We start from the raw sequence: 64,971 nt of genomic DNA on the forward strand, positions 1-64,971 counted from the left end.
TGCATACCACACACTGCCTGAAACTGACATAGGCTTATTAATTCGGCTCCATGCAACAAGAACATACATAGCTAAGTCTTCAATCATACTTACGTATGATGTACATTGATAACATACATACGTAGTTACTTCAGCATTTCTTTGATCACAAGAGAAGCTACAGATTGGACAGCATGACGAGTGTTTGAAATAGCAGTCAACTCAAATTAGACAGGGCAAATATATACATATTTTAACATCTCGGGACAGGTCACGCCCATTCTTCTTTAGTTTTGCTTGAAGGCTTCTGCCGGTATCTGTCCTCGACTCTGCACAAAGATTGAGTAACAAATAAAAAATAAACAAAAAACAACACGTTACACAGAAAATAGAATGAACATTACATTTCACATAGCATTCATACACACAATATAAGGTATGTCCAGAACCTAGAACTCAGAACCATCTTCAAAATGAATAAATATGGTCTCATATTCTCTTCTCAGATTTTGCTCCAGTACCTCAGGTGGTACTGTAAAAGTGGCCATTTTTGCATGAGTAATTTTTTGCTCTTCGCCTGGTATGGGGAATTTCAGGCATTTTTAATTCCATGGAATCAAGACAATAATCATGGGAACATATGGCAAGCAAAAATATTCACATGCATTTATTTTTGCGCTAGTTTCTGATTGCGAGGAATGCACAAAAATTTCCACACCACGAACATTTCCACTTTTACAGTTTTACGATGCCCAGTTCATCATAAATAGTGGGGAACTGTGAGGTTCCTCACTGCAATGTTACTTTACAAGATATATTCGGCATATTCTTCTCAGACTACATAATGTGAACAAAGTAACAAGTCAAAAGTGGTTTCCAGCCATGGTTATTTCCCCTTGTTATTTTGTTGTTTGTTTGTTTTTTCATTCAAATTATACTATTCCAAAGATTATTTCCAATTTCCTCTTTCTAAAAATTGAAAAAAAAATCCTTTCTTTACCAGTGTCTTCATAACAATGCACACTTAAACATACAATATAAGAAAAGTATCATAGTATTACCTGTAAATCTGTGAAGATCTTTGCTGATTCTTCGTAATTCCACTTGCATTCTGAGAGACATCTGTTAACAACAATGAGTAAACCATCATACAATACACCTGCCTTACTTAAGTCAACATTGCATCAGTCGACAAGTCACTCAAGTCAATACAATAAAAAAGGAGACTTTTATAGCTTTTTGTTACTTCACATGAAACTGTTCATAAACTCCTCATTAACAAGCTAACATATCACTTATTTCCACTTCAGTTCTTCTTCCGATCTGAGGAAATCCTGCTCTACTCATATAATTGAAGAGGTATGTTTTGCTTTGATAACAGTGAAAGACGGAACAACATACATGCTTGATCATCGGTAATGTTTCTGAATGCTCTTAGCATCGGATCGCAATCACAAATCAACATGTCGAATGAAGAGAGGGCCAAGGGATGTTTTACAAAGAATTTAAACCAATTTTAAAAGTTATGATCAACTTAAAATCATGGTATATCACTGATTTCCCTGTTCAATTTTATTGAATGTTTTCAGAATCCACTCAAATTGTTATCAAAATTTGAGACAAATTCCTTTGTCACTCATTTCACTTTCTAAAGTAATGGCTGCATGAAAACGTTTCCAAAATTGTCATTTTCATTTGGAAGTTAGGATACAATTGAAGTCACAAACAGCATGCCATAATTTTACATTCATCTCAGCTTCAAAGATTGACTTGAATTCTTTGTGAAACAGCCCCCAGGAATAGTGGAGAAACGCATTAAAACTCACTTGATGGACCATTCAGCATTCATGCCAGACTGGCCCATGAACGCAGACAGCATCTCCTGTTGGGGTGGGGTGAGCCCCTGCACTGCGGAGGCTATCGTCACATTCCCCTGGGGTACGTTGACCGGGCTTGTGGATGGGGTGGGACCCGGGCTGGCGAACGAGGCCTGTTCAAATCAGTAGACCAAAATGTGAGAATTACTCTTTATCTCTTCAAAATCTGTCAATTCTTCTGGTTCTTCATTCAAATTCTTTCTACTATAATGTGAAAAGACCAGAAATAACAGGCCGCGAACCTCTACAGACCAGAGAATACCCTAATGTATAGTCAAGAACCCATTCTGAAGGCAAAGTGACATGTTTTCCTGAATTAAATTTGAGACTAGAAATGTCGCTATGGCGACTGGTATGCCTCCGCCATAATGCATAATTCTCCTAATAGGTCTAGATAGTACATGTGGACAATGTGTGATTACATTTTCACAAAACTGGCAAAATATTGAAATGACAAGTTTGTCAGAAATGTGTTGAATGTTCATCTTCCTTGAACTTGGTTTAATTGGATGAATAGGAGAGCATGTATTTGGGGATTTAAGGACTTTAACTTGACTTTGACCCATTCATACATTTATGCATTGAGTAATTTTCACGGTACCGGTATGGAGAAAAAATGCAATTTCTGTACTGAATAGTAAATTGTTACCATGTTCATCTGGCCTTAGACCCTAAAATTCATAAGATAATCACTTTCAGGTAGAACATGCATAGATATGCAGTAAGTTTCACGATAAATTGAGCCACTTCCGAGATATGGAGGAAAAAGTTAGTTCAGCACTTTCACTTGATCTTTGACCTTTTGACCTTTGAGGCAATAAAAAAAAAGAAAAAGAAAAAAACTCTCCAGAGAATTTCTATTAGGTTACACATGCATACACCAAGTGTAAAAAAAAAAAATACTAATCCTGCTGGCATTGCATGAACATGAGGGAAATAGTAAAATTTTGAAGTGTTGCACTTGACCTTTGACCCCTGACCTTTGACCCCATGAACCCTACATTCTCTAGATAATCACTGCCAGTCAGTACATGTATATATACTATGTTCCATGAAGATACCTTGAACAATTTTCCAATTTACAGAGAAAAAAAAGAAGTTTTAATACTTTTACTTGACCTTTTGACCTTTGACCTTTGACCTCATGACCCAAACTTTCACCAGAGAATCTAAATTGGGTAATACATGTATACACTAAGTTTCAAGAAAATATCTTCAGGCATTGCATAGATATGGTGGAAATAGTGAAATTTTATGTATTTGACCTTGACCTTTTGACCTTTGACCTTGAGCACGTGCACCCAAAAGTTGATAGGCACAACTTCACCCCCTAATACACATACATGCCAAGTTTCATTAGGATACCTCAACAGCTTTCGATAGTTACCTTGTCCACAAAATTCATTACGGACGGACGGAAAGACGGACGGACGGAAGGACGGACGGACGGAAGGACGGACGGACGGACGGACGGAAGGACGGACGGACGGACGGACAACCCGAAAACATAATGCCTCCGGCACCACTTCGTGGCGGAGGCATAAAAAATGAATCATGAGTTTTAATGTCACATTCATATTTCCTTAGTGTGGATGAAGAACAAAGAAGAGACACCCATGCCATCTGTTTTCATGGAACTGTTATATCATTGGGTAGCCATGCAATTACACAAATAAACTAGAAATGTCGCTACAGCGACTGGTTATACCCCCGCCAAACAACATTTCATAAGCTTTGGTCAAAACAACATTTCATAAGCTTTGGTCAAACTAGAAATGTCGCTATGGCGACTGGTATGCCTCCGCCATAATGCATGATTCTCCTAATAGGTCTATAGTACATGTGGACAATGTGTGATTACATTTTCACAAAATTGGCAAAATATTAAAATGACATGTTTGTCACAAATGTATCAAAATATTCACCTTCTTTGACCTATGTTTAATTGGATGAATAGGAGAGCATGTATTTGGGGATTTAAGAACTTTAACTTCGACTTTGACCCTTTCATAAGTTTACGCACTTGAGTAATTGTCAAGGTATGGAGAAAAAGTGCAATTTCTGCATTGAACAGTAAATTGTTATCATTTTCATCTGGCCTTTGATTCATAAGAGAATCAATGTCAGGCAGAACATACATAAATATGTACTAAGTTTAAAGATAACTTGAGCCACTTCCGAGATATGGAGAAAGAAGTTCAGCACTTTCACTTGATCTTTGACCTTTTGAACTTTGACCTTCTTGGCAAGAAAAAAAAAATCCCAGAGAATCTCTAGTGGGTTATACATGCATACATCAAGTTTAAAAAAAAATAATCCTGCTGGCATTGCATAAATATAAGGAAAATAGTAAAATTTTGAAGTATTGCCCTTGACCTTTGACCCCTGACCTTTGACCACATGAACCCCAAATTCCCTAGATAACCACTGCCAGTCAGTACATGCATACATACTTTGTTCCATAAAGATACCTTGAACAATTTCCAAGATACAGAGAAAAAAGTAAAATTTTAACATTTTACTTGACCTTTTGACCTTTGACCTTTTGACCTCATGACCCCAAACTTTCACCAGAGAATCTTAATTGGGTAATACATGTATACACTAAGTATAAAGAAAATATCTTCAGGTATTGCATAGATATGGAGGAAATAGAGAAATTTTACGCATTTGACCTTGACCTTTTGACCTTTGACCTTGAGCATGTGCACCCAAAAGTTGATAGGCACAACTTCACCCCCTGATACACATACATGCCAAGTTTCATTAGGATACCTCAAAAGGTTTTGATAGTTAGCCTGTCCACAAAATTCATTACGGACGGACGGAAGGACGGACGGACGGACGGACGGACGGACGGACGGACGGACAACCCGAAAACATAATGCCTTCGTGGCGGAGGCATAAAAACTGAGGAAGAAGTTAAATCCGCAAGATCTTTCCTTGATCTTCTGCCATTAATATGCCGTTACCATGGCAACATACTTTCGGGTACTGTCGAAAAATGCGTCTTGCACATCTACAACCAAAGGCACACATCTGTACCAAGTTTCATGGAAATTGGGCAAAAACTGAGGAAGTAGTTTGCAACACAAAATTTTCCATCATTTTGGCTCATAATATGTGAGCTGTTACCATGGCAACATACTTTTTGTCACTGTCAAGAAATGTGTCATGCTGACCTATATCCTCAAACATTCAATATGAATTCCATGAGAATTGGAAGAACACTGATGAAGCAGTTTTGCCATGAAGCATTTTGCCCTATATTTTACAAATAACATGCCGTTACCATGGCAACGCACTTTTTGCCACTGCAGAAATATGTGTCTTGCACATTAACATATTCAGATGAACATCTGTACCTAATTTCATAAAAATTGATCAAAAACTGTGGGAGGAGTTCGCGACACGAGATTTGTACCCATTTTTGCCCATAATATGCCGTTAACATGGCAACGTACTTTTGGGTACTGTCAAAAAATACGTCTTGCACATCTACAACCCAAGGCACACATCTGTGCCAAGTTTTATGGGAATCGGTTGAAAACTGAGGAAGTAGTTCGCAACGCAAGATTTGCAACGGACCGACCGCCCGACCGCCCGACCGTCCGCTGATTCCTATATACCCCCTTCAAACTTCGTTTGGCGGGGGTATAATTAGGGCAAATCTTGGGCTCTATGAAAGATGTATCCCAATTTGCCATGGTTTCTACTTGTATTCTTCTCGGCTCCGTTCACCAATCAGCATATTTTGCAACTTTTCCATGCACAAATAGAAATTTTGATAAGCACACTGTATTGATAGTATATATAGAACACGTTGGTATTAATTACCTCATCCTCTTCATCAGAAATTCTAGCAGGACCATGATTTTACACATTACTGCTGTTCAATTTCCTTGGAATTCTTCGACACTTTTTAAAGTAAGCTAACAGATTTTCATTTTCTTTCAACATTTTCTGCAACAGCATTTCACTGTCTCAGAGTTGTCTCTAACTGGACCTGCCACCATGTATATTCTCTCATTCTGATCTCACCAAATACACTTTGGCTAAATTGTCAGAATCTTGAATGGTTGTGCCAAAATAATCTCAAGTATTTTGAACGAGTCAATCATAACATCCCCTTAATCCCCACTGTGTCACCACAAACTCCCTGTTAGATTGAGGCACATTGCTACACTGGAGTGGGCTTGCTCATCTACAACTAGATCATTTGGATGCATTACTGAATGCCAGTGAAAAAATGCTTTGCAGGTTAATTAGTTGCCTGGGCATAACACATAAATGATTTAGACCGAAAATGTTTCAGGCATTATTCTCTAACCCTGACATACCTTCTGCTGGTTCGTGGCTGGCCGTAGGATGAGCTGGTCATTGATCAGGCAGAGGCCATTGGTCGGGTGGTGTGATGCAAGGAACACGCGACTGAAGGCATACACGACTTCATTGCCTCCTTTACTTGTGACTGCAAGCAGAGAAGGACAATGGTTTTTCTCATAAATAACCAATGCCTAGCACCCTCATGTGGTATACTCCTTCCCTTACTGGGTTATGAAATCTCTATACTTTGTACAAAACCCACCAGGCTAGCACAGGAAATGTGTGGGTGTGTATATGTGAGAGAGATATGGGAAAGTGTCCTTATTTTTCATCTGGTTACGCAACACACACAAATCATTTCATACTGCAATCTGACTTCAGGTGTATTTTCAGCACATATCGTCTCCTTGAAAACCTGAAAAATCATCCCCTCATTTGCTGACCATGTGATTTGGAGAGCATAAGCACAAGTTCCATGCATTGTTTCCTTAAAAAATCATTTACATTATCTCTCACTAATATGTCCACATTTTTCAGATAGTTGAAGACTTTGTACAATCAATTCATTTCTCTAAAACTTAGCATCACATCAATATGCAAGCTGTAAGTGTGGTACTCATTTTTTGGACTTAACGAAAGCATTAAAAGTGTACAAAGCATGGTAGACCACGTTATTAAACACAAGAAAGTCAGATTAGCATCTGTTCTAAGAATACCATCAAATGTCATTTTTATCTTTTTATTTTTACCTTCTTTGACTGCACCGCTCACTGTAAAGCTGAGAAGAGTTCCCTGTGGGGGACACAAGAGAATGTGAAGAATGTCATAAATATGTGTGATGGCAGTGATGAATATTCAGAATTCTCTTTCAGCTTTCTGTAATTGAAAACAGGGGAAAAATGCAGGAGGATGAAATGATTTAACTACGTCAGATGCCATAGGAAAGTTCACATAATTTTCAGTTTTGTTTGTTTGTGTATTTTTATTCTTTGATGGAAAGGTGGTAACCAGTGGTGATAAAATTTCTTGCAACCTCCCTTTCTCCTCCAAAACTTAACCTCAATGAACATGCATCCTAACGGATAGGAATGAATGAGGCATTTACCGACATGCAATCTTCATCCGATCAGAAGAGACCACTCACTCTACAGAATTATTTGATACTGATGTGGGATGCAGTAAGCATTATGCACTCATTCTGTTTCGTTAATACTTTCGAATAATACACCTCTGCCAAAGCACCATCACGCAGAATATACACACCCACTCTCAAAACACAAACATACGAAATGAAGAAAGGAATCAAAACATGAGGAGCCATTCTTACCACTGCCATGGATACGTCTATCCGCAAAGAATTTAGATCGTGTTGAGTGGCTGGCAGATCATGGAGGTAGGCCACGATGGGGACCTTCTTCTGCTTGATAAGCTTGTTGCGCTGAGCTGTAGGACAAATACAGAGCAAGACAGTATAGTAACCACCAGAGCTCGTATGTGAAAGCGAGAGGTACCAACATCCAACTGCATTCACTTTAATGACACAACATGTTTACATCTACTTAGACTCATTTGTACACTATTCCTGCACACATCATCTCTGCAGTGCGTAAAGTTTTGGAATATTGGTAAGGAGATTGCAGAGGCAGGGTCTGAAGTGAATATATTCAGTACTATTGCGGTTGAGTGTTCATTCAAAAAACAAACAAAAACAAAACAAAACAAAACTGTCTTGACATACAGAGGGCTGACTTCTTAAACTGTGCTTGATTTTGTTTTATTTTTTATTTTGCTATTTTGATTTGTTTTGTTTTCAAATTCAAGACATTGAAAGAACTGCACAGGGCCAAAGTTTGCCGACTCCACTCACATGGATCCTTGGCCACTAGGAGATTGCGGCTCTGGTTGTTGCTGATGTAGCGGCTGAGCCGAGTCCTCGGCCCGCCTCCTCCATCCGTAGAGAGCGGCACACAGATTGAGAAGCATGCCTTGAAGATAAAATAATGGGGAGCAGAACACACTTGGATTAGACAACGGAAGACTTGTTTCTGTATGGAAACCCAATTTAGTGATTTCCAAAGTCTAACATGCGACAAATCTTATATTATGCAAGCTGTGCCATTATCACATGACCACTGGGCCATTTATACTGCCACTAGAGGGAGCTATTCTAGATGATTCCTAAAATTCTGTTGGTCACAACTACCAGGTACATTACTACTTGACTACTTGATTTGCTACGCAGTCTGCTTCTTTTGTTCAAAGTCCAAATTACTCTTTCCCCTTGGGGAAAAATGCTTCTGTGGAGAGCATATTCTCAGATATGTATCATAGCAACAGCTGTCATGTGACATGCTAAGGAAGAAATTCAAATGACTCAAACAAACCTGATCATGGTAGACATTAAGCAGTGGCTGTCTATCGTCTGAGTCATACACCTTGAAGTACCTGTGAGGCAGAGAGAATGCAATACATATGGGTTAATTCACACTCTCTCCCTACACGCAATACAAGGCACCATTTCTGTTTGTGGGGGATTTGGAATGTGACAGTAGAAACCCGTAATTCTTTTTCGTTCCCTTTTCTGTTGCAACAGGGAGGGCAGAATACGATCAATCTCATCAAGAGTGAGATAGTAGTGAGCGAAAGTCCTGCATCCTGTTTGGGAATATCTTCTCTGCATCTCTTTAGGAATACTCAAGAGACTTGATCTCTCTCACTGCTCTTTCTATCTCATTGCAATGGACATAACAAGTGAACAAAATAATGACTGTTTTGCCTTTAAAATTCTTTTGTTCCGACAAAATCTCAGTACCATATGTGTTCCTGAAATTAGCTCGCTATATCAAAGGTCCTGTTTACCTTTGGGAACAGTGATTTAAAAAATTTTCAAGATACGACATTTAATGCATATATGTGTAGGTCTGTTGTACCACAAAACATCCCATCATATCAAATTTCCGCGATAAAGCCTAAAATATATGGAGATATCTGTATTTTTCTCATTAAACCGTAACTGTAGACGGTTTAATTTGGAAGCATTTTTATTATAACTATTGTTCACAGTTTGTATATTCAACAATACTTAACATCGACTTTAGCGATTATTATTATTATTATTTTTTTTTTACAGTGGTTGTTTCTATCCCTAACTCACATTTTAGAACTATTTTAAAGCACTAATGCTGGGTTTTTGTTTCATCTGCAAATGGTAAATTATGCCTTTAAGAGAGTGGTGCCATAGAGAAAACTATTATTTTTCTATTTTTAAACTATAAAAGCAAACTCATGGGGGGGGGGGGATACACCAAACAAAACATATCCCACTGCCAGATTGCTCTGCAAAAGGAAAAGAACTCACTTCTCAAGAAAGGGAACCAGTATCCCTTTGATCTGGTCGTTGGCAAAGAAGTTGGGTCGTGACGTGGGCAAAACTGTTTCGACCTCAAGTCCAAAATTTATCGGAGGAGGGAGTTGATGACCATCCTGAGAAACAAGAGAAAACTTTACTACACATCTGCATCATCAGCTATATGTTACGCACACGCTTTTATCTAAGCAATAGATATTCTGCTAATTCAATATCCTCATCAGTTGAAGCAAACTTGTCTTTGAGTGAAGCATCAACAGACAACCAGTATCCAGGGGTGGTGATCCACAGATGTTCAAATAAAATTTGTAATTTATAAAAAAAAATAAGCATCATTACAACATGCTAAGTCTTCTTGTTGTAGATGTTTATACACTGATGGGATCATGTAGAAAAGGGAGACAAGAAGTGTACACAACACATATAACTTCCTACTGCTGCAGACATTTTTGGATTTTGCAGTTAAGATGAATGCTGACACTTGGTCACAGACAAACTACAAACTAGAAATGTCGCTACAGCGACTGGTTATACCCCCGTCAAACAACATTTCATAAGCTTTGGTCAAAACAACATTTGATAAGCTTTGGTCAAAAAACTGAGGAAGTAGTTAAATCCGCAAGATCTTTCCTTGATCTTCTGCCATTAATATGCCGTTACCATGGCAACGTACTTTCAGGTACTGTCGAAAAATGCATCTTGCACATCTACAACCAAAGGCACACGTCTGTACCAAGTTTCATGGAAATTGGGCAAAAACTGAGGAAGTAGTTTGCAACACAAAATTTTCCATCATTTTGGCTCATAATATGTGAGCTGTTACCATGGCAACATACTTTTTGTCACTGTCAAGAAATGTGTCATGCTGACCTATATCCTAAGACAAACATTCAATATGAATTCCATGAGAATTGGAAGAACACTGATGAAGCAGTTTTGCCATGAAGCATTTTGCCCTATATTTTACCAATAACATGCCGTTACCATGGCAACGCACTTTTTGCCACTGCGGAAATATGTGTCTTGCACATTAACATATTCAGATGAACATCTGTACCTAATTTCATAAAAATTGATCAAAAACTGTGGGAGGAGTTCGCGACGCAAGATTTGTACCCATTTTTGCCCATAATATGCCGTTACCATGGCAACGTACTTTTGGGTACTGTCAAAAAATACGTCTTGCACATCTACAACCCAAGGCACACATCTGTGCCAAGTTTTATGGGAATCGGTTGAAAACTGAGGAAGTAGTTCGCGACGCAAGATTTGTACCCATTTTTGCCCATAATATGCCGTTACCATGGCAACGTACTTTTGGGTACTGTCATAAAATACGTCTTGCACATCTACAACCCAAGGCACACATCTGTGCCAAGTTTTATGGGAATCGGTTGAAAACTGAGGAAGTAGTTCGCGACGCAAGATTTGCAACGGACCGACCGCCCGACCGACCGCCCGACCGACCGCCCGACCGCCCGACCGCCCGACCGCCCGACCGACCGTCCGCTGATTCCTATATACCCCCTTCAAACTTCGTTTGGCGGGGGTATAAATATTTGTAATTATAATAAATGACAATTTTGTAATGGGGGTGAAATTGAATTGAAGTTTCAATTCATAGGATCATGATAACACAATCCTACATAGCAAAAGTAATGCTACATTTGATACATCATGACCCCAGCTTTTAGAGCACATTGCACAACATATCAGTGTAATCATACAACCTACAAACAAGCGTCATAATCAAAACTTTGTTCATTCATTACTACATTAGTATTGCTGTGTATCCTGGCAACCACAGAAAGTAAATTGACCCAAACTAACTGCCAATTTTTTTTTTTCTGGTCATCCAAGACCAACAGCGGGGGTCAACTAATTTGCAGCTCTGTCTCATATCAGTCATAATAATATCACATATCCTCAAGAGAACATTGCAACTAACAATGTCACAGAATCACAATAAGTTCTGGCAACCACACCAGTTCAACTTACCAGGATTTCGACTTTGGGAAAGCGGGATCGAACAGCGCTGAAAGAGAAGTACATTTTGCGTCAGTGTGTGTGAGAAAACCCTCAACTTAAAACAAAAACAAAAACAAAAACAAAACTGCATATCACAACTCTGAATGTTTGTGATAAAAAAATCTAGCAGTAACCGCATCTCTGTACCAAGCTGATAGGAGCAGCTGTCAACTGTCTCAAAGGGGGGGGGGGGGGGGGGGAGAAACAGAAACATAACAAACATGAAGACACTAAGATATGGTCTACTATTCTTGTTTTCTTTTCTTTTCTGGTGAAATGAAACACTTTGAGCAATCGGGAGAGGAAGTACCCGTCAAGATGAAGACACACGAGTGGAATGAAGGGTGACATTATCACCTTCTGGGCCATATTCTATTGAAATAAAAACACCAAGACCCATGGAAATAATGCTAGATGCTTCAGGAAAGAAGAAACAAACACAACATGAGTAACTGATTGCTGTCACAACATATCCCTGGAGAGCCAATTGAAGGTGATAGAAAGTATAATACCACTACCACTGAGTAGCATCCACGAAGGAAATTATCAGCTATTACACTGCTATCATCTGTCATCATTCCACCTAAAAGCCCTAAGGGATGTGCTTCCTCACTCTCTTACCTGTGTCAAACACTGCTGTCACCCATACTCAAGACATTAAATGGCAGAATTTATACTCCTACAACCATGAAGTAGTAGGCTGGTTAATGAGAAAAACAGGAAGGCCTTGCCCATTGGCATAATAGATACATCTTTTTTTTTCTGTAGAGTCTTTCTATAACAAGGAAGACTGAAACACACAATAGACAAACAGACATGCAAACACACAAACAAACACACACATAGAAAAAGAAACACACACACATGCACACTACAGAGATGAAGTGCTCCAAAGAGTAAGAAATGAGGGACTATGTAAAAGAGGGGAACAATGCTAAAAGGGGTGGGAGGTGGGGGTGGAGGTGCAGTATTGGGTACACAGGTGACGCCATGAAAGTGATGGCAGCATTAGATTTCCATTCATCATTTGTGTCAAACTATATCTTCCAAAACTTCTCTTCTGTTTTTCTTTGCCTCTTTGGAGGCTAAATATCAGTCACATTTTGCTGTCAGTGATCATGTTTCTTCGACTTGGAGAGATGACATGTCATTCACCCCTCACTTATCACTTTTTTTTTTTGAGGGGGCGACATTACAGCTTGACATGTTACATCATTTGAAGGCACACTACGTTGCTTGCCAAGAATAACAGATTCATGAGTTTCTTGTTAAAACTTGGTGTGGGCTGAAAAGATATCTTCAGTCTTGCTCCTGGATGCCTCTTGCTGCTCGGTGATCTATGGCAACGAAGGTGAACTTTTGCCACGGAGGAGAAACCCCCTTTGAACATGACCAGTTGATACCATATCAGAAATCGTCCCGTGGCAGCAGGACCCCGTTCGAGTGTCTGTCATAGGTTGCCCCCTTGCAATGGGGATCTTACCCGTCATCGACCTCCCTGAACAGTCGGGTCCTACTGCCTGCCGTACGTACGGTGGTGGAGCTGGCACCATGCCACGAACAGTGGTGCTTCTGGGATGTTGACTGGAGGTCGCCATGGCGATGGGATGAAGGCAGTGCTGATGAAGACAGCAAAGAGCTGCGGCTACTTGGGGGACTTGTTTAGAGTACTACTCCTTGTCGTGAGGTAGAAACATGCGACGTACCCGACAGTTATGGGTGTCTTGTAAACCCTACTCCTCTTCTCTCTCTTTGGGATGTACAAGCTTTTCGCTTTTGTGTGCATCTTTTACTTCAAAACACAGCGGTATCTCAGGCAACTAGCCTGTACAATTCATTATAGGATACCTCCAACTTTTCTGGCTTTGTGTTAATGCATGTCCAATTTCGTCATTCCCTCCAGTCCAGAACTCATGTCAGTTGACAGAAAACTGACTGAATCTTTTTTCCCTTATTTTTTCTTTTTTTTTTGATCTGCTCAATGAATGATAGAATGCCATGCAAATATGGAGTTTGAATGGGTATCTAATGCTGCAAATCTATTTTCTTTGCACAGTCCTAGACAGTGAGCACAGAGAACATATATTAGGAAGGAAAGCTCACAAGTTTTAGATGTGGATGATTATCTTAGAAACGGCACATCCAATCTTGCCTTATTTTTGTTATGGAGCTCTGCAGTATTGTCTGAAAACAAAGATTTTCTAGCTGCTGTTCTCTTCACATTTTCACAAGCCAGGAAAAGGGAGAGGGGGTGAGAAAGAAAGAATAGGATGGGATACATTTGAAGAAGAATGAAAAAAAAGAAAAGAAAAGCATGGGACACAGGAAAGGTTCATTCAATGGGCACAGACATCATTCAACATTGCATCACCAAATGACACATTAAACACGTCACAGCAAGCCTAATCCAATTTACCCTTAACAAATAAAAAAGAAACGCAAGGCTGCTCTTTTTGAGATATCCCAACAAAAAGATTCCTCAGCTATCTACCACCTTACAGTATCTTCTGACACCACAAAATCATACACTACTGCCTTCCCTACATTATTGCGGGTGGGGGGGGGGGGGGGGGGAGAGGGAAGCCTGCTATCTTTGTTTAGGGCATTTTTGTGAGGTTCCATACTGGGCTACTGCACAAATAAAAAGAAATGTAACTAGGGTCTCATCTTCAAGGAACTGATCTTTTGACTCATATCAAACGCCTCTTCATTCTGTAAAGACATGACATTGAAAACTGCTGCTAATCCCACTTACCCCAACTTGCGTCATACATAATATCTTTTCAGGTTTTTCTCAGAGAAGGTGAACATATCCTGGCCAACTTTCAAGTATCTTTGCAAAGACAAATACTTGAGCGACTCAATTCAGGTTTTTATCGGTATCTCCTTAGTCCAAATATAAAAGCTGCTGTTGGATATCATCGTTTGATATTGTATCATGATTAAGATTTTATTTTAAGATACATAGAGCTGCGTGTGATACCATGGTTCTATACCAAGGTACATCATCAGCTTGTCCTTTCTTGTCCTTCCGCTGAGACTGTGTCACAAAGGAAAAATACTTCAAAATATGCCATGCAAGTAGGGAATGCAGGAAACCAGCAAAGAAAAAGTAGGTGCTAATTTTTGGGTGAACATATCTTTTTCAAAGTCTACAACAGTGCAAGAAATAGAACACAAACAACATTCTTGACAGCTGAAGAATGAAGAAAAGACTGTGAGATATAGCAACGTTGTGACTACGAAATGTCCCATACACACATATCAAGTTTCCTTCCCACTAAGATATGATCCTTTTGATACCATGCAACCTTCCTACACTTTTTCACAAAGTAAGACCAAAAGGGCAAAACTACCCTTTCATCTTTCAATTGTGACCAATTCCCAATTGATTACGGCCTGGGACGATACGTCACGTCTTCCAAACAGGGACGATTCTCCCGATGAGCCCTGCCTACCGACCCAGTGGTCCTGCTCAAACCACTGGCCAGTATGTCTGTGGCAAAACTCTTGTTTCTGGTAGCAGCCCCGCACTGGGACCTAGCGGGTTTGTGTTTTTGTTTTGTCCGTGAGTTTGCTCATCAGCCACCACCAGTCCACTTACACCACGGCTCCATCTCACCACCCAGCCCCACCGGACCATACCTGATGTAGAGACTCTGCTCCTGGAAGTGGTCGCACAGCGGGTTCCCGTCCAGGTTCAGTTCCTTCAGCTTCAGCCCCTTCAGGTGGTCCAGCTCGGCCACAGACTTCAGCTGGGCCAACCAAGCAATGTACAGGAGCAAAAAAAAAAAAGAAAAAAAAAAAAAAGAAACAGGTGAGTTTCAACACACATGGACAGTGGGACTTCACATTAGTAGTGGCCTGGGACCAAAAACTTATGTAGGGCTACAAAATTTCGAAAAAAGGTTATCTTTCGGTGACTCGATCAGGTAACTAAGAATCAAAATTGATTATGTTTTCTATCATTTGGGGCCAAAACATTTTTATTGGGGGCTACCAAAATTTCAAATTTCAAGATTTTAGTGGCCCATACAGGCAACCAGAAAAAAAAAAATAGTTTCAAGCAGGGGCTTGACAGACTGAAAGAGGGAACAGAGAGAGAAAGAAAGGGGGCGGGGGGGGGGGGGGGGGGGGGGGGGGGGGGGGGGGGGGGGGACCGACGCATGGGTAGACCATGAGGTGGAAGAGAAGAGGGGGAAGAGAGAGAGACAGACAGACAGACAGACAGACAGACAGACAGACATACAGACAGACAACGAGACAGAGAAACAGAGACAGACTGACAGTCAGACATTGAGAAAAATATCAAAAAGAGGAAAGGCCATGGGGATGGAATAAGGAAAGCAGGTGTTAACGAGGCAAGATCAATGTATAACGACTTCTCTTAAACTCTGCCTTGAATGCACCTCCAAACAGTGTAAGAGTTGAGCAGGATCTGTAACCAGATGTACTACCACGTCTGAGATGCCAAACATTGGAAGATAATATGTTATCTACTACTATGTTCATAACTACTCGTCGGCCAGGCATGGTGGTAATCTGCAAATTATTTGGCCACATTGTGACTTGATGATTGCCTACCTGGTTCCTGGCCAGAACAAGAGTGGATATGTTGGGCATCTTCAGGGGTAGATCCTTCATGTTCCTCAGGCTGTAGAGTCTGTTGGCATCTAGATGGAGGGTGGTCATCTGCAGGACAGTAGGGAGAAAATGATAGGTGTCAAAGGGTGAGGCATTACTAATGTGATGTGAACAAGAACTGGGGTCAGCCCTCAATATGCTTCTGTAAATGTAACAGTCTTGCTAAGACATCTCAAATATATTTGGTTGATCAGGTGACACAACATTTGCTCCTGCGTCAAAAGCTCCAGTGTTATTCTCTCCAAGGACTTAGGGTTGTGATAGGGTTTTGAGTTTAGTTTGATGTGAGGATTAGGATTACCATTTGGGTGATATTTGTTAAGTAGAATCTATTTTTGGCTTAACGTGCAGAAATTTCATGGGAGCTGTTGTCGCAGGAGCAAATATCATACAGCCTGTTGATCAACCCTGTTCCTGCATCAACTACCCTGCAGGACGAAATTTGATTTCTTCACCTCTCTCCGAAAAGATAAAGTTTGAATTTTGATAAGTTACTACCAAGGACAGGATTTGTTCCTGTTTTCAAATTTACATTTTGCATCTGGCATAATTTCTAAGGAGCAAATATAACTTCCAATCAATGCTCATTTATTTTCATTTGTCAAATTCAGAAATGTGATGAAAGTGCATGGCACTGACACTTGATAATGCTTGAATTCAACCTTACCTCTGGAATGTTTTCACTCATTATCTTCAAGATTGTGTCAAAGTGGCTGGGCCTGTCCACTATAATCACCAGCTTTCCTTTCAAGTCTGCATAACAGCAAGATTCAAGAAAAAGAAATCACAGCTTTAATACATGGAGACAAACTTGCATAACAGCTCAGATGTCAACTGCGTGTTTGTGAGTGTCAACAACTAGCCTGGGATTTGAATCTGTGTTATACACTGCTAACCTGTAAGCAGTAGCTAGGTGACATGGATCAGACCTCCCAAACTTTCTGACTGAAATATAAGGATGATTTGGCTCAAAAGTAGGGAAGAAAGAGCAGTTTCCATAGGAGTGTGTAGTAAAATTATCCATAAAAATATGAAACTCCTGTTGAAACAAGAGCTGGGAATAGTCAAAATTCAGATTCTTTTCTCCAAATTCAGTATGGTTGGGAGGTCTACACGGATTTAAAATCCCACACTAGTCCCTTTTACTTGACTTTCATAATGAAAGTCGATTGAGCACACAATCTCAATTACAGAGAGTAACAGTAAAAAAGAAATCATATACATTACTGAAATTACAGAGATACAATACAGACGTACTCATAAGCATTAAAGCATTCTCTTATATTTTGATAAAGGCCTGTGCACTCTATGGATCTGACCAGCAGTTATGCATTTTCAGCTTCACCATTTTAAAGGGTGTGTACAGTTCTGGTTGAGGTGCGGATTTAGCTTTTAACGTTTTGCAAGATATTCAGAAACCACTCTATGAGATGTCAAAGAGCATGCAATTCCATGGGGTATCAAAAGTTTATTTGATGAAAATTGGTTTTGGAATGGCTGAGATATCCAAAAACAAGGTGAAACAAAGAGATCCTAATAAAGTTGTGGCTTGTCGCCTTTTATTATTATCACTTTTTTGGATATCTCGGCCATTTGAAAACCAATTTTCACCAAATAAACGTTGAATCCTTCTTAAAATTACATGCTCTTTCATGTTTTATAAGAGGTTTCTCATTATCTCAATTAGGAATGTGCAAAACATGAATCCCCACCTCAACCAGTACTGTACAGTTCCTTTAAGAGGACAGTGGCTTACTCACTATCTTCGTGCTAAAAAAGAAGTTTAATTATACTCATGCACCTTTCTTTCTTTTTTTTTAGTTGGACTTGCATCATCAATTCTAGTGGACCTGGCGGCAGCATTACTCTTCTATCAGAATTAGAATTACATATTAACATAAAAACGTTACATTTACAAGTTTAATAATTGAAACATCAAAGGAGCAAGTTTCACACACTGGATTTAATGGTTTGTTAATGACAAGACAAAAGAATTTTCGAAATGTATATCTACAGAGCACTGGGCAGTCATTTAATTTCATATTTTGTGACTACCAAGATGAAAGTCATAATCTGGACTTCACTCACACCACATTGTGAAAAACAAATAATGTCAAGAATTTTGTAGCAAATGTGCATTAACTCTTAATGTGCCAGGCCCAAAACCCCTAACGTGCCAGAGGTTTTTACCTAAAGCTAGAATGTTTCGAAATTGGATCGACAATGAAATTTAAAACCGCCATATCTCTGAAACTATTGACTGTTTTGAATTGAGTTCTACACAACATATATCAAGAAATGTTTGTTCTTTCATGTCATGTAGTCAGTTTGCCATAATTTCTATCTGAACCTGAAATATTGCAGAAGTAATTGATACGTCAAAAAAATTATTAGAAATTTTTGTGTAGTATGGAAAAAAAGAGTCAGTCGCAGTTTTTCTTCAATAGAACGCTCCCTTGACTCTGTGAGAAAGTTTTAGAGCAACATCTCCTCTTTCAAATGATAACAAAATTGCCTTCTAGAATTGTATGATTCCAAAGATACTAGCAGTTTATTTTGTCTTAGCAATTTCTCTTTCTGCCTCAGTAATTCATTCCCAAATGTGACTTCTTTAGTCCCAGATCCTGTATTTGCAACTGAAGTAATGTCCCTGGCCCTGGAAGAGTGTCTTTTGTCCACTTGAGAAGGAAGAACCTACTAATCCTCCTTTTGTCTCAGCGGACAGGGGGCGGGCGTATTCTATTGAAATCGGCTGGCCTTTGTCCGCGCGTAATTCCTATGCTAGCGTGGGGGACGATTAGTGACGTTTACCAAAACAAAAGGATGAAAGACTTGACCGCCGAACGAAAGCTGACCCTCTTTCAGGGACAAAATCAAAGCAGCTTCCCGCAGGACAGCATCCAAGTGGAACAATGCGAGTGGAACCGCATAGACAATACACGCAGATTCAATAGCATACACACGCGTGGTTTACCAATGAGACTTTTGGTCCATACACATCTTGCGGAGGGTGCGCTCACTGCGGATTTTCCCGACGTGAAAAAAATACATCTAGCTGAAAAATCATGTATTTACTCAAAAATTTCCAATGTAAACATGGTCATATTTTCAGTGGAAACGATGGTTATACTAATCAGCTACCAGTACATATCATTGGCAGTTTCTTGGTGTAACACATTACGGTACCACAATAACTTAAATGATCAATGCTTTTCTCGCTCTTCTTAGTCGCCGATCGGCGACCATGGCACGTCAGGACTAAGGTCGCCGTTCGGCGACCATGGCACGTTAAGAGTTAAGTATGACTTTCATATGAATGTATTGCACTGATTTGAGCACAAGACATAGAATGAGAGTCAATGGACTATTGTATGGGATGAACAGTTTTGGTGGCAACTATCAATATTGCGCAAACAGCAAAGGGCAGACACAGATTCTATAAATGACAAGCAGGAATGTAAAACCAGCTTGTTATATCTAATGCTCCAGTTATCTTGTTAACTATTTCTTTTACAATATTTCCGCAATCTCACCTCCATCGTTGGTGAGGTTGCTCAAATCTAAGGACTTGGAGGAAGGGTCATAGCGCCGACTCATGATTTCTTTCAAAAGAGTCAGCTCTTTCTCGTCAAGGATCGTCTTGAAGTGAGGCTTGCATGGCTTTGACTGAATGATGACCTGTGAAGAAGAGAGAGACAGAAAAAAAAATCAACTGCTTCATTCTACACATCATATCTCACAAGTCAAAGATTTTCTTCATGTATATTCTGGGGATGACAGGAATGTCATTTAACTTTTATTCATATTTACAATTGTATTTTATCATAACCTTGTCTATACCTTGTTAGCATTTAATGGTAAAGCAAACTAGAAATGTTGCTATGGCGACTGATATGAATCAGCTGTATCACATTATCCACCCATACAGTGTAAGTCTGTTAAGATGACAGTTTCATAGGCTTGGTAAAAAATTTGAATTACATGAACTTTGAATTTGAACCAGATTTCTTTTGGATGGCTAAATTGTTTCTGAGAGCAAGTATTCTGAAATTTGAGTATTGTCATTTGACCTCTGACCCTTGCCCTTTGACCCCATGACCAACATCTTTTTTCAAATAATCACTACCTGGTAATATCCAATTTTCATGACAACAATTTTAGATATTTTCAAAACATGTTGAAAATGCCCAATGTTTTAGCAGTATCATTTAAGCTTTGACCCCATTTGCCCAAGTCTTTCCTCACAGAATCATTGTGCAGTAATACATGTATAAACCTAATTTGATGAAGGGTATGCACTGAATAAGTTTCAAGGAGGTGTGGAGAAAATAGTGTGATATCAGCATTAGATAGATTTTTTTTTTAAATATCACTTGACCTTTGACCCTTGACCTTTGATCCATGACACTAAAATTCTCAAGAGTATCACTGTCAGGCATTACATGCATATATATTTTCATCAAGGCAACACAAGGTACCGTATTTCCAAGATATGGAGAAACGGGTGAAATGTTTGAATAGTATTTTTACTTGACCTTTGACCTTTGAACTTAGACCCCATGGCCCAACACTATCCCTAAAGACTCTTTATGTGGTAATACATGCATATGCTAAAGCTCATGAAAATCTGGTTTCAAAGCAGTACAAAGATTATCAGTAGTTCATCAAGAGCAAGAAGTTTACATCTTTACGTCTGATTGGAAACCAAGCTTGACTAGATACAGACCATCCAAATGCATGACATTAAAAGGGGTTAGCAGAGAAACTTCTGCAAGCAAACAAACATGAAAGATACCTTGTAACCTGTTGGTGTTGTTATTCTATGGCTGGCATCTTTCAGAGCTGCACCAGTTGCTAGGTCATCCACGTAGAACACTGCACTTTGTTGATCGTAGGAAAACTAGATGTAGACATGGGACAGTTATGAGGAGATAAACATTACATAATATGCATCTGAACAATAACCTCAACCGCTATAAATGGAATGAATAGCACAACTTCTTATACACATCATTCTACACTATAGTAGCAGCAGCAGTAGGATAAACAGCATTTATAGTGATGAATCTAATTAGAGAAGTGAAACTTATAGATAATCTGTATGACACTTATGTGGTATGATAGAATAAATGGCTCCTATTTTCATCATGTAAGAGCAATAAATTGACTTCACTAGGTCAGAGTGTGACAAAATTATCTGAAAAATCCAATACAAAAGCTACAACATGATAAATGAAAATTGACAAACTTGTTTGGAAATGCCTGATGTTATAGCGCTTTGTAAATTTGGATTAAATTTGTACAGTGCACTCCCGTTACAACGAACACGGTCATAACGAAATTTCGTTATAACGAAGTAAATCTTCTGGTCCCAAAATTATCACCATTAAAATCTATGGTGCAAAATTCGCTTATAACGAACACGGTTATAGCGAAATTTCCGTTATAACGAAGTCTTTTCCGAGCGCCACAGACAAAGAAAAACAAAAGAAATGTGCTCCATTATAACGAAATGTGAATTGCTTTCGAAAATATGTAGCGGACCAAGCATTAATCATAGGGTTTCTGCATGGGTGAACGCTTCACATCACTGTGTGTTCGCTCCTTGTGTCACGCACAGTTTCTGAGGGGAACTTGTGTTTATTATTGTAATACAGTTATCCCATCACATTTCACATAGCTTTCCAGTGTATGATGAGTATTCAGCAAACAGAGTTACGTGGTTTCCTTGTTTTCGTTATGTATTGTATTTGTTCGGTTATAACAAATTTCGTTATAACGAAAGAAAACTGCCGGTCCCGAGCATTTCGTTATAACGGGAGTGCACTGTACATAAGCTCTGCCTCCTGCGGTAATGCATTTCTTTTGATCCATGATCAAATTGACTTAATCAGAAAGACAAACACACAAGATCAACTGGAATGAGAATATCTTTTCGTGTTTTAATTCCCTTGATTCGAATGGTCCAATTGGGTTACCTACTTATCTAAAGGGCAGGCTCCATTATCCATTTTCATACATTCCCTGTACTAAAACTTCTCCTTTCAAACTTACCTCAAGGGGAATGAATGGGACTGAGCAGATGTTTTTGATGGATGTAAGAAGCCACTCTTTATCACTCTTCTTGCCATAGGGGATCTGTTGCACCACAGCAATGCATGAGAAAAATTGTGACAATTAGCAATCATAACAATGCTGTCAACATGAACAATGGCAAAATGGAAAGATATCATCATTATCACACAATGTCGACATTCTAACAGAACTTTAAATGCCATTAATGCAAGCCAAACAATTCCACTTAAATCAAGTTTTATAGTGGGCGGTAGGTGGAGTTTCTCAATTTCCATCCAACTGGTAATAAACCAGAGATCAAATGCAGTAAATAGTATGAATGACTGTCTATATGCCTTCATGTTTTTCACATGCCACAAGTTTGCAGGTCCATTCTTACAAACAATGTGATAGCAAAACAGGTTAAAACAGCGCCATTTTAAACGTTTCAAAGTAAGGTAATCATCAGATAGAGCAAAATAAAACCTTTCTAATGATACATCACTTGCCGCATGACAAGGAATATTCATGGAGTTATGATTCAACATATCCCTTATTGCCTCATTCTTTTCTTCACTTTTTAGCAGGTTCAATCACAAATACATGTATCTCAAATTGACAAGAATGGAGTTGAGTCATTTTGCACTCAAACTCTTCACATATACTCACAGTGATTTTACACCAGGTTTCCTCATCGGAGCGTGGCCCTCTGCCGGAATGTCGGCCCCCTCTCAGGGGAACGCCCAGTCTGGACATGGACCCAGAGCCGCCACCTCCTCGGCCACCCTTGTCACTGTGCGATCTTCTGCTGTCATGCTTTGGTCTGCCACCTCCATAGGGGTTACTGGTTTTATGCAGACATGAAACATAGATGTGTCGTAACAGCTCAGAAAACTTAATTCATTTAATTCATTAATTGATTTAGTCCTAAATTTCTGTCACACTGAACGTCACCAGTACCAAGGATTAACTATTATGTGCCAAACAACATACATGTAGCCAGGGCTGCACACTAACCCATTTTTTCTACTGGTCCGACCTGTCTGTTGGACCGATAGGTACCCAGTTTTTCCATGTTTTACTGGTCCATTTCTGAAAAAGTAACTGGTCTGACAGTGATTTTTACTGGTCAGGAACCATCAGACCAGTGCCAGTGTACAGCATTGATGTACTGTACCATAGCACATAATAACGTCTGCATCAAATTAAGAATATAATTATTCAATCCTCTCCATAAACTCACACTAGACCCAAACAATAAATGCTGCAAATGAGCAAACACCACACTACTTTCCAGAATTTGTAATTACTTTAGGAGGCGCTTTTTTGCAGTCCACAGCAATTATTTGGACTTTGTCACACAAATACCCATATCTGCTATAATACAGTGTACATCTTGTCTTAAATCTTATTTCAAATTTCTGTCAACTTGCTCTACTGATCATAAGCACATACGAATTGGCAACATTTTGAAAGCATTTTGCTGTTGCTCACGAAGTTGGCAAGTATGAAAGTTTTATTGAGTTTAGACATTCTGTAGTTAAAGGGGAGAGAGAGTGTATTCTGTGCAAACCAGCTCATGTCAAATTATCATGGACAAAGAAGGAAGAGCCTAAGTTCCTACTCACAATCTCGAATTTGACTTGGTGTCTTCGCTGTCCTCCATGGAGACATCATCATCATCCAGTCTCGAGCGTGGTGTCGGTCCGTTGTTATCGTCATACCCTCCATCTCTTCCACCACCACCGCTGCTGCCACCCCCTCCTCCTCTCTTCCGCATTTTCCTCCGGCCGCCACCTCCTTTCCACTTGCCACCTCCACCACCGCCACCACCACCACCACCACCTCCAGATCTGTCCATGCTGCCACCACTCATTCCTCCTCCTCCTCCTCCATAATCTCCTCTCCCTCTACCCCTCCCTCTGTTGTAGCCTCCGCCTCCTCGCTCGTTATACCTGTCGTTGTTGTATCTGTCATTGTTGTAGCCCCTATCATTTCGATCACTCCTGCCACGCCCCCTGTCATACCCCCCTCCCCTACCCCCTCCACGCCAATGCCCTTCTGGAGGTCCTCTTGAACGATCATCATGTCCTTAAAAGTAAATTGGAGGAGAAAGAGAGATGACATGATTAGATGTGGAGTCCACTTAGTCTGCTAAAAACTGCTCATTTCAAAAAGACACATTACAGTATCGTACATTGTATATGTGTACTTGTAAGAGAAAAAACAGCATTACAGAAAAGATTTGCGGGAAAAAAAGAAATTCTTGGATGAATTAGGAAAGAGAGGAATATTGATTGTAAATACACAAACTTTTATAACAAATATAGCCATATTACAGTCACAACGAAAGGCAATTTATCTTACACTATACAGCAGCTTAAAAACTGCCCAACAGTGGCCGAAAACTCCCTCCAAAGAAGCTTGTCACATTTCTCCCTGTTGCCATGGTAATATATTACCTTGGGTTCAGTATAGTTTATTTATGTTATACAACACCTATGGCTATTTAGAATGTAGCTATTCAATTGGTCGATTGCCCGTCATGTGACATTTAGTGACAGGTTCTATTGCACGCTCTGGCTGTCTCAGCGTGCAATTTTGGTTTGAACAAAATGTTCCATTGCACGCCCTCTGATGTCACAATAAACAAACATGTGCCGCGCGCACTCAACAATTACAAGCGTACTTTTGTCACTCATTTTTGTTAACAACTACTAGTAGTTCATTTCGCATATGTCCGTACGTAAACAATGTCATGTACATGTACATATACGGTGACTGCGACTGTGAGGACTGAGGCTACTCATTCGTCTTTCACGGAAAATGGTTGCCATTTCTGTGTTAAATTCAAGAATCTGTAAGTATCAAATCTGTTGACAATTGAGGTGTTGTATAAAACAAAAGTGTATGGTCTTTACTCATGCAATGGAACCAGATTTTGCACTCGGTGAAAGATGAGGCGCACTATTCAAATTGGCTTTCCCTTGTAGAATAGAGCGCCTCTATCTTTCACCTCGTGCAAAATCTTGTACCATCGCACTCGTGACCATTCACTATTTGTATACTGTAAAAGTGGAAATTTTCGCGGTGTTGAAATTTTCGCGCATTTCGCGCAATCAGAAACTAGCGCGAAAATAAAAGCACGGGAATATTTTTGCTTGCCATATGTTCCTGTGCATGATGTCTTGATTCCGCGGAATTAAAAACACGCGAAACTCTTCTCACCCAGCCAAGCGCGAAAAATTAACCGCGCGAAAATATCCACTTTTACAGTATTATACAACACCTATTTAGAATGTAGCTATTCGGTTGGTCGATTGCCCATCATGTGACATTTAGTGAAAGGTTCTATTGCACGCTCTGGCTGTCTCAGCATGCAATTTTGTTTCGACCAAAATGTTCTATTGCACGCGCTCTGATGTCACAATAAACAAACATGTGCCGCGCACACTTAACAATTACAAGCGCGCTTACAAGCGCGTACTTTTGTCACTCATTTTTGTAAACAACTTTGTTTCGCATACGTACGTACGTAAGTACACATGTACATACAAGGTGACTGCGACTGTGAGGTTACTCATTCATCTTTCACGGAAAATGGTTGCCATTTATCTGCTAAATTCAAGAATAAGTGAGTACCAAATCTGTTGACGTTCCAGGTGTTGTATAAAACAAATAGTGTACGGTCTTTACTCGTGCAATGGAACCAGATTTCGCACTCGGTGAAAGATGAGGCGCACTATTCAACTCGGCTTCGCCTCGTTGAATAGAGCGCCTCTATCTTTCACCTTGTGCGAAATCTTATGACATTGCACTCGTGACCATTCACTATTTGTATATTAAGGGATTGTACATTGTATGCTCTCATAATTTGTGCATTCATTATTTTGGTTCTGTTATCTCTTTTATACCAAAATCTGTAAAAATACTTAAGTGGCAAAAACTCCCTCCATTACTCTGAGCAGATTGCAAATTTCAGAGTTCAGTTTCAGATTGTGCAGGCAGCCTACACACAGTCGCTCGATAATAGTGAGTTCTAGGATCTTTTGAGCGACAACATGAAAGTCATCATCGATATCAACACTTTCGATCAACTGATTTGATTCAATAATGTAGGCCTACATGAGTGATTGGAAATAAGCTATGATTTTCTGAGATTTTGGTACAATTTTATATGGTTGAGTGGAATTCAAGATATCTAGAATTAACTTGTACTGTAGACAGTGTAGTCAGTACATAGATCTACATGGTTACAAAAATATAGCCAGCCTAAGCGGCTGTCTGATATTTATTTACTTTGTTTTGTTTGACAATTTTGGCGTTTTCAAGAGTGGGACGTAGTTTTAATAGGCACACACAAAGGAAACCGACCATGAATTTCATTTCATGATCATATTTAACGTTAGCTTTACAATTACATAGAATTTAATGCCAACATCTACTAAGACAACCAAAAAGGTCGTATTATGGGTTGGACGACATGGATTGTGTAAATTCTGACATTATTCATTTGTTGTCCAATAGCCTAATAGGGTATAAAGTTAGACAATTCTATTCTAGTAGTTAGTACCTTCTACACCAGCTACAACTGGTTCTGACATTTTTTTCCCCTTCTCTGACAAAGGTATTACAGTACATGGGTCAGCTATCACAATAGACAGAAAGATCCGTCTGTCCGGTGTCCGGAGGACTCTTTTTATATTTTGCCATTAACGCTGTCCTCCGTAGACAGACGGAAGATTGCAGTACCCATTGCTGTGTGGATGTTCTTAACCACTGTCTCTATGAAAAATTGGGTGAGGTACCTCACCCTTCTCGATTGCGTCTAATTCACGGCCCTAGGTCGGCAAATTTAAGCTTGTATAGTGAAATTAGCTTTTTAAGAATGCATTAAACTCACCAGATTAATGAATAATCCAAAATTTTAGAAGAATTTTCAACGTAAAACACAGCCTGTCGCGTCGTCACGTTCAAACTGCAGAAACATACACTATGAATCTATTAGCCAATCACATGCGAGGTAGTTTCTACGTGTTTGTTTTACTGAAACAAGTACCTCGCATGTGATTGGCTTACAGATTCAAAATGGCGACTTAGAGCTTGCGAACGGCGATGTTGCGATATCGATAAAATGTCTGCGTTATAACCGAGTTTATGTGAGTATTTCGATTGCACAATAGAGAAATTTATCCCAAATATTACTGCATAATGTGTCATGTCATGTCAAACTTGTTTGAATGTAAAAAAGCTGTCTGAAATTTGGTTTATCGTAACGTTTGATCTGTGCGCGACTGCTCCACACAGGAGCCGCAATCATTGACTTCGGTCTGTATACGGAGGGGATCCGTGAAGCCAGACGCAGTCTCCGCGGAACATTCCCCGACGGACAGATACAGACCGATCTTTCGGTCAACTATCACAAGGGCTTTTCCCTTTCTTGCTGCTTCCCCCATCAATGGCATTGTCTTTGATTGTATGCAGCAGTCAAACCGCCACATTATTTCTATACTAATTGTATTGTTGTAGATCTAATATGCTGTAACGTTAGACCTGTCCTATGAATTTTTCTCTTTTTGTATCTCATTTTGTAAATTCATGTTTGATTGTATGCGCTGTATATTTTTAATGCTTGGTGCAAAATAAACTAAACCAAAACTAAATAAAAAAAGTAGAAGACCCGATCCCACGTGAAATTGAACAGCTAGTCAACATGAGGCCTGACCAGATGTGGGGTGAAGCCTGTCGTGAAACTTGTGTTACGTTTTTAGACGTTAAATATACAGCGACAAGGTTGTGTGTAGCTGGAACTACGGCATGAAAAAGTCAAAATGGTAACTTTGTTCGTGCGGTCTACATAACTTGGATCAGTTTGGATTGGAAGACATGTCTAAAAAAAAAAAAAAAAAAAAATATCCACTGGCACTGCACTGCCCAACCAAATTATTAAATTAAGTTAGGTTAAATTTAACGTTAGAGTAGATTTAAACTGAACTGTGGTGTATCTTCGTCTTCGAATAAACGAAATGCATGCTGGACTTTTGCTGATGTAATTCCTAAGTTGACATGAACCATCAAACACCTTAATATGTATAACGTTAGACTCTGGACCTCTAACTAAATTTTAGCCTCCTGTGAAATATTTTAGTTTCAGTGCATTGCGCAGGAAGCAGTAGGGCCTACCAATGCAATGACCCAATGTCATAAGCGATAGTCTGCTGCATGTCTTATTGGGCTCATGAACACGATGAACACTGACGAAACTAACTCAAACTGTTGTCTAACGTTAGAGCAAGAAACAACCTCAACTGGCCTCGTACTTACCATAATAACTCCTACCACCTCCTTTAGTTGTGGTTACTTTGAAATCGCCATAACGATTGCCATAATTTGCCATTATGGCGACTTCTTCTCGATCTTTAACTCGACAAAAATCAGAACAAGCCGGCGTTCAGCACAACGAAAGGACTTGCTGGTGTTCCGTGTATATATAGTACGCGGCCGCCGCTTCGCTATGCTACGTAAATGCAGCGTAAAGAATGCTTCGCGCCCAGAGAGTGTAATGCTAGTGTATACGTATTTTGTACGTAGTGAAGCCGCCGTGCATGGAGATTGGATGGGTTCCATTCCCGTACCAAGCCACTTCGGCCTCAGTTAGCAGGGGAAAAAAAAAATCGACATTCGACCATTGCAAGTCAACATTTCGCTTCAACAGAAGTTTGGTGATGCCAGGGAGGTGTCTCCTCATCTGCATGGTGGTGCAATTAAAAGGATTGTTCCTTTTTCATTTTCCCCAGATTTTAGACCATTACTTTTATTCATCTCCATCTTTGTGTTTGCGTGTGTTTGTTGTCATCATTTATATTTCTCTCAGGAATTCGATGCGATGGTCTTAATATTTTCAACCACTCCAACTATAGATCTTGTTTTCTAAATTTCTTATAAAAATTATGTGCATGTATATATTATCATGCTATACGCCTGTTTAATGGGAATAGGGTTCTGATATATAATTTGCTGGTTTTCACGTTCCGCTGATTTGGAATAGTAGGAGGAAAAAGAAAAAACCACATTATCTGGCTCCAATATGTTTTTATTATTATTGCTGTTATTTCAATGCAACTTGAATACTGAGTATTCATGAAAACAGTAGATTCGACAGACCCGTACTTCACTTTCTAACTATCCCTCCGTTACATTATTTCTGGTCCTTCTGGACAAGTAGGCCCAAATTGATTTCGTAATAAGAAAATGTCACAAATCCAATATTATGAACAGGCCTACTTTGAAGTGACGGGCACATAAGACCCAAAACTGAAACCTGCTAGATGGGAAGATCTACTACTGAAAATTATTGCAGGTGCAATATCCGCAAGCGATATCTTATGTCCTCGGGGCCAAACACTGTTTTTTGATTGTCATTCAGTTTACAGACCACTTAAGACCCATAGCATTCACTCAAATAGGCCAATGACCAAACCAAAAAAACTAAAACAAAACAAATAAAGAAATATATTTATACAATCTAGCAGAAACCACCGAAAAAGAAACGCATTTCCTGTCTGATATTTTGGTATATAAATGAGCTGTGAAAAATAATGGCGGCATAATTATTGTCCGTTTGTCATAAAAATGTCGACATTGTCAAAGCTTTATCCAACGTTGTTTAAGATAACCATACCGAAATTACTATGGTCGACGCTGCCGTAGTGTTTGGCCCCAGAGAAACGTATCAGTGTACGTGTACGTATCGGCAAAGTCCAACGACCTTTGAAGATCTCCTCTTCACTGTATACTGTTAATTACATTCATCATTAATTTTTAGACCGTTTATCTATATGGGTGAAACTTCTTTCCTGCAGCTCTGATATAGCAGAAAAGCAGACCGGTAGCTAATCGTTGGATTTTTCTTTTTCCATACAATAGCAAAGTGTTTCCTAACACCAGTGCAGTCCACGAATGTGCATGGGTAACCGAACCCCCCCCCAAAAAAAAACAAAAAACAAAACATCTAAAGTAGTACATTACTGTAAATCATTTTCATGTTTATGCCTTGAATTTCGCCATCACTTTTCTGCGTTCGCTTTGGTTTTCGTTTCGCTATAAGAGTTTTTCATGAGTTTTATATTGATCAGCCTAAACACAAGATCATATTTCTTTACTACTTTTTTTTTCAGACTTCGTATCAGGAGTGTCGTTTAGTATCCTCCTGCCTACAGTGGCGGATCGGGGGTGGGGGGGGGGTGGGGGAGAGCACCGGGCGCAAGCCCCCTCGTTATTTTTTGGTAAAACAAAAGAAATAAAAAGAAAAAATGGATGCACGCCTCCTTTAGTGTTGTAAAGGCGCCTCCTCTTTACAGAATTCCTGGCTCTGCCCCTGTGCCTATCATACATTGTCGTGGTTTTTTTTTTTCTTTTAGAAATGTATAAAGACAACAAAGTCACCGTGTAATAGTGACCATCACTGCAAAACGTTCGGTGTTACGATGAAACACTGAGCTGGTGTTAAATTTCCGGTGCTCATTCATAAAACACCTCCGGGTGTCATTTAAAGATATAGAATAGTTTGTTTGGTGGTGTGTTTTTTGTGTGAATAGTTGCTATAGTTACTATTCTTCTTGTCCATTTTGAACTTTAACAAAACGATCAAGAATTTTCCGATAAAGTACTATTTTTTTAAAGGTGTGAACACATTAACACACCCTAACACCAGTTGGTGTGGTCTCCTATTGAAGGTGGGCGGGTGTATTTACACGCGTGTACCACTGTAGCAATATCAAATCAACACCATGCAGTGTCATTGTTGAATGAACAACATTGCAGTGTCCATCACCAGCTACAGTGTCAAAAATGAACACCACGAAGTGCCACAGGTGAACACTTTTCAACACCGTCACAACATAATAGACTTTCTATACACCTGTGGGTGTGGTCTTCCATTGACACTTGATCGGTGTTAGATTTGATATCCATGGTGTTAAATCTAACAACGAAGTTTTTGCAGTGCATGATGGCTATCTTTATCATGAAGCTTAATTATGATTTTTATCATTGTGATGAAGCTTATCTCCCACCCGTTTGATTATCATAAAAGTTTAAGTGTTCTTTCCGAATTTTGTCCTATTCGCAGTTAATTCTCATTCTTGATACAATGACCATGACGCACCATGCCGTGTACGCTGCACTGAGGTTATCACTCTTTGTCAAAATAAGCTGTCAACATTGATTAGTATTCTGGCTTATTATTATGTGATATCATAAGTCGGCGTGTTGATATAAGGGATGTTAAGAATCAAGTACTATAAGTGGTTATTTTATACATCACTACACAGTCATCCTATCGCTCAGAACTGGACCCAGGACACAATAATTAGAAGAGAATGAATAATTTGAGTCGGCGACATAGGAAAATGAAACTAAAATTAGAAGGACTTACTGTTTTATTTGCAGCAAATGTATCTTGAGACGGACACATTTCATATCAGTCTATACTCACAGTTGGAATAACGTGAAGGCGTGAAAGTTACCATATTTTCATCAGCAATCTTCTTGTGCATGCTTGGAAGCGTATAGGTTATATTCTATAAAAGTCGTAACTACGAAATGCACTCTCATTTTTACACTCCTGTATAGCTTAGCTGGTATTTGATAATGCAATCAAGTTATTTGACAAGAATCAGATGAATTGAAGCTCGTAGAAAAAATGAAAGCATTTTTTTTTTTCGTAGCTGAACGAGAACAGAATTGTTTAATATTCATCCTCCTATATATTTATACGGCAGACATTTTCTGGTCGTTTTTCCCGATAGCATTTAGAGACATTTTCATGTGATTAACATATATTGTGCGTTTATTAATCAATTCATTTAACATTCAACATCCGGTCAGTATGAGTGATACCATGAAGTTAAAACCATGCATGTAGCATATTGTATCTAATACGTTTATTCGGGATCACCTTCGTCTCCAATGAGGTTGACGCAAATTTGCTTTCGCGAGAATACTTTAAACTACACAACCCTTGTCTCTCAAACTATTATTCCATATTCCAAAGAATTGTACATGTACACTGTAAATGTACACAATCTATCTTGCTACCTTCTCACAATGAATGTTACGGTATTTCTTTTCCTCTTGGTGTAATACATCTTTGGCCATTCTCAAATGAACAGGAATAGGTATACCCGTACATTCTCATCACCATCATCACCATCAATTCATGTTCAAGTCATCATCATCATCTTTATCATTATCAGAGAATGAAGAATATTTCTCTTCTCGTCTTTTCACATTAACTCTCTCATAGCCAAGATGCTATCAATATTAATAACAAATGGACCTACAGTATACAGTTACGTTCGGGAGTCAAAATTTTGTTATGCGTGTTACACCTGTATATGTAATCATATATTATATAATATATATAATACATAAATATACATGTAATTATATATAATACGTGTATATAATTCCAGTATCTTTCTTAGTTCATTTATAAAGTCTTTGCTATCTACAGCATACCACTCTAAAATGACTAAGCAAACGATATTATCATCATAATATTAGACTCTTTTTCGTTACCAATCCCAATATAACCTATCTTGGTTCCTCAAAGACGCTATAGCACGGCTCATCACCTTTTGTATATCTTTTGTCTGAGAATCAAATAAAACCACAGTCGCTGTTTTACTATACGTCACCTGTTGATAATAATTATATAATATTGGATGGCCTTGAGATTAATACAAGGAAATATTGGACGAGCTATGCACAAATATTGGACGAGTCGAAGACGAGTCCAATATTTTGCTTAGCGAGTCCAATATTTCCTTGTATTAATCGAAAATAGGACATTCAATATCATCATTATTATCCTACAGAGGATTTTAGCAAGAATGTTTTCACTTAGGCCTACCCTTTCTGTCTCCGACTCCGAGTGCTGTTCCTACTGTGTAGTGATCCTGACATGGGGTATGGTACATGTACACTCTTCAGTGCAAGTTAATCCACTTCAGTCTCTGATAAAACAGTGATCTCTATGTATCCAAGGTAGCCGTCATGTTACTGTTAGACCGAGATCTAGCTAATTTAGACCAGAATTAGATGTATTTGTATCCGAGATCTGAGAAACAATTCACGTCACATCTACCGTAGATCGTGAAAGATCGAATTAGGCTACTACTACCACAACTAGTCCTACTGTGCTGTATATAACGTACTTGTACACACGTACGTACATGTACAGTAACTGTAATATGCATATCGCGCATGCAAATGCAAGCGCAGCTGCGGCGGCCGGCTACATTATATCGCGCGCGGGCTATCTAGCAGTAGCGCTGAGCATGCAGAGCTGCAGATCAATCGTCGCCTTGCGCCTGCATGCACACAAAAAAAAATGCAACTTGTTTTCATCAAACCTAAATTTAACTTCCTGTTATGAAAGTGATATCTTGAAAAATTGTGTGAAAAACAATTTCAACTAATTGATATATGAAATTTGTTTGTATAAACACAGAATTTTAGAAGAAACGATATTCTAGTTAATTCGTGATTGACCAATCACAGACGTTTTTACTTCTTATTTCAGGTCATCTCGTATATATCTCAACCAATCACGGTGCAGTTTATAAAAACTTTGGGGAATCCCCCTCTTGCCGTCCAATATTTTAAATATTGGTCGCCTCGGCAAAAAATATTGGTCGAGTTCAACAAACTTTTTAAGTGGGTTGGAGGTTATGAGGTGCGTCGACAAAATAACACTTGTATTTGGGCTCTAAAAATCCTCTGTATGGATAATAATTATATAATATTGGATGGCCTTGAGATTAATACAAGGAAATATTGGACGAGCTATGCACAAATATTGGACGAGTCGAAGACGAGTCCAATATTTTGCTTAGCGAGTCCTATATTTCCTTGTATTAATCGAAAATAGGACATCTAATATTATCATTATTATCCTACAGAGGATTTTAGCAAAGAATATTTTCACTTACCCTTTCTGTTTCAGAGTGCTGTATGGTCTCCTACTTAGCTACTGTACTTGATCCTGACATGGGGTATGGTACACTCCTCAGTGTTAGTTAATCTACTTCATTCCCTGATAAAACAGTGATCTATGTATCCATGGTAGCAGTCATGTTACTGTTAGGCCGAGATCTAGCTAATTTACACCAGAATTAGATGTTCTTGTATCCGAGATCTGAGACACAATTCACGCCACATCTTCCGTAGATCGTGAAAGATCGAATTACCGGTACTCGTACACTGTACTGTAGTCCTATGGCCTATTGAACTTAGTATACACATAACGTAACATGCATGCAAATGCAAGCGGCGGTGGCCGGCTACATGTATCGCGCGCGGGCTATCCAGCAGTAGCGCTGAGCTGATCAGTCGTCGCCTTTGTTTTCATCAAACCTAAATTTAATTTCCTGGTATGAAAGTGATATTTTGAAAAATTGTATGCAAAACAATTTCAACTAATTGATATATGAAATTTGTTTGTATTTAAAACACAGAATTTTAGAAAAAAATGATGTTTTAGTTAATTCGTGATTGACCAATCACAGACGTTTTTACTTCATATTTCAGGTCATCTCGTATATGTCTCAGCCAATCACGGTGCAGTTTATAAAAAACTGTGGGGAATCCCCCTCTTGCCGTCCAATATTTTAAATATTGGTCGCCTCGGCAAAAAAAATATTGGTCTAGTTCAACAAACTTTCTCAGTGGGTCTGAGGTTATGAGGTGCATCGACAAAATAACACTTGTATTTGGGCTCTAAAAATCCTCTGTATGGATAATAATATATCATTATTGGCTCATTGACTTTGTATTCGGAATGCAGAAAAAGTGTGATATTACACCAGACAGGTGCACCATATTAAATATTGCTTGCAACAACTCCACATGTAATGAAATGTCAAAAAATATTTCAGATTCTATTTTTTTAATATAGATTGATCAACCATGATTGGTTAACCGCAAACAAACGAACAGAAGGGTTGGTAGCAAAACGGTGAATAAAAAGTTGACACCATTGCTCATACCAAAGCTGGGTAACAGCAAAAAATAGAAAAATTTACGAACATATTCATATTTTACACATACATTTATATACAATCATGCATAATAAAATAAACAACTTTTCCAGACATAAGAAAGCGTCCATGAGACCTGCCAATATAGTAATAACTGATACTAACCCTAGCGTGCAAAGTGCATTCCAGGTATTAGAATGCATTGTGTTCACATCTCAGGACCGACTGGTGGAAAGAACAGCATGTTACAGGATTCTATGTTCGTTAATTTGAGTACGCTCGGTATAGTAAAATTGCCTTTTTTTGCGAGATCATGACAACACTATTTTTAACAACCTATTCATGCAGAGGTTCTAGTAATGTCATCACTATCCTCCTGTTCATTTAGAGGATCTAGTAATGTCATCACTATCCGCCTGTTCATTTAGAGGTTCTAGTAATGTCGTCACTATGTATCCGCCTGTTCATGTAGAGGTTTTAGTGATGTCATCACTATCCGCCTGTTCATTTAGAGGTTCTAGTAATGTCATCACTATCCGCCTGTTCATTTAGAGGTTCTAATAATGTCATCACTATCCGCCTGTTCATGTAGAGGTTCTAGTAATGTCATCACTATCCGCCTGTTCATGTAGAGGTTCTAGTAATGTCATCACTATCCGCCTGTTCATTTAGAGGTTCTAATAATGTCATCACTATCCGCCTGTTCATTTAGAGGTTCTGAATAGTAATGTCATCACTATCCGCCTGTTCATTTAGAGGTTCTAATAATGTCATCACTATCCGCCTGTTCATGTAGAGGTTCTAGTACTGTCATCACTATCCGCCTGTTCATGTAGAGGTTCTAGTACTGTCATCACTATCCGCCTGTTCATTTAGAGGTTCTAGTAATGTCATCACTACCCGCCTGTTCATTTAGAGGTTCTGAATAGTAATGTCATCACTATCCGCCTGTTCATGTAGAGGTTTTAGTGATGTCATCACTATCCGACTGTTCTTTGCTTTCCATACAACGACCAGCAAAAAGGGTGGAAAAACACAAAAACTGGAAGCAAATCTGAAACCCTATTAGAGCCCGAGTGACTGACACACCGAACCGTTAAAAGAAAGTTCGCATATCAAATACTTATAGTATTCGAATGCTATGCATTTGAGACAAACAAATAAGTAACCAAACAACAAACAAACAAACAAACAAACAATGAGAAAGGAAGACACAAGCAAAAGAGGTCAAGAGTTCAGTTACAATATGGGGTATTAACTCGGACTTCCAATCTAAAACTCGGGTCTCTTAACCTGTTCCATACGAGAACCTGGTGACCTGTGTATTAAGTCTATGTGGATATCATAAGTCAGTATGGAAAGGGTTAATGTGAGTAGTTAGGTCCTGAGAGTGACGAAATTCTTGCACCCGTCCTTTGGCTTGGCAGTGAGTTCGTCCAGGACAGCTGTCCGCTGTGACTGGTCGAGGCGGAATTTGAACTTCTGAAGGAGTCTACCGAGGAGAACCCGAGCCTCGATCTACGAGTATACATAATTATGATAATTATTATGAAGTATACATCAAAATATAAAGTATCTACAGTATTCATAAAGCCATGACTCATCTCACAGCTCAACCTAGCCGACTGGTGGTATCAAAGCTGCTTTGAAGAAAGTTACAAAACTGCAAATATCTTTGTGAGACTATAGTATCTGACATGTCAAAAATAAAGTTTTTTTAAAGAATTCTAAAGAATTTGAGATAAATTCGTGATTCCGATCTGCTAATATACACAGTACACCATCGTTAGCTGGGGAGATGTACATGGACGGTGATAAAAACAAAATAAAACACAGCAATAATCACGATATAAGTTTCACTATGGCAGGACAATCTTCTCATTCAAAACTTTCTCATTCCCACCAATGACGGGAATAACTTCAAATATATGAAATGATACATATACTTATCAATGAAGAACACTCACTAGAGCGAACTGTTGACCGATGCAAGACCGTTGACCCAACGAAAATGGGAAATAGGCATAGAAATGTCGCTGCCTGGATTGGAACAATAAATGATGCTTTATTATTTCTTAATCGCAAACTACATGTATAATGCATTTTATGTTCTTTGCTCAACACAGTTGATATAAGTCTCTAAGTACACGCAAGTCGTCTTGACGTCCACAGAATGATTAAAAAAACAACATGATTTTGTGCCATGGTCCCATAAACGCTCGAAATAATATTGAGATCATGCATAAGGTTAATAAAAAAGTAATCAAAATAATGTTAGAGATAAATTAGAGGTGAAGAAATTACCTTTGATTTAAGAAAATAAATATTAAGATATTCAAAGTCAAGGGACTTGTATAATTTTATGATAAAATTCGTCCAAAGATTAAAATAATTCTACAGTAGTGTGTACAACACACAAAAGTTATGTAGGAAAACTTGAACTCGAACGATTTGTAAGTTAAGAATCAACCGATCAAAAAGAACATGACGTGATCGTATCCATGGAAACACAGGATGAAGAGTAGAGAAGGGTAAAACTTACATGTGTCCCTCGTCGGTCGTCTTGAAGCGATCTGGATTGAAGAGCAATGGGTCTTCGAAGTATTCCTCCATTCGAGACATGGCACCTGTCATGAGCTGTTATGAATAAGAGTAAAAAAGGAAGTTATCTCTTCTAATAAATTCTGACGTTAACCTTCAAGCAACATATATAAGTTATCCCTCGTATTGTATTCACCTTCATTATCAACCGCATTGTCGCACAAAACTTACCAATGTTGAGGTTAAAACGTTTCAATATATAATTCATGTGTACACACAAACACATACATGTATTGTATAACATAAAAAGAAAACTGAACGAGTAGCATTTTCACATCATGACGGTGGACTTGACTTGACGGTGGACGGAAATTTTTTATTTAATGACTACGACGCCGAAGTGTTTATTCATTTTCAATCAAGAAGACACAAACAAAATGGTGTCCAATACGTGGCAAGCTAGTGTTTATGCCCAAAGACACTTCAATAATATATTTCTCGGTCGTCGCTGAATTCTGGGTCCTCATGGGCTTGACTTTAATCTTAAATCATTGAAACATAATACCCCATATATTATATTGCCGCAATGTATAGTCTGGCAGATCAGAATCTATGATATTTTAAACAGGCTGCATAAAAGAGCAGCATATATGATGGCGAATTGTTCACGGGAAACCCGCACTGATGAGGTTTTTAGAAAACTTAATTGGCCCCAGTTACACCAAATTCTTCACAGGTCCTACTGTTGTTTGATGTACAAATTTGTAAATAAACTGTGTCAAGCTATATTTTATGAGAAATTCTCATTTGCTGACGATGTATCGACAAGAATAACCCGTAACACAGGTAAACTCCTTTTAAGACTTCCAAAGTGTCGTACAGCCTTTTATCAAAAATCTTTTGTTTATGCAGGCTCAGAAAAGTGGAATAAGCTCCCTGAACCTGCTCGCTTTATAAATAGCACAGAGTCATTTAAATACTACCTTATAAACACACATAAAGGGGTTACTAAATCCCTGCCTCTGATCTATTGTCGAGCACCAACTTTTTGAGTATTTCATCACCTCTCTTCTCCCATCTCTTCGCTAAAGTACACGTGCTTCGGCCACAATTTTGAAAGAAAGCAAACATTATTATCCCTGTAAGGAGCAGATGGACGATGGAATGAACGGAGTCTAAAATGTGTTGAGGGCAAAACATTGCACTGACAACTAAGGGGACGCCCTGTTCATAAGACACCTTCACTTCCTTGCGGTATACAGCGGGATGAGTGGCAGTCGCCATACGCGATTTTGAATAATTTCCTTTTTATTTCTTTTCTAGATGTTTCTACGTTCATTTATTTTGTTTTATCGTATTTCCAGATATTTATGTACGTACGTTCACTTAATTTTTAATTTAAGTGTATCCTGTTTCCCGTTGTTAATTTGCCACGAACATTTATTTTCAAACGGATTGATCTCTTGTTGGTGGTGTTGTTGCTGTCGTTCATGTTGTTTTTCATGTTTAATGGATTTTAACCTAAAACAGAGCCCTGAGGAAGACCAGCAGTTAGTCTATTTTAAATCTGCATCATTGTATAATATTATTTTATTTTATTTTAAACACTTGATGTGTGTGTCTATACATACTTTGTATTGTTTTGAAATTTGTTTGTTCATTTTATGCTGTTAATCTTTTATGCTGATCAGGCCACTCTGTATAAAGATTTGCAATAAATAAATTTAAAAAATTCAGTATCAAATTGAAAATGTTTGTGGACGGTTGCGTTCTGCCTGGAGACAGAACTAGAAGACACTAAATAAAGCGAGAGGGTCTTACCGAAACGGAAGTACCGGCTGGAATGGTGATTCCATTGCATTTAATGGGATGTGCCACCTTTCGCGTGCTGCCAGGGGCCGGTGGGTACAGGCGAAGCGTTTCTTTGAAGACCTATAGAGACAATCGAAATTAAAAGTAATTTTCGTTATTCGAAATGTCAAATTATATCATGACATAATTATGTGCATGTATTACTTTATATGAATTTTGAATGCAACGCCAAAAATTATAGCAACAACAACAGCAACAACAGCATAAACATGCTGAGATAGCAATCTTGCTAGAATAGTAAGTACCCGTAGCAACAGCCAATCAGAAAGCTGGAATCTGGTTGTGACCATGACAACAGGAATTCGAGAAATGCCGTCATAGAAACTTTTTATAAAATGGGATTCAGGAGTTGCACAGATATTGGTGTCATATGAGGGTATAGTCTTACAATAATATTTTCATCGATAAGGCACAATTAAATATTTGAATATTATGGACAGCGCACTCTTACTCTCATCATGTACTCCAACTTGGCCAAATCCTCATACTCGATAAAAGGTTTCTCGCCCAGAACTTCGTCAACTTCAGCTTGCAACCTGTTCATGCATTCAAAGGACAATTGTATTATGATCACGAATGGACGCATGGATTGAAACTACTTTTGATCGCTCAGCATGTTTTCCGTTTGACACGAGATGATAAATTGAAATCTATTTTGTGTTTGTATGTCACTGCTTGTCTTTAATACACTTCTGTTATGCGATCAATGTGACGTTAGAAGTAAATCAGATGATTATGAAATGGCAATGAGATTAAAATTTCCGAGAAAATTAGGTAAGAAACATTTCCGTCTCTATCAGGCAAAAGAGATATTATGCGGATTCATTGCATGCAAGAATAAAAACAACGATATTATAGGAACGAATCAATTAAAATCAGTAAAATTTGAACAATCATTCAAAATTTATGATTTTTTTTTATGTTTTGGTTCCATCAAAGGGCAGACATCGCTGGATAAGACTACAGCACTTCATTACGTTATGTTATCACAGTAGTGGCATGATGATGATGCAATTATCAAGAGAATATCAAATATTTACATACTTCTAGCACAAACGCACTTGGCTTATACGTATACCTCCTTCGGAACCTACGGGAAATAATATTACCGAAATGGAGATATACAGCACATGAATACATGTACAGGGATCCTAATCAAAATCACTGATTGGCTGAGAGCTGTCAAGTAACCAGTGTTTTATTTTGACCAAAATTTCCTCTTCATAGGGTGTTATTACAATAGTGACAGGTAGGCCCTACTGTATGTACTGTTTGGGTGTGCGGTTCAGCTAGTTTGGAGCCATGGTGCTGGCCTGGATGCGAGAATGGATGATTATGACACTGTTTTATAAAATGAATAACCCATATCATACTTGGTCGGGCTTTAGTGAAATCATCCTCCCTAGCTCCGTAACTTTAAAACAGTCAAAAGATACTATCGCGTATAGATAATTCTTACCAACGCCCTGTGTGATGTGCTTTACTACTAACACATGGTATATCAGTAATAAGTCGAGAATAAAAGGATTATGAACATGTACCTCTTGGCAACATCGGGATGCCTTCCTAGCTGATGTATGGTGAAGGCTAGAAGGTTGCTAGTCGTTTCTTGACCTTGGGGTAAAACACAAGGCAAATTATATCCATGAGGATCGACGTCGACCAGCCGCATTCTTTGTTACTCTGCAAATATTTGATAATCTTATGCCTTTGATTAGCATGTTTCGGTCAAGCAAGGGTGTACAGGTGGGAAACTACAATGCACACAATATCGAAGAGGAGTGTGTATATAGGGTGCAACTTTAAACTCATTATAAGCTTAACAAATAATACAGTACTCAATGCTATTCATCAGACTGGAATATTCCTAGGGGAATGTTATGTAACGAGTCTGAATTGCCAATATGCAATATTGAATGATCGGTGTTGATGGCAACCAAATTATTAAAAAAAAATGAATGTCGTGGGCACTATAGGTTCGAATTGTTGGCTACTTGCACATGGGCTCGTCTGTCGTTCACCTGCAATGAAAAGCGTCGCAAACTCGTCGATCATATCTTCCATCTGGAAATCAGAACTCCCCTTTAGGTCATTGGAACATTCCAGAATCATATTCAGTATGTCGTGCGGTACGTGATCTCCGCGTTGACGCGCATTGATGCGCTCCTCCACACATTTCCGACCTGCTGTACGCACCAGGTTGATGGCCTCCTTCACCTCTTTGCGAAATTTTCGGGACTTGCTTGAAAAGTCCCACTTCAAACAGAACATAAAACAGTAAAAGATGGCAAGTGAGTTTGGTAAGCAATGGGGGGGGGGGGGTATTGATTCCTTAATTGTTATCGATGTTTTATTTCGCAATTCTCGGGATGAACAAACAAGAGACCCAGGGGTCACGCAATTTCACCTTCCATGCATTCTTGCACACTCTTAACCTGAGAACATTGAAACTTAGGTCTGCATATATGGATCCCCCACCCCCTCAACTCCAGGGTGGAGGGGGGGGGGGGGCAGGCAGCCCTGGATCTGCAATGAACAAACTTCCTAGGGATGCTACCTGCTAAGTTTGGTCAAAATTCACTGTGAGGTTTTCAAAAAGAAGATGAACATGTACAATTCAGGCCCCATTAGGACCTATCCCCATCCCCTCTCCTGGGTCCCAAGGGGGGGGGGGGGGCACCCCTGATTCCGCCAATCCCATGAAGAAACTTGAAACTACAGTCATCAATGTACTAACTCATAGTATTATCTTAGCCCTATCACTTCTGGTTCTAGAGAATATCTTTAAAGATTCCTTAATTGTAGGGGGTTTGGGCCCCTTGCCCCCCCCCCCCCACCCCAGGTGGGCCATGGTGCCCATTTGAACAAATTGAGATCCTATTCCCCTCAGGATGCTAGCTACCAAGTTTGGTGAAAATCTGACATGGGGATCTCAAAGTGAAGATGAAAATGTACAATTTAGGCCCCATTATAGGACTCCTCCCCACCCATCCCCCCCCCCCTTGGGTCCCAAGGGGGGCACCCCTGATTCCCCCATGAACAAACTTGAAACTACAGTCATCAATGTACTAACTCATAGTATTAACTAAGCCCTATCACTTCTGGTTCTAGAGAAGAAGATTTTTAAAGATTCCTTAATTTTAGGGTGTTTGGGCCCCCCTGGGGCCCCCAGGTGGGCCATGGTGCCCATTTGAACAAATTGAGATCCTATTCCCCTAGGGATGCTACCTGCCAAGTTTGGTGAAAATCAGTCATGGGGTTCTCAAGAAGAAGATGAAAATGTAAAACGTTTACGCACGACGGACGACGAACGACGCACGACGGACGACGGACGACACACGACGTACGACGCACGACGGACGCCGGACGAAGAGCGATCGCAATAGCTCACTTGAGCCTTCGGCTCAGGTGAGCTTAAAAAAAAATGCGTGAAATGCATTATACAATATACTAAAACACATAGTTCTGGTGAAACAGCATCGAAACAGCATCATTTTAAGTCAAAGAGCCCTTGTTGTCGAAATATAATCAAGGTTTTTCTATGAATCATCACAGGTTGTAATAATCAGACTAACATACAATTTGCTCTCAATAATTACCTAACATACAAAACTATGATGTCGTCATTCCTTACCGCTATCAGTGGATTTCGGAAGGTTTCTTGGAGCCCTCTGAGAGCGGTGGAGATGGCCGCAGGGAACGGACAGGTCGGGTTGCCAACGGCATCAGTGTTCATGCCAAATGCAACCTATGGCGATACATTCAATAGAATAATGACGACAATGATGATGATATAGATAACAATGACAACGTCAACATTCACATGCGTGATAACGGCAAAAATATTAACAATTACAAAAACAACAGTCCAACAACAACAACAAAATGTAACAGTGCACCCAAAGTCCTACATTGTATCAAAGAACACTGCCTGAAACTGATTTTCGAAGTTATAGAAAACGACAATTTGGCAAATCTGCGATGACACGTCTTCCATGACACAGTGGCCGCGAAAAACGGGGGGAAAGGTACTATTGACCTTTATCAGTGAATCTGAGGATGTCGTTGTCGTCATACCTTTGCGATGACGTCGAGGGTTGCGTTGTTTAATTCGTCCAGCATGGCGATCGGGGTCTTACCGTCTGCTCTCCCGACAATGCTTTCACACAACGCCTCGGCGCCCTCGTTAAATTGCTCCATCATGCCGATCAGGTATCTGAGTGACGTAAAAAGAGAAAAGCAAGGATGAAGATGAAGATGATGACGATGGTGATAATGACAATGATGGCAATGTCACGCAGAAAAAAAAAATTGCTGGGGAGCTGGAGAGCCCAGGAAGAAAGGAAAGTGGTCTTCAACTGAAAAAAAACCCCGCACAGAAGTATAACAATACAGCCACAAACAGAGTCTAATTGCACAGTAAAAACGATTGCTGCGCCTGTTTAGTTAGGGATGGCCTTCTTCCGTACGTTTAATGTTTGGCTGGGCCTATCTAAGATGATCCTTGATGTATCCTACTATGTGATTTTTATGCCCATAGCTACAAGCTTCCCGTGAAGAGATGAAGTTATTATGTGTTTTACTATTGTCCACATGGAACATGCCCCATGGATGGATCTACCGGTGGGAATGCTGCTCGTTTGAACAAGTAAATATTCTATCATCCGCCAAGTTTGGTGAAAATTAACTATGCATATAAGAAGATGAAAGTGTAAAATTGGTCCCTGATTTTCTAGGGGGACGGGGTACCCCTGGATCCGTCATTAAAAGATAAAACAAATTACTTAACAATATGCTTACGAAAGCATTTTTTTAAAGCATTTTTTTATTTTTATTTTTTATGATCTATAATTTGGGGCACTGGATCCCCTAAAAGACTCCTAGGGGGAAATAGTGGCCATTCTAACACCTTATAGCCCTCATACTTAGCACATTCTGTGACTCTGAATATCTGACCATGCTTTTTAAAGACAAAGATGACGATGTAATAATTGGGGTAGAGTTTGAACCCCCCTCCGGGCCCCATCGCTGGATCTGCTATGAACATACTTGAAACTACAATCGCCATTGTACTTATTTATAGCACTAACTCAGCTCTGTCACTTCTGGTTCTAGAATATATATATATATATATATATATATATATATATGTATATATATATATATATATATATATTATATATATATAATATATATATATATATGTATATATATATATATATATATATATATATATATGTATATAGATATATATATATGTATATATATATATATATATATATATGTATATATATATAATATATATTCAAATCTGCAATTTCGGGGGCTTTATTGTGCCCATTTGACAACTGACAATTTATCATCCTACAGGGATGCTACCTGGTAAGTTTGGTTAAAATCCGTCATGGGGCTTTTAAGAAGAAGCTAGTAAAACAAGTGAAAACTTTACCCACGATGGACTCCAAACAATTGATAATCGCATGAATAGCTCACTTTACCCCCATTCCACAGAAATTTTTTTCTCATCAGTCACTCATCGCAAACAAAGATTAGTGCTTCCGACCACCCACCGAAGTGTATCGGATCGTAGTCTGATGAATCCGACTTGGTTAGTCGACTATCAAGTGAGTGTCAGACGTGTGGTACGTGATCCTCATCTGACGATTTTGAGTCATCGGATCACCGCATGGCATGTCTGACACTGACCTGACAGTCGACCAACACGAGTCGGATTCATCGGACTGTAATTAGCTGGTGCACTTCGGTGGGTGGTAGAAAGCGACAAACTTTGCTTCCGATGAGTGACCGATGAGAGAAAATCACTGCGGAATAGGGGTGTTAGCCTTTAGTTCAGGTGAGTAAAAGTGTGGGCTTTACTTGATACTCACTTGCGTTTGAATGCCGGGTTGATGATGGTTCGTCTACTGTGCCACTTCTCGTGGTCCACCACCGACACGAGGCCATGCCCCAAGAAACGCGCGCCAAACACTCCTTGGAAAACCTTGTAGAACTCGTCTGATTTAGGATGGCGGCTACTGAGGAGCATTTCCTGGCAGGAATCGCCACAAAATAGTATTAATGATGATAACAATAATGATAATAATGATAATAATAATAATAATAATAATAATAATAATAATAATAATAATAATAAAATGATAATAAATGAATAATAATAATAATAATAACAACAATACTAATAATAACCAGACAGATATGGACTGTACTTATAAAACTGATGCAACAGTTCATTACCCACTTGTAAAATAGTATTTCTCTGACGTCTGGTCAAAGTCTATATCAAACTACAGTCAGCAGATCTATATGCAAACATGACGATCTTCTCGTACCTTTTCTTAGGACATGAAAGTAAACACGAATGAATAAATATTAGGTCTACATATGAAAATAAATTAAAGTGAACAATTTTGTTTTTAACTACTTCGTCCTCTCCTAAAATGTGTTTTTCTTTGTCCTGATGGCTACAGGTTTAGAAACTTTATCTTCATTGCTTGAACAATCACAACTTTTCTGGAACAAACACATCGTCATCATCATCAAAGTAACAGGAGTACACACGTGTGGATAGCTACCTTCACGAGCTCCGGACTGGTAGAAAAGATTGTAGGCTTCCATAAGACTCGAAGCCATACGATAGGCCCATATTCTCTGGCCCTGTGACCACAAAGATTTTACACACAGATTATGAATGCCATGTCAGTGTATTTTAACAATATTGGTAAAATTTGTGATAACTTGCGATCGACGAAACTATATATATATATATATATATATATATATATATATATATACATATATCGGCCGTGATTGTAAGTTATCTCTTAAAACTCACAGCTTATAGCAGATCTGCGCTATAGACGCCTCTGGCTTATCTCTTAGTCCTTGGAGTTCTTTCATATTTCCCCAGAAGAAGCTGTGAAAAAAAAGGATGACTTTTTGTTAGGACACAGAAAAGGCCTATAGATATATAAAATCTTTTTTTTTTAATCAATTTTTTATTCGAATTATCAATAGTCAAATCGGCATGTACTGATCATCGGTCTAATCTGCTGCGAATGTCGCTGACATGTTTTTGTTACACCCCTGTGGAATTCTGCGTTTACACTATGTTCCCGGCAACGTTCGGCAGCCCCGTTTCAGGCCACAGTGGAAAAAAAAAACGGGATGGACGTGAAACAACGCGGTGAGACGGGAATTGCAAACGTGACAGGTCGTGATTGCTGTGGATGCCGTGTCAGATTTTTTAAACTGTCAAAAAATTGTCATGGCAATCCCGGTGCTAATGAAGAATTTTGTTTGCCGTGATAAAACGGGGTGAACGCAACGAAGCCCGACGGTACGTAATAGACCATACCAAATCTTGCAGGTGGTCCGTAGCCGGACGCGACGGAAAATATTGATAGTCTAGCCTGACCAGACGCCGCGAGAACAGCGTCTGCTAGCTATATGTTCCCAGGGGCGAAGACTGGAACGAAAAGACTAGAATGAAAAGAACGGAAAAACAGGAGAATGTCTCATCTACTCACGGCACACTACGTTTTGGGCAAATGGGGCTGCCGCGTCTGCCGGGAACATGGTGGAAACGTAGCATAACAAGACGAAATTTTCTCTTCGAAGCATAAATTCTCTTGCCTATATATTATTCAAAATCATAGCTCATTCCTGAATATTAATATACAACTTCTCTATATATCTTTCTCTCCATCTTTCTTTCTCGAGAAGCAGGCATGTGAGTGAAGTGTTTTTATATACAATTTATAGACATTTATTCATGCTCCCTATTACCTACATTGTTCTATTCACGTTGAAATCATTACATTTACCGGTCTTTCCTCTCTCTCTCTCTCCAAATATATGGGACTGGAAAATAATAGTCTAGACTCACTTCTGAAATATTGCCATTAAATCTGAATACTTTAGAATAAAAGTGAACTTCCAACCCCTATAATCATAACAGTATTCAGTGGACGACCTAACAATATTCTGCATTGTTTACCTCGATCTCTTCGGTCCTGGTATGTCCTTGAAACGGTACTCGAGGCGGAGAATGACTACCGACAGACATAGCAGAGCCAGCGCCAATAAGACGACCAGACCGAGGATCGAAGAGACGACCACGGAGAAAAAAGGGCTGCTTGGCAACATGGCCGACAGGGAAACGGCCATTGCTATACGAAGAATCAGTGTCCCTAATATACAATACTCTTGTAAGCTGGAGTTATGGAGAAGTTATTTCGCGACCCTTTCACGTACAAAGCCAGGCGCTAGTCTGTGTGATGAACAGGCCTGAGGATGGAGCTACATCGAGGTGCCGCAATGGCATCTTTCACCGTGGGCTCGTACTTTGACCGAGTCTAACTTCAAGTTCGTAATAAGCGTTGTGTTGTTTATGCCCTTGCTGATATCACTGACGCCTGACGCCTGAAGCTATTGTAATTATTTCCTGACACCTTGTTCACTAAATACTAGTACGCTGTGAATTCCGTGGCACCTGTGATATATAGGCATTCAGCACACGATTGGCAATGTGTGAAAGTCACCAATGAATATGTCTCATACATTGTATTTGTTTGGGTACAAAGTCCGTGCTCTGTATTAGAGGATCAAACAAAAACAAGTGACGAGACCTATGATCTTGGACGGGAAACGAATGCTTTTGATGGCTTCTGTATAATCGAATATGTTTACCCACACAATATAATAATTTTCTCTACAACACGGAGTGGGTGAAAAAAATCTCGGCTATAGCCACTGCGATTTAATTAGGGTCCTCTTCCGATAATAAGTCCATTTACTTCTTCACTACTGACAGTAAGACTCCGATTAGCATTACCAGCGGACTTTATTTTTTCCATCAGTGATTTCTAGAGGGTTAAAGGAAAGTTTGACCGGTCTTTGCAATTATGGACAGAATGAATTCAGAGGTGTGTTTTGTTTTGTTTTTGTTTTGTTTTTTTTTTTCATTTTTAGGGTATATATTCACAGGATTGTTCGTTTTTCTTTTATGAATCACAGCCTGACACTACACAGCGTGTCGAGCAATAATGCAATTATTCACAAGGTGAATATGCAATAATTCAAAAGGTGATTTTCAGCGTGGTTTGTGACCCTGCTGTTGGCAGTGACACACCAAAAAGTTCTGTTGACCCTGATCCCGTCCAGTGAGTCACTTCACCTTAAAACTCTCGTGTTACGTATTCATTTATGCTCCGATTGTGGCTCTGGCTTTCTTGAGCGAAAAGGAAGGAACAAATCAGGAAAAAAAAAATATGTGGTACATGCATAGCGATCATAAATGTTTGACGCTATACACAAATGGACGAAACACTGAACAGTTGTGGTTTAATTGGTATGTGTGTTTCAGAGATGTGATGTTGATGGGCACAACTTGATACACATCGACGCGGAAGCGAATTATCTTCAGAAAAGATATTAAGCCACTAAGGAAGAATAGAATCCATGAAGAATGGTGAGAGAACGACTCCACCAGAATCGAAACGAACATTAGCTTGAGCATTTATGATTGCGGAGACTATAGCTTACATCATGACATGTACAGGGCTACTAAACAAAAAAGTCGACTGTCATTCAAATAAGGAACTATCAAAACAAGCAAGCAAGCAAACGAACAAAGATAAAGAGGAACCCCTCCTACACACATCAGTCACAATTATTTTAGTGGTGTTAAAGATGAAGATGATGACCATGGCAAAGATCGCAAATATGATAGTGAAAAAAATGAATATTATGGTAATTAAGATGATGAACAAATCACAATGAAGATGATGACAATGTGGAAACACCATGATTATTATGGTGGATGAGGTTCTCGACTCTTGAACAGAATCTTGGGTCCCATTTCATGAAAAGTTGATACGATAGCAACTCTACCTGGAATACCAGTTGTCATCAGGTCATGGTAGCGACAAGAATCCAACCTCCTGATCGGCTGCGATGTCGTTATGGGAAGTTGCCATTCCAGGACGAGTTGCTATAACAACATCTTTTATGAAATGGGGCCCTGGTTTGGACTTTTCAGTATTACTGCCATGAGCAAAGCTTCTTTGACATCATATATTATGTAATTGGCAGTCCCTCTCGCACAGATATACTCCAACTCTCCCGCTCTGGGACCATCATCTCAAAATCTCCCCTGCGCGCTCTCCCGCTTGTGCTTGAAATTTCACTCGCTCTAACTGATGTGTGGACGTCTTAAGATATATATATTTCTCTCGCTTAAGATTTAGCTTTCGCCAACTTTTATTTTGTCATGTGTAATGTCTAAAAATATAACCGCTAAGATAGGACCGGAGAGCATCTCTAACCCTAGAGACTCCATGGCCTTTAAAGGCCAAGTTTACCTAAATATATGTGTGGACTGAGTGAATACAGCAATTACAAGAACAAAATCGGCGACAATCTGTTCAGAAGTTACGAATTTTTATGAAGCAGGTCCCGTTATATTTTTCTCATTTTACAACGCAATCATTAATTACGATAATGACCGACTACCGTTATATTATTATGTGTAAACTATACATATTGTACGTAATCTATGGTCATTTTTGTCTCTTTAATTGACAAAGTAGGCCTTCAACAATTTGTACTCATATCAATTACAATGTAACGCGTCATGAGCAGTATGACTGCTACTCAACTAGGCAGATTTCGATCATAGCCCTTTGGACCTTTCAACATACACATGTCTTTCATCTTTATCACATATTCATTTCAGTTACATCTTGACTGTTAATGGAATGCTAAATACTTTATAATGGATTGATAGCTGGACTTGTAAGCTTTCATTATCATTTTACTCGTACCATTTGATCCATCAGTGTATGTGCGTCATGTATATCATGTATCCTAATTATGTTGATTCTGTAAAATGCTCCTTCCAGCTAACGCTGCTGATCAGTGAATCTCATACGTATAGACCAACAAGCACACACACATCAGCACATGGAGGGATAGCAAGAGATAGATAGATAGATAGATAGATAGATAGATAGATAGATAGATAGATGAATATAATCATTACATATAATATACAGTATAGAGAGAGAGAGAGAGAGTATGTGTGCGAGTGTATCTTTTGTGCGCGTTGAGTGTACGTGAGGGGGAGAGATTGATAGAAAAAAAAGCAAATATGTATGTCGACTGATACCGAATTATGTTGACTTTCTTGTCTAATGCCATGGAGAGTGGGCAAGGTTCGTCGCACTATGTGACGTCCATATGATAGAATGCATTACGTCGCGACTGTAATCATAAACTTTGCACCTCGCATGTTTCTGTGTGTAGTTAGAAGAATCATGCTAGACGATCATACGAGCTTTAGTGTCACGTCTGCAAAAGAGGTAGCAGGTGATTGCAACGCTATTGCCCGGACGAGGCTGAATGACAAATTTAAGCCGTTCAACGCCAGATTCTGAAAGCTTTGGTCTTTTTTTTTTTCTTCTTGGAATTCTTTGACAGACCGGATGGAGATCAAATAGTGTGGCTATTAAGTTTCAATTTTGAATGAAACAAACACTATTAGAATTGTCATAATGACATGACATAATGTAATAGTTACACAATTTTAAAGTGAGACAGATAATTTACTTCAAATATTTTCGGAGACAAGCAGTGGAGGTCGTTGCAAAGGTCAGAGATCAAAATTAAAATCTATCGATGTAGTGACATTGATCAACCAACACTACCATTGACTCTTTTTTTCTGCTTACTTGCAGAATGTAGCTTAGAGGAGGGTACAGCAATAACGCCAAAGATGTCACATTTCATAATTCATAATATCGTCGTCTCCTCATTACAACATACGCGAGTTAAGCATTATCGTAGTACCTAGTAGCGTGATAACGTTAATGTACGTCGTGGTGTAAAACGGTGCAACATTATATGTTCGCTTTCATTTTCATATCATTTTCATTTTGCAGAATATATATGCATTATCAACAGTAGTTAGCATTTCGATGAGGACTGTTAAAATGAACTCATCAAAGGAAATCACAAGAACAAATCCTGTGGCTCAATTCGTGGATAATTGCCAGTGGATATTGTAAGGCAAGTATTGCTTTGTATATGCTGCGGACCCTACAATACTTCCTCTCCTTGCATCGTCCCATAATTATTCTCTAACTACTCCCTTCCCGTTTTTGTTCGCAAAAACCGATAAGTCCATATTTGCCAAATGGAGATATTTGCGATTAAAGGTCAAGAAAAATAGAGAGAATAATAAGGACATTTTTGCTTCTTTTGACCATAACTTCAAAAGAGTACCTTTATATGTAGTGACCAATATATCATTTAAAAGGTATTATTTTGTATTTTATGACAAGGACCTTACTTCAAAATCTTCAAAAATGGACTTATCGGTTTTTGCGAACAAACTCTTCGTTTCTTGTGTTTTTTTTTTATTTCATGTTTACCTCTTTGCTTCTTTTTGTTAGTAATGTCGGCAGTGTGAGTGATTCTGTGTGGCTCCAGCTTTCATGTCTTTGTTTTCTTTCGTACTTCCTATTAAAATTGAGCGGCTTTCATCTCTACAGCCCCTCTTTACATGTGCTTCTCTTTTCAAATAACACAATGATCATGATTTCGTTCAAATTGTTTGATTTGATTTGATTTGATTTGATTTATTCCTCTGTATGCCATTTTTCTGTACAAGTACGCCAATTTTCTGCAATTCCATTGGCATTGTAAAAAAATAACTGTAATATTTAGGTTACGGAAATGCTCATTTTTATTTGTTCCATTTTCAAATGTATATAAATACGTTCATATACTTTTTGTGACAATGATTTTGTTATTGTTGAAAGAATTGTAAGTGAATTGAAATGTATTAACTCTCAAGGTGCTTTTGATAACCGTATGGTAAATAATTCGTACATTAGATTCACAAGACAACAACGGGAGTAAAATATATTCCAAGATGTAAACAGACATAAGTGATGTGCAAACAGAACAAAGTTGAACACATGACGTATTTATGGAGGCGTTTTCTTGCAGGGTTACTCTATAACAAAACTGCCAAGTCACCCATTTAAATGACAAATATGAAATTGACTATAGTCTCCACAGAATGTCGCTGTCTTAACGCAGCGTTTCCATCTCACCCCTTTGTGCAAACAAAGCAGTAGATGTTTATCTTTATAAATCCTTTATGTCTGTCTATAGCGGTGCGTCACAGAGCAACGAGAGACGTGGTATTAAATAATTGTTACAACGTTTACAAAAGAGCGGAATTTTAATTTGATTTACTCTCCTGTTACAAATAGATGGCGATGTCGGCAGATTCTGATAACATTCCCAGTGCTGAAAGTGACTTTGATATCCAGACGCCCGATTAACCGAAGCTTGTTTATGTCTTCGGTTATTTGTTTATCGATATGTCTTTCCCTTTTCATTCAGTTTGTCGCATTTGACACATTGCATAAATCTTAATATCTCGAAAACCTAAAGGTTAACACAGAGAAATATGGAATATGAAAACTTTAATGTTGCCATTTGACATAAAAACAATGTGATGCCTTGCTCGCATTAAGCACATTAAAGGCTACATTAATTGTTTCACGTTGAAAAGTCAATATAGGTAATTAATTAGAATCTGAGAGGTAGAAAGGTAAGAGAGAAAAAGTTCAGAAGTTGAAACATTACATTTTGTTTTTTCAGAAGGTTCGTTAAGTCGAAAATGACATATGGTTTCTTATTCCGAAAGTTCGTTAATCCGAAAATGAAAGAAGTCTTTATTCCGAAAGTTCGTTAATCCCAGAATTGAAAAATAAAATCATTAATCCGAAATTTGTATACGGTTCGTAAAAATCCGATGGTTCGTTAGCACTAATCTTCTTTTCTTTTTCTTACTAACGAACCTCCGGAATAACATTTTTTTTTCGTTTTTGGATTAACAAACCATCGAAGAAAACGAAACGAACCTCCGGAATAACGGACCTGCTGAACATCTATAGGTATAAGAAATGTGTGCGTTTTGAAACAACGAACCTTATTTAATTTTCGGATTAACGAACATTCGGAATAAGGAACATGACCTTAAGCATACGTGGCAGTAGATGTTTATCTTCGTGAATATTTAATGAGTGTCTTTAGCATTGCGTCACAAGGTTATTATTGCGACAACATTTGCAAAGATGGAATTTTTATTTGATTTACTCTCCTTCTACAAATAGATGGCGGAGTCAGCAGAGTTCAATAATATTCCATGTGCTGAAAGTGACTTTCATATCAAGACGGCCGATTAACCCAAGCTTGCTCATCTCTTCGGTTATTTGTTTATCGATAGATCTTTCCCTTCTCATTCAGTTTGTCGAATTTGGCACATTACATAAATCTTAATATCTCGAAACCTAAAGGTTAACACAGAAAAATATGGAGTATGAAAACTTTAATGTTGTTATTTGACATAACAACAGTGTGATGCCTTGTTCGCATTAAGCATGTTGAAGGCTACACTAATTATTGTTTCACGTTGAAATGTCAATAGGTAAGAATGCTAGATTTTAGAATCTGAGACATAGAAAGGTAAGAGATAAAAAGTTCAGATGTTGAAATATCGGTTACAGTTTGTTATTCCGAAGGTTCGTTAGGTTGAAAATGGCATAAGGTCTCTTATTCCGAAAGTTCGTTAATCCGAAAATGAAAGAAGTCGTTATTCCGAAGGTTCATTATTCCTAGAATTTAAAAAAAAAAGTTTAATTAATCCGAAAACTGTATAGGGTTCGTAAAAATCCGAAGGCTCGTTAGCACTAATCACCTTTTCATTATCGGATTAGCGAACCTCCGGGAAAAACATTTTTTATTTTTTTTTTTTGCATAAACAAACCATCGAAAAAACGAAACGTATTTCAATTTCCGATGAAAGAACCTTCGGAATAACGGACTTTCTGAACATCTATAGGTACATGAATATGAAATTTGTGTGTTTTGAAATAACGAACCTTATTTAATTTTCAGATTAACGAACATTCGGAATAAGGAACATGGCCTTAAGCATACGTGCAAGTAGATGTGTATCTTCATGCATCTTTAATGAGTGTCTTTAGTATTACGTTACAAGACAACCCGAAACGTGGATCAGTGTTGTCATTGTTACAACAATTGCAAAGGTGGAATTTTATTTGATTTACTCTCCTTCTTCAAATAGATGGCGGTGTCACCAGATTTCAATAATATTCCCAGTGCTGAAAGTGACTTTGATATCGAGACGCCCGATTAACCCAAGCTTGTTTATGTCTTCGGTTATTTGTTTATCGATAGATCTTTCTCTTTTCATTCAACTCCTCAAGTCGCACATCATGGTTTTTATCTTGCGAACCTAAAGGTAACATAGAGTTATAGTGGAATATCAAAACTCTAATGTTGTCATTTGACATATTCAATGTAATGCCTGGAAGCTTATGGAACGCTACACTCCGAAAATGAAAAGAAGTATCTCCTCCGAAGATTTGTTAATCCGAGAATTTAAAAAAAAAAAAAGGTTCGTAATTCAAAAACTGTCGGGTTCGTAAAAATCCGAAGATTCGTTTTGCGAACAAATCCTCTTTTCATTTTCGGATTGACAAACCTTCGGAATAATATCAAGTTTGTTTGTTTGTTTTTTGTTTTGTTTTTGTTTTTGTTTTTGTTTTTACGAACCATAGGAATAACGAACCATTTTATATTTCTTTTTGGATGAACGAACGTTTGAAACATTTACATATACGAAATTTTTGTGTCTTGAAATAACGATCCTTATTTAACTTTTCGATAAACGAACCCCCGGAATATCAAACATCACCTTATGCATACAGTATACGTGGCAGTGAGACGTTTTTCTTTATGCATCTTTAATGAGTGTCTTAAGCATTGCGTCACAAGGCAATCCAAAACGCGGATCAATGTTATTATTGTGACAACATTTGCCAAGGTGGAATTTTTAAGATTTACTTTCCTTCTTCAAATAGGTGGCGGTGTCAGCAGATTATGATGATTTTCCTATTGCTGGAAGTGACTTTGACGTCAAGACACCCAATTAACCCATATTACTTTTGTATACGCCTTCTGTTTTTTTGTTTATCGATAGGTCATTCCCATTTCCATCAGTTTATCGAATGTGGCATATTACAGTTCTTAATACTCTAGAACCTAATGGCAAAGAAAAAGAAATATGTCAGAGGTAGGATAGGCAAGAGGTAAAAACTTCATATGTTAAAACATTAGGTGCAAAATTTCAGCGGTATATTCTAAGCTTGGGGAAACTAATTATGAATATCAGGCTGAATATTGTATTTACAGTGTATTTTTTGTTTGGGTTTTAATACGGTACATATTTACAAATTTTATAACTACGATCAGGTTTTCTCTCCTTAATTATATTTACACTTTTAACTTTGACATATATCTACACTGAACCACATAAATTTACTTCGTTATCATAATGTGGTACATTACTTTCTATAGCCACCAAAAGTGTGCCGTTGTATATAATAATCAACAATGGCGTATTTTGTACTTTTTAATGATTCATATCATAGATATCATGCGTGTCGCGTGAAGAATACCAGCCATTATCGCAATATCGATTGATAATAAGTACTGTTAATACTACATACTAGTTTCCTAGCATCAGGAAGCACGAACGTTCATTATAAGATGCCTGTAGGTGAAGTTTCAAGGCTTCAAACACACGTCCTCTTTTACGCTAATGAAACCAAACAAGACAATGACTTGGTCAGTCCGAAGAGAGATCTGGGTACACTGTTAGATATGAAACACCGAGCTGGTGTTAAATTTCTGGTGGTCATTTGTGTGTGTAGATTAACACCTCCGGATGTCACTTCAAAATATAAAACTGTTTTTTTAATTGTAACTCAGTTACTGTTCTTCTTGTTGATTTTAAGCTTCGACAAGACAATCGAGAACTTTCCGAGACAGTACTTGATTTTTTAAAAAGTGTGAACACATTTAAAACACAGTAACACCAGTTGGTGTGGTCTCCTACTGACACTTGGCGGGTGTTGTACCATTGACACTAACATCAGCAATATCAAATCAACACCATGCGGTGTCAATGTTGAATAATACCAGCGCAGTGCCAGGTGAACACTTTTCAACACTATCACAACATACTTTCTACACCTGTCGGTGTGGTCCTCTGTATATTGACACTTGATCGGTGTTAGATTTAACACCCATGGTGTTAAATACCCGATGTTTTTGCAGTGTAGCCTTTATCACAAGGCATGATAAAGCTGGTATCTCGTTGGTATATATGGTTTCATGTTCTCAGATTCACATAATTCTTGCATCCATCCTTTGGTTTGTTGGTGACTTCGTCCTCGGTGGAAGAGAGTAAAGACTGGTCGGGCCGGAACGCGAATCGTTGAAGAAGTTTTGCGAGGAACACACGTGCCTCGATCTACAAAGGGGGTTTAACGAACAAAGATCCAAGTAAAATTGGTGCAGATTGATAAAACAGTCCGAAACACAAGGTGTCATTTACAATCATTCATTTCTTCCTAAAAAGGATCTCTCTTCCTTTAATAGAGATCCTATCTCTACAAAACAATAGAAATCATTCCATGCTCATTCGATCAATTTTGTGTACAATATTTAGGCATTATAATGTGTTTAATCCCCCTGAAAAAAGAAAGGTCTTTAGAATGAATTATATTCTTTGAATGTCTCACCAAAGCAAACTGTTGACCAATACACGATCGCTGACCCAAAGAAAACGGGAAGTACGCGTAGAAGTGACGTCTCCTGGAATGGAAGTCGTGAGTAAATACAATGATTCGAAAAATAGACTGGACATAATTTGAAAACTTTTGATTAATGACTCATGTGGAAGAAACATAACATCCCACTTTTACTCGTCTTGTTAATTGTATAGTCAAAATACGTAATACATTGTATACCCTTGAGCTCTCTGCTGCAAATGCCTCGATCACTACAATTACAGTGTATATATAAAGCTCCCACCTCATCGCAAACTTGAACATCCACATACTCTTCACTGCATCATTTTCAAATAAATGAAACATGGAATGCATCCCAGATCGTTATCAAGTATTAATAGGATTTTCTTTTAATCAGCAGTGATAGTCTACATAAGTAGGGCAAAAACAACATTCACAAGGTGTGATATCATGAAGGCGAAGGAAAATCAACCCTAGAAAACTGGGGAAAGCTTACATTTGCCTTTCATCGGTCGTCTTGAAGCGGTCGGGATTAAAAACCAACGGCTCATCAAAATATTCCTCCATTCTAGACATCACAGCTGTCATGACCTGTTGTGCGAGAGAGAAATGTTTATTTCCCGAAAACTTTTGTGTTGGTCACCATGAAAATATCTGGCGAAGAAAGAAGACAGCACGGCTTACAGGAAACAGAACCACAGATTGCATACATGCAGTAAGGCGTTCTCGACGAATGATTTTTACATTCTGTATCTATGCTTCATCACTAGATTGTAGCAATAATGATCGTGTGTACAATTGACATATTCTTTGCTTTGATCAAGAAGTATGAGAGAGGGCACCTAAAGCGAACCACAATAATTGATTGCAATGTTTACTGAGCCAGTATTTTGCCAAGTCATTACATTAAATAGAAATCTTTCTCCGTTGATACCAAACATTTCATTATTATCACTTGCCGGCTGCTGTTTGGTTTTTATTTCTGCATTTTTTACCCCCCCAAAAATACAAAATAACATCACTAATAATTATTATTCAAAATTACTGAAAACTGATTATACAATGACATAAGGATCAAACATTTTAGGTCCCAATCCGAAGAGGGAGACATAGTAGTAGACAATGTCTGCATACTGTGAGTTACCCACCGATACGGGGGCTCCAGCGGGTAGCGTGAAACCGTCGCAACGGATTGGGTGTGCTAGTTTCCGGGACGTACCAGGCACAGGTGGAAACAGGCGAAGCGTTTCCTTGAGAACCTGGAATGAAATCCAACGGCGAAATCCATGAAAACAATATCTAAACACATCCTCTCCACATGAATTCATGGCAAATCTATTTTTCCATATATTCTACCAAAAAATCTTTGCTCGTTTACCATTGAGGTGCCGCAGAACAGCTGGCAGCATTTTCCGAAGTTAGTCTGTCAAGAACTATCCAGCACGTTATCCAACAAGTTAAGAATTGCGATTTCTGAAGTTTAAAAAGGGAATGGCATTGTGCCCTACCATCTCCACTGGCAGCCTATTTCGTAATTTTTCTATTGAATCAAAATCTAAATTTGTATAAAAAATTTAGCCTATTTTGCAATGTCAATGACATGTGAAGAATTGGCCCGAGAGGACGCTCGAAGTGTAAGATAAGCACCCATATTGTTTCTGATATGCACTTGAAGTTGTACGCCGATAGTGGGTCAGTAAGTATCACACGACAAGATGTAATACTACTGGGACAAAGTTGTTGGCAGTATAGTCACAAATCCATTCTGAATTGAAAGATCAAAATTCGCTCACTCTCATCATGTACTCCAACTTGGCCAAATCCTCGTACTCAATAGTAGGTTTATGACCTAATACTTCATCCACTTCAGTCTGCAACCTGCAAACAGGAACATGAAAATGCTAAACAAAACAATAGTCAAACAATGCAATAACATGAAAGACGATTTGACCATTACCGAGATACTGAATTGGGTATACCAGATATGTAACCAGAACTGCTCTTGCGACAAGCAACAGCAATGAAGAATGATATTGCTAGTGCAGAGGGTGGGGTAGGAAGATTGGAATTTACTCAGTGGTGGCGGATTCACAATGTCCAATAAAGCTTCAGAAGATATTTCGAGGTCCATCAGCTGATAACGAATTCAACATGAAAATAAATTTTTGAAGGACCATCTGTAAAACAAAAATACTTTACCTTTCAGCAACCTCCGGATGTCTGCCAAGCTGTTGTAAGGTGAAAGCGAGAAGGTTGGTGGTTGTCTCTTGTCCTGTAAAACACAACAAGGTCAAAATGTGAGCTTGTTTCGTCAACTTGCATTGAAATTATTCTAATGAGATTAGGAGCGATGTAGGTTTAGCACGAGTTATAGTGGCGTCACTGAACAAAAGATCTCTTCGGAAAGCTAACCATAATGCGACCACACTTAGGGCCTATGGATTTTGTTTATCCTGGCACAGAAATGCATAAGGTATATCAAACTTTAGTTGCCTCTTGCTTTGACCATCAAATAAGAAACCTTCTTTTTTGTTTTGTTTTTCTTGATTCTTTTTTTTTTCACCTTAATCTAGACTTTTTACGTCATCGTGTGATAGTGTGCTGGCGAATCGTCAGTTCCTGCGGGAGTTTCCATCGCAAACTCATCAGCTTACTTTATTTTCATAAAAAAATGATGGGCATGCAACTTTGAAGTGCATGCTGTGCTGGTTTTTAAGGCATGCAAAATGTTTCATTTGACATGTTGCATTCTTATAATCATGGACGTGTCTGTGTTGCTGGGAAATTAATCCGCACTTACCTGCAATGAAAAGCGTCACAAACTCGTCGATCATATTTTCCATCTGGAAGTCAGAACTCCCCTTCAAGTCATTGGAACATTCCAGAATCATATTCAAGATGTCGTGCGGTACGTGATCTCCGCGTTGACGCGCACTAATCCGCTCCTCCACACATTTACGACCCGTTGTACGCACCAGTCTGATGGCCTCCCTCACCTCTTGGCGAAACTTTCGTGATTTACTCGAAATGTCCCACTAGGTATGGTACGTGCACAGTGGCAACATTTACGTCAGGAATGAGATGCGAGGTGAATAGATAAAGAGCAGGAAAAATGGGATAAGGTCAATTTGAACGTGATGATGTGAAGATATGATTTGTCTGAAATTTTACACACTTTTCGACAGGGAAGCCTGTTACGTAGAAAGATTCAACCAAACGCTAAAATGCATGCTATAGTGCAAATATATAAAGGGTACGTCCAGTGGTCACCTTTCACTGCTCGTTTAGATCATGCAACTCTGAAGACACTTAAGTTTTGCACTGCTCTTTTTACACTTCGGCTTTGTTCCTAATTTCTTTACTTTTTCTTTTCAACAAAAGGAACCAAGTCTTGATATTGCTTTAAGATTTGTTTTCCTTCATTTTAAAGGGTATACGTTCATTGTAGCGCATACAAAAACCGTTTGCATTGACTCATGTGTTTGAAAATTCTTGCCTGAATGAAGCGCTAGATCTTTACCTGAATGTGGACGGGACAGTTTGTCCTTCACTCTTATGTCTAAATTTGTGACGATGATTTTCATGGAAAACAGCCGGATTTGATAAAATATCTTTAAGGTTTCATAACCTTAATTTTGCATGAGCATCTCTATCAAACCCATGATTAATACGCCTATGTCTATACGCCTATTATTCATCTATACAACTAACTTTACAGATATTTGCGAAAGCTTGAAGAAAACAAAAAAGACGAACAAACAGCATGCTGATATGATTGCCAGGTACATTCGGTCCTTTACCTCTATTGCTGGATTTTCAAACGTTGCCCTCAACCCTTTGAAAACTGCGCCAATAGCAGCAGGAAACGGACAAGTTGGGTCAGTGGTAGCTTGTGTGTTCATACCGAAGGCAATCTATAATCATCAAATTTAAGTGAAAAAAACTGTGTTAACACGGCTTTATCGAGAACACAACGATGTTATGTATGCGTGACACATATTTTTACTAAGGTTCTCGAGCGTATGTGAGTTCAAAGGAGGCAAGCTATGATAATCATTATTAACACCAAAGTAAGAATGAACCGTATAAATATATCTTCGTCAAAAGAACAGTGATGTGACGCCGAAGTCATGGTGTATAATGGATCAACTAATTCTGAAGAAGGAAAATACCAACCAGGATAACTGAGAATACATGTAGATTAAGTTATGATGAAATAAGATTTGACGTTTGTTCTTGGTGGTCGAGTCTAGGCCATTTGCAGTATAAAATTCTATATGTACACCTTCAAGATTAGGTTATAAGCTTCAGCACGACATGTATGATATATCACTTTATAGGCCTATGTATCACGTAGATGACAACCGAAAAAAAAATAGAACATCTAGAAAAACGATCATGATGCAGTGCGTCACCATAAAATCCTCGCCATTTGATTAGAACCAAGAATAGTAAATTACTGCATCCTAGCAACAACATTAGAGAGTACATTTGAGGTTCTCTTTTTATCAATATTAAAGTAGTTCGTTTTTAACTTGCATTACCCGTTGTTATGTTTCTCCTGCAAGACATGAAAACGCAATAATTCAGTTTGTTTTCTTCAGCATTTCTCTATGTATTAGTGTTTCACATTTCTTATACATGCTGCAATATCTGATGTCCTTGTTATAAAATAATACCATACATTTGCGTCATTCGAGTATTCTTCCGGTTTAATACTTGGAGTGCAAGAACCTGTCCATGTTATTATATACACGTTCTGATTTATAAAATCCTTATTCTATACCCTATATATCAACATTTTCTTAAGAATGAAAGTATGCTGTTGAACTGAAAACAGGTGCCGGTAATTTAGATAGTAGCTGCATCTTCTTTAGTGTTAGTCACCCTTACCTTTGCGATGACGTCGAGGGTTGCGTTGTTGAATTCGTCCAGCATGGCGATCGGGGTCTTCCCGTCTGCTCTCGCGACAATGTTTTCACACAAAGCCTCGGCGCCCTCGTTAAATTGCTCCATCATGCCGATTAGGTATCTGGGAGTTATGATACACCCGTAGAGAATTCAATAGAAATATTACTAATCTAAATGCTTGATAGCATTGGGTGGGGGCCCTCACAGTTTGTTTGACTATACTCTGATTTCGGACAGGTGCAATATGTAGACACATACCTGTCTGCCGGGAGTAACAATTGTATTGCTGCTGTAACGAAAGAAACGGTGTCTGTCCTCCTTGTGGATGCTCGATAATATCAATAAATTCGTCATAATGGTCAACATAAATACTTCAAGATTTTACATGGAGGAATATAGCAATAAATTACACAATTTAAATAGCTGAGATAAATCGCTCAGACAAACAATATCCCAACGACGTTGCCGAAACTCTTTGTCTCAAGTTAGAATACATGTTACACTTACTAGAAATAAACACATATAATCACGTTTTTGATGCATAAATGTTCTTATACGCATTATAAATGCAATAATTTTAGTAATTGCTAAATGATGTATTCCAAACACTGAATCAAAAGGAAACAGATTCCATGTTGATCAAGTCCCTCAGAGCTCGTCATGTAGTGCAAATCTTCAAACTTCGAAATTCTCATTTGTATCAGAAACACAAAAATCTTCCCTAATATTAATTTTTCAAATCATCACTCATCCATTTCGTCACCAATTATGTTAGCTAACCGTGTAATTAGCTGAGCTCTGCAAACTGACAGATTAAAAAAAAATAAAATAAAAAAGATGGACGCTGAGTTGTTGTTGATACTCACTTACGTCTGAATGCCGGGTTGATGATGGCTCGCCTGTGGAGCCACTTATTGTGGTCCACCTCAGACACCAAACCGTGTCCCAAGAAGCGTGAACCAAACATACCCTGAAACGACCGGTAGATCTCGATCGGTTTGGTGTGACGGCTGTTCAGGAGTAGGTCCTATAGTTCCATTTGAGTTATTCGAAAAAGCAGAAGAATGGGAGCATAAACACTATTGCAGTTCACGTTGCAGTGTACAATGAAATAGTTTCTTTAAGGTTTCACTAAAATGTTCACTCCAACTCTTCAAGATCTCTTTGAACGACAAAATTAATTTTGTTAAACAAGGTTATTGCGCTACAATGGGCTTAGAAACACAAGAATAAGGGAAGATGATGAATCAAACAATTATTCCCTTCTGGTACTCTGAATGTATCGGTTTGTCAATTATTATTTTTAGGGGTGTCTACTTTGACTTCCAAAGCACCTAGTTCAAAAGTTTTGAAGTTTTGCATAGGACAGAAACGCTAGGACCATATGAGTTGAACACCATCAAAATGTTTCGGATATTGTCAATGGGTTATACTTTGTATACGATTCTCCGTCCTTTGCTGTAGCTTTCAACAATATTCGTGTACATTTTCGAATCCTGATGGGCCTGTATATCCACTGCCGTATAGTGCTAACTATCTCCCCGAAAGTGATCCACAGTCCTTAAGTTTTTCAGTTTAATGTTGTCAATAAAAGTGCATACAAACAAATACCTTGACAATTTCTGGCTTATTTGCTAGGATGAATGGCCTCCAGAAGATTCGCATCCACAGCACAGGACCAAATTCTTTAGTCCTGTGACCAAAAAATACAACCAAACCAAAAGATAAAACAAAAATAATAAACAATAAACAAAAAAGTATTATGACAAAGAACTGACGTGACACAGTAAAATGACGATGCCCGTCTTAAACGCGGGCATTATTGACTAAAATTGTGATCATTACAGTGTCATCGTATTCGAAATATTTCCATAATTGTTATCAGGATTACCATTATCGTCAGTAGTATCTAAAATATATGCAGTCATGTGTTACAAACATACACAGCACAAACGAATGACTTTCTTTTGCTATCAGTCAGTGGCTCATCGATTGTTGGGAAAGAAGAGTTTATAAGACACACCTCACACCAATGATCTCAACTCATTCAACCATTCACGAGCGCCTTTGATATTATGGAAGTTGTGATAATAGATGAGTGACAATTGGCCCGGCCGTTGCAAAGCAAAACATGTTCCATTAGAATTGTAAGAAATAATACAATTGCAGCATGATATTCATCGGATGTTACTATAATCTCTTACAAATCACTAATCACTTACAATTCGAAGAAAACCATTGAAACAGAAAGGTCGGGATTCTCCCTCAGGATCGCAAACTTATCCATGTTTCCAAAGAAGAAGCTGCGTGAAGGGTGATTGAAGAAGTTGATTGAGCTTACTAGACACCCATGTATCCCACTGGTCACGCTAATTATGTTTGCGACCCTAAAAAGTTGCTTTTCTTTTGAGTGGTGCGTTTGAAATTAATCAGATCGTTAATATCTGCGGTCTAACATGATTTTGAAAAGCGAGTCTTTAGGATGACCTCACTCAGATGTTACCTGCAGTTATCTGATACATTTCTCTATTCCACGGTCTGAGATGTCTGAGTTTGGATTCTACAGTAATCGGGTTGTTAAGGGAAATTTTTGTGAACAAAGCATGCATAAA

General features: G+C 38.6%; 3 protein-coding genes across 3 annotated transcripts; all 3 read right to left on the bottom strand.

Moving 5' to 3' along the window:
* Positions 1 to 266: 266 nt before the first annotated feature.
* On the bottom strand, positions 267 to 28,745 carry LOC139733234 (nuclear RNA export factor 1-like). Its single transcript, XM_071644072.1, has 19 exons — positions 28,600 to 28,745; positions 23,904 to 24,366; positions 22,945 to 23,119; positions 22,276 to 22,359; positions 21,017 to 21,121; positions 19,755 to 19,899; positions 16,889 to 16,974; positions 16,162 to 16,269; positions 15,223 to 15,332; positions 11,548 to 11,584; positions 9,541 to 9,665; positions 8,567 to 8,627; positions 8,050 to 8,167; positions 7,510 to 7,625; positions 6,932 to 6,974; positions 6,197 to 6,327; positions 1,806 to 1,969; positions 1,041 to 1,101; positions 267 to 308 (listed from the first exon to the last, which is right to left on the bottom strand). Exons 1-19 carry the CDS (start codon positions 28,670 to 28,672, stop codon positions 267 to 269), a joined length of 2,247 nt encoding a protein of 748 aa, XP_071500173.1. The 5' UTR covers positions 28,673 to 28,745.
* A 6,359-nt stretch (positions 28,746 to 35,104) lies between these two features.
* Positions 35,105 to 48,150, bottom strand: LOC139733245 (cholesterol 24-hydroxylase-like). Its single transcript, XM_071644085.1, has 13 exons — positions 47,749 to 48,150; positions 46,585 to 46,665; positions 46,325 to 46,406; positions 45,620 to 45,780; positions 43,809 to 43,947; positions 43,366 to 43,479; positions 41,753 to 41,987; positions 41,273 to 41,345; positions 40,183 to 40,267; positions 39,681 to 39,791; positions 37,861 to 37,955; positions 37,286 to 37,358; positions 35,105 to 36,836 (listed from the first exon to the last, which is right to left on the bottom strand). The coding sequence occupies exons 1-13, from the start codon at positions 47,916 to 47,918 to the stop codon at positions 36,696 to 36,698; spliced, it is 1,560 nt and encodes a 519-aa protein (XP_071500186.1). The 5' UTR covers positions 47,919 to 48,150; the 3' UTR covers positions 35,105 to 36,695.
* An 8,812-nt stretch (positions 48,151 to 56,962) lies between these two features.
* Positions 56,963 to 64,045, bottom strand: LOC139733246 (cholesterol 24-hydroxylase-like). The gene is made up of 11 exons (XM_071644086.1): positions 63,971 to 64,045; positions 63,226 to 63,386; positions 62,342 to 62,480; positions 61,258 to 61,362; positions 60,249 to 60,483; positions 59,648 to 59,720; positions 59,242 to 59,326; positions 58,597 to 58,707; positions 57,945 to 58,039; positions 57,440 to 57,512; positions 56,963 to 57,168 (listed from the first exon to the last, which is right to left on the bottom strand). Exons 1-11 carry the CDS (start codon positions 64,022 to 64,024, stop codon positions 57,028 to 57,030), a joined length of 1,272 nt encoding a protein of 423 aa, XP_071500187.1. The 5' UTR covers positions 64,025 to 64,045; the 3' UTR covers positions 56,963 to 57,027.
* Between the last annotated feature and the right edge of the window lie 926 nt (positions 64,046 to 64,971).

Source organism: Diadema antillarum, unplaced genomic scaffold (genome assembly GCF_040938485.1).
Source record: "Diadema antillarum isolate AM-2024a unplaced genomic scaffold, OU_Dant_1.0 seq00000463_RagTag, whole genome shotgun sequence".
NCBI lineage: Eukaryota > Metazoa > Echinodermata > Echinoidea > Diadematoida > Diadematidae > Diadema > Diadema antillarum.

Bases quoted from the DNA above. Each gene is read 5' to 3' on its own strand.
- LOC139733245 (XM_071644085.1), bottom strand. From the start codon at position 47,918: ATGGCCGTTTCCCTGTCGGCCATGTTGCCAAGCAGCCCTTTTTTCTCC. The intron at 46,407-46,584 runs GTGAGTTTTAAG...TTGTGGTCACAG, and splicing joins GCGCAGATCTGCTATAAGCT to GGCCAGAGAATATGGGCCTA. The intron at 39,792-40,182 runs GTAAGAGTGCGC...TTGTCTCTATAG, and splicing joins AGTTGGAGTACATGATGAGA to GTCTTCAAAGAAACGCTTCG.
- LOC139733234 (XM_071644072.1), bottom strand. From the start codon at position 28,672: ATGGCAAATTATGGCAATCGTTATGGCGATTTCAAAGTAACCACAACT. The intron at 22,360-22,944 runs GTGAGTATATGT...GTGGTGCAACAG, and splicing joins AAACCTGGTGTAAAATCACT to ATCCCCTATGGCAAGAAGAG. The intron at 309-1,040 runs GTAATACTATGA...ATCTTTGTGCAG, and splicing joins AGATCTTCACAGATTTACAG to AGTCGAGGACAGATACCGGC.
- LOC139733246 (XM_071644086.1), bottom strand. From the start codon at position 64,024: ATGCGAATCTTCTGGAGGCCATTCATCCTAGCAAATAAGCCAGAAATT. The intron at 57,513-57,944 runs GTAAGCTTTCCC...CTTCCATTCCAG, and splicing joins ACGACCGATGAAAGGCAAAT to GAGACGTCACTTCTACGCGT. The intron at 57,169-57,439 runs GTGAGACATTCA...CCCCCTTTGTAG, and splicing joins TTGGTCAACAGTTTGCTTTG to ATCGAGGCACGTGTGTTCCT.